The 70672-nt window shown below is 44.7% G+C and overlaps 3 protein-coding genes across 26 annotated transcripts; 1 reads left to right on the top strand and 2 right to left on the bottom strand.

The window, feature by feature from the left end:
- Nucleotides 1–7732: 7732 nt before the first annotated feature.
- Nucleotides 7733–26905, bottom strand: RNF14 (ring finger protein 14). 20 transcript variants are annotated; one of them, XM_060415871.1, is made up of 10 exons: nt 26776–26905; nt 24208–24383; nt 23045–23263; nt 21694–21863; nt 20519–20670; nt 17316–17843; nt 15775–16003; nt 11798–11970; nt 10733–10863; nt 7733–9164 (listed from the first exon to the last, which is right to left on the bottom strand). In XM_060415871.1, exons 4-10 carry the CDS (start codon nt 21845–21847, stop codon nt 9107–9109), a joined length of 1425 nt encoding a protein of 474 aa, XP_060271854.1. In that variant the 5' UTR covers nt 21848–21863; nt 23045–23263; nt 24208–24383; nt 26776–26905; the 3' UTR covers nt 7733–9106. The 20 variants fall into 20 exon arrangements, with proteins under 20 accessions (XP_060271854.1, XP_060271855.1, XP_060271853.1 ...); XM_060415872.1 differs by having other exon boundaries at nt 23150–23263; XM_060415870.1 differs by having other exon boundaries at nt 26843–26905.
- Nucleotides 26906–37699: 10794 nt separating this feature from the next.
- Nucleotides 37700–50434, top strand: PCDH12 (protocadherin 12). 2 transcript variants are annotated; one of them, XM_015096111.3, is made up of 4 exons: nt 37700–40912; nt 43915–44012; nt 46093–46244; nt 49586–50434. In XM_015096111.3, exons 1-4 carry the CDS (start codon nt 38042–38044, stop codon nt 50047–50049), a joined length of 3585 nt encoding a protein of 1194 aa, XP_014951597.2. In that variant the 5' UTR covers nt 37700–38041; the 3' UTR covers nt 50050–50434. The 2 variants fall into 2 exon arrangements, with proteins under 2 accessions (XP_014951597.2, XP_027826153.1); XM_027970352.2 differs by lacking the exons at nt 46093–46244; nt 49586–50434 and adding an exon at nt 44446–44574.
- Nucleotides 50435–50690: 256 nt separating this feature from the next.
- DELE1 (DAP3 binding cell death enhancer 1) lies at nt 50691–69707 on the bottom strand. 4 transcript variants are annotated; one of them, XR_006059972.2, is made up of 15 exons: nt 69609–69707; nt 68825–68939; nt 68611–68734; nt 66847–66994; nt 65167–65328; nt 64827–64915; nt 64632–64728; nt 61782–61924; nt 60463–60621; nt 60277–60369; nt 57726–57885; nt 56534–56776; nt 55264–55789; nt 54604–54677; nt 50691–51185 (listed from the first exon to the last, which is right to left on the bottom strand). XR_006059972.2 is itself a non-coding variant. In XM_004008905.5 (13 exons), exons 1-12 carry the CDS (start codon nt 69637–69639, stop codon nt 56535–56537), a joined length of 1563 nt encoding a protein of 520 aa, XP_004008954.2. In that variant the 5' UTR covers nt 69640–69707; the 3' UTR covers nt 55214–55789; nt 56534. The 4 variants fall into 4 exon arrangements, 2 of the variants coding, with proteins under 2 accessions (XP_004008954.2, XP_012034046.2); XM_004008905.5 differs by lacking the exons at nt 50691–51185; nt 54604–54677 and having other exon boundaries at nt 55214–55789; XR_009600694.1 differs by lacking the exons at nt 60277–60369; nt 60463–60621 and having other exon boundaries at nt 50691–54677.
- Between the last annotated feature and the right edge of the window lie 965 nt (nt 69708–70672).

The raw sequence follows: 70672 nt of genomic DNA, 5'->3' as shown, positions 1-70672 counted from the left end.
TTTGTGTCCAACTCTTTGCAACCCCATGAACTGCAGCATGGCAGGCTTCCCTGTCCTTTGCTATTTCCAAGTTTGCTCACTCGTGTCCATTGAGTCAGTGATGCCATCCAACCATCTCATCTTCTGTCACCCCCTTCTCCTCTTGCCCTCAATCTTTCCCAGCATCAGGGTCATGGTGGAGAGTTCTGACAAAATGTGGTCTACTGGAGAACAAAATAGCAAACCACTTCAGTATTCCTGCCTCAAGAGCCCCATGAATACAATGAAAAGGGTCAGGGGATAAATTAGGAGCCTGGAATTAATATACACACACTACTATATATAACACATAACCAACAAGGACATACTATATAGCACAGGGAAATCTACTGAATATTCTGTAATAACTTATATAGGAAAAGAATCTGAAAAAGAATACATGTACAACTGAATTACTTTGCTGCACATCTGAAACTAGCACATTGTAAGTAAACTGTACTCCAATAAAATTTTTTAAAAAATAAATAATACAGCTAAGTAGAAAAAGGTGAATCTGTAAAACCCTTAGTGTGATACACAAAAAGGAAAAGATAGTGTATATATATAATTTGTATTTCAGGGGTTGGATGCAATGTGCTTCAAGTTTCATTTAGTAAAAAGTAGCAGCATGCCAACAAATGGGTGTCATGCCTCTTATTAAATACATGTTTAGAAACTGCAGATGGATACAAGAGACTAGCCCACTATCTACACCCAACCCTGGTCAATATATCCATGGCTTACTCCCTTACTTCTTCAGGTCTTTTGCTCAAATGTCATTTATCAGAGATATCTTCCCTGACCCTCCAGTGTAAAGTAGCAATCCTGATTCCCTATGCCTCTCTGGGATATTTTCTGATGCCTCTTTCCTGGGAACTAACATCCTTACTGTGATGAGATGCTAGTGAAAGGTGCAGAAGTTTCCAATAAATAGACTGTGATAGAATCCTCAATTATGAAATAATGGAAAAATAAAACAACGCAGTAATTTGGACCTCAAGAGTGTCCTTAACAACTATTTTCCCCTAGTCCTTTCAGTCTCCTTAAGGAGACCTAATTCATAATGTCTAATTATGGCCTCTAATCCCTCTTCCTCCAGCTTTTCTCTGACCTTGAAAATAGAAGCAAGTGGTAAAGAACTTCACAGGTTCCCACCACAGTTTGCCCTCTTCCAGTGGTTTTTCCCTTGTCCAATCCCTCTATTTGTACACTGCTGCTGCTAAGTCGCTTCAGTCGTGTCCGACTCTGTGCGACCCTATAGATGGCAGCCCACCAGGCTCCTCTGTCCCTGGGATTCTCCAGGCAAGAACACTGGAGTGGGTTGCCATTTCCTTCTCCAGTGCATGAAAGTGAAAAGTGAAAGCGAAGCCGCTCAGTCGTTTCCGACTCTTCGTGACCCCATGGTCTGCAGCCTACCAGGCTCCTCCGTCCCTGGGATTCTCCAGGCAAGAACACTAGAGTGGGTTGCCTTTTCCTTCTCCAATGCATGACAGTGAAAAGTGAAAGTGAAGTCGCTCAGTCGTTTCCAACTCTTCGTGACCCCATGGTCTGCAGCCTACCAAGCTCCTCTGTCCTTGGGATTTTCCAGGCAAGAGTACTAGATCCCTTCTTTTCTTGCCTCCTTGAGGGCATTGCTCCTGAAAGACTCTCCTTTCACACCTACAGCATCAAACTGTCCTTTTTTTTTTCCTGAATCACCCCTACAAGAATACAAAACAAGCTTTAAAAACAAAACTCTTTACCATTTGTCCTCTCTTATAATAGCTTCATTCTGATTCCCTTTGCAGTAAGAACTTCCTGGAATTATCTATACTCTGGCTTCCATCTCTCTCCAATTCTTTCTTTATTCTCGTATTCCCATTATGCACATAACACACCTTTTGCAACTGCCTCACAGTTCTTAGATACTCTGTACCTTTTCTGTATCTTTTGTCTTTCATTCCTTTTCCTCTTTCAATTTCAGTTTTTCTATTGACATATCTTGAAGTGCAAGGTTCTTTTTTCAGCAGTGTTAAGTCTACCCATGAACCCATCAAAAGCATTCATTTCTGATAGTTTTTATATCTAGCATTTCTTCTCCATTCTCTTTTGGAGTTTTCCATTTTTTGCTTATATTCCTCATTTGTTCCTGCACATTGTCCACTTTTTCTATCAGAGACTTTAGCATAATCTTAGTTGTTTTAAATTCCCATTCTGATAATTCTAAAATTTCTGCCACATCTGAGTTTGGTTCTGGTGCTTGCTTCATCTCTTCGACACCAGCAATTTTCCTTGAGGGCAGGCTGCTGTCCTGGAAACAAAGCTCTGGGGTTATTTCAAAAGTTACTCCCTCCAGCCCACCCCCCACCCCCAGCCCCCCACCAGCCAACACCTGACAGAAGCAGATTCTTTTGCCATCCTCAGAGTGACAAGACGGTTGAGCTACTGGTGGTAAAACCCACATATGGGTGGGTCCCCTTCAAATGAGCTCCCAGGAGGTTTCTTTTTTTAAACTGTAATAATTTATATGGTATGTGTTACAAATTGCTCCCCATAGTTTTAAACTCTCACTAATCCACACTCAGCCCCCTAGCAATTCATTTAAAGCCTAATTATTGCCTCCAGCAACTTCTACTTTGGGTAAGCAGACCTGTATTTTCTGCATTTTCCTGTCTTTCTAGTTTTTGTGGAAGTTTGCCCTGTGACCTCAATTCTCTGGTGGAGCTAAGAAAAGTTGATTTTCAGTTTGTTCATTTTCTTTATTACTGTGAAGATACTCCATTCTTTCTCAAACACATTCCAGATTTTCATCCCCTCCATTAAAACAGCAGTTGTCAAGGTCACCAATGACCTCTAAATGGATTTCCAAGTCAATTCTCAGAGCTCATATTACTTGATTTATTTGCAGTGTCTGACACAGCCGACCACTCTGTCCTTCACATCTGACGTGGCTTCCAGGACATCACACTCTGCTGATTTTCTTACTTCACTGGTCACTCTCAGTCTCCTTTGCTGGTTCCTCATCATCACCCTGAATTCTTAGCATTTGGAGTGTCATAAGATGCAGTCTTTGGACCTCCTCTCTCTTAAAACTCACTCTCTTGGTAATTTCATCCAGTCTTATGGCTTTAAATACCATCTATACATTGACTCTCATATTTACATCTCCAGCCTGATATTTACACCTCCAGCCTCCCATATTTATATTTCTCCCTTGAACAGCAGAATATCCAGCTGCCTACCTAACATCTCCACTGAGATAACCATCAGACATAGCAAATTCATCTGTCCACAACTCAAGTCCTTTGGCAAACCTCTGCTACCTATAGGTTTCTCCATATCACCTATTTACAAAGACCTAGAAATCGACTCTGCTGTCTCATCTTCTCACATTGTATGTCCAATCTAGCAGCAAATCCTGTTAGTTTTACCTTCAAGGAAGTACAGAATCTGAACATCTGTCAAGATTCCAAGTGCTGGTACACTGGTCCAAGGCACCTGCACTTCGCACCTGAGTTACTGCAGTCGTTTCCTAATTAATCTGTTTCTGCCCTTGCTCACCCTGTTCCCTCAACACCAGACACTATCACACTTCAAAGTCCTCCAAGGGCTTCCATCTCAGAGTAGAAGCCAAAGTTCACCCAAGGCCCAAGCAGTCTGCAACACCATCTACTCCCATCCCACTTCTTAATACTCTCCTTTTTGCAATCTGCCTAAGTTCTGATTGGCTACCATGCCATTCTCGGAGTCCTCTAACATGCTCCTATCCCAAGGGCCTTTGCTTCTGCTATTCTCTTTGCCTGGACTCTCTTCTCACATTGTCCACAAGGTTCACTTCCACACTGCCAAGCCTTTGTTCAAGGGCTATGCTGATGAACTCCTGTCTGCTCTTTAAAATTCCAACATCACTCAGCCTCCCTTAATAGCCTCCCCTATTCCTTCTTCCAACTTTTCTCCATGGTGCTTATCTTCTGATAAATCATGTAATTTGCTTAGTGTCTGTTTCCTTCCACCAGAATTTAAGTTTTACAAGGGCAGGGAGATTTATATCTACTTTAATCAAGGCTACATTCTCAGTTCCTAGAAAAAATAGTAAGGCCTATTGTGAGGTGTTAATAAATATTCATTAAATGAGTGAACGAATACTAGGAAACACAACAAGTTTGTATTGGAATGGGATTGAAATTAAGACACACAATCATCTCTTAAATTTATATGCATTTAGGTTATATTACAGAGAACGCAATGGCACCCCACTCCAGTACTCTAGCCTGGAAAATCCCATGGACAAAGGAGCCTGGTGGGCTACAGTCCATGGGGTCACTAAGAGTTGAGCACGACTGAGCGACTTCACTTTCACTTTTCACTTTCATGCATCGGAGAAGGAAATGGCAACCCACTCCAGTGTTCTTGCCTGGAGAATCCCAGGGACAGGGGAGCCTGGTGGGCTGCCATCTATGGGGTAGCACAGTCGGAAACGACTGAAGCGACTTAGCAGCAGCAGCAGCAGCAGGTTATATTAATATTAGTTTGTTGATTCAATGAAGAAAATAAAAAAGAGTCAAGGAAAAGAAATAACTATGCTGACTTTGTACTTCGGCATCAGAATCTCACTAAGTTTTCAATGTGCACGATACTCTTCAAAGCATCCTCTGGCTCAGAGATATACAGTACTATTTGGAGTGGTAAATCTTTAGGCTACTTGAGTAATTATGCAGACACTAGACTATAGGTGCTCAAAGTTGATATTATAAACAGCTTTCTGACCACAACCTCTCAACCTGGCCTGCAGGCCAATGTTTACTTTTAATAAGCCAAAGTTCAGGGAACACACTACTTAGCTACTCTCATCAATATGAGATGGCACCACAGTTTAAAATTCCTTGGTCTTGCTTACTCAGATATAACTTAATTTCTTCACTTCAGTGGTTTCAGGCGAGCACTACTATCAGGGGTGACACTTTAATGTCACATCACAATTGGAGGTCAACTATGGTTCAAGTACAGTTTTAAGTGTCCATATAGTCTTTAGTAATACTGCTGTTCCTGCCTTGCTGGTATCACCAGATGTTATTCTACCTAACAAAGTGTATAACAAACTGTAATGAAACATAATGAGAAAAATTAAAATCTCAGAAATACATCTGGGATGTGTTTCTACAACAAAATACTACTCCTGTCATAACCAGTTATTACATTTATACCATGGGAACTATTGCCACCTGCTGGTGATGCTTATGACTTACTTTAGAGATTAATATGGAGAAGGCAATGGCAACCCACTCCAGTCCTCTTGCCTGGCAAATCCCATGGATGGAGGAGCCTGGTGGACTGCAGTCCATGGGTTCACTAAGAGTCAGACACGACTGAGCAACTTCACTTTCACTTTTCACTTTCATGCATTGGAGAAGAAAATGGCAACCCACTCCAGTGTTCTTGCCTGGAGAATCTCAGGGACAGGGGAGCCTGGTGGGCTGCCGTCTATGGGGTCGCACAGAGTTGGACACGACTGAAGCGCCTTAGCAGCAGCAGCAGCAGTAGGCTCTCTGAAATTCCAGGCAAAATTCTGAAATTCCCTTCTAAATCAGGCCACCACACGAAGGGCTTTATGATGATCAGATCTGATTAATCTTCTCTTAAAAATAAAAAGTAGGTATATTAATGAATTTCTAATGTAAATGAGAACCAAAAAGAAATTGAAAAAAAAAAAAGAGAATCCTCTTCTACTAAAAAATGACCTTGCTGACAATACTATAGGTCTGGGAATATGGCTGCCAACTGTTTTCTCTCTTACCCATCTCAACAGGAAGGGGGGCAGCCCCTAGATGCTCACTCATTGAATTCAGTATTTAGCTGAGGTGGCAGGGCTCATCTTCTCACACTAATGCAGAGCCCCTCTGTGAGTCCAGATGACCCACAAGTCTGATCAACTTGTCCAGTGTTTAATGATTTCCTCATGAAGCTGAGCAGAAAACTGACCATAACAGGCACACAGCCTAAAACTCCAGAGATAGCCAGTGTCCTCAGAAAAAAATAGAAAAAGACCTCAATCAATAAAGAATTTTACTGATTTTCTGAGCCTACCGGCAACAGGTAATCAGTCTTCTGAAAAAATTTTTGGCTTCTGACCAATACAAGTGCATCAAGATACAATGTTTATGTAATATTACTAATAAAAATGTGATAGCCAAGAGAAGCCTAAGGAGACATGATGACTAAAAGTAATATGTGGTATCCTGAATGGGATCCTGAACAGATAAAAGTCTCTAGGGGAAAAAAAAAACTAAGGAAATTAGAAGTATAGAGTCTAGTTAATAACACTGTTCAGTAACTGTGACAAATGTATCACAGTAATATAAGATGTTAAGAATAAGGAAATGTTTCACCTTCCAGTGCAGGGTTTGCAAGTTCAATCCCTGGTTGGGAAGCTAAAATTCCACATGCTCTGAGGCCAAAAAACCAAAACATAAAACAGAATATTGTAACAAATTCAATAAAGACTTTAAAAATGGTCCACATTAAAAAAAAAAAAGAGTAAGGAAATGGGTATAGAGTAGATGGGAACTCTCTACTATCTTTGCAATTTTTCTGAAAATCTAAAACTACTGTAAAACGAAACATTTACTTTAGAAAAAATGAATGAGACAAGATTTACCTCAAGTGACAAAAGCAGGCCCTTAAGTTGATTCAATCCCACGCTTTAAAAGTCACAAAAGCTTTATATTGACTTAAAAAGTTATTTAGCAGGTTGTTTTATCAGTTCTAGATCCAAACCTTTTCTACAAAATCAAGGGATGCACCCTCTTCAAACTTGCTTTAGCAATCTTCAAAGGGATCCTCCTCTGCTCTCTCATTCTCATCAAAAGGACTCATAATGTCCATGTCAATTTATGGCAAATCTCAGCGCAATTGTAAAAAAGGCCTTCATCCTAAAACTAACACAATATTGTAAATCAACTATATTCCAATAAAAAATTTAAAAATTCAAAGGAACTTAACAACAATTCATAGAATGAAAATTTCCAAAAATTATACTCATTAGTAGTCAATGTGTATGCAAAAAATTTTTAATTGTGTGCCATTTTGCCCTGTCAGATTGGCAAATTATAAGTAAATAAATAAATAAAAATAAGACTTTATAAGTCCTACTGTCTTTGTGAAAATTAAAGGGTGAAGATCTTGTACCTAAAGAAAAAACACTCAGTTGAACAAACAAGTCTTTGAGGCTAAGGACCTGTTGTGTTTTTTTTTAATTATAGAGAAAAATCCTGTCATTTCTTTCACGAAACTAAGATGTCTTTCCTACTTTCAATACATCATTAACATAATGTACAACAGACCCAAATAACCCCTAGCAACATCAATTAGCCCATGAACCTAAGAGCTTCTGAGAGGCTACCAGTGAAAGGTATGAAATGAACTCTTACCCAGTCATTGAGAAGAGCCACTATTCTCAAGTATGTACTATATATAATTAGTTGTTTTCATTTCCATTTCTTATCTTCAACTTATTTTTTAAGTTAACTTTAGTTCTTATATAAAATGTGCTGAATCCATGTAGATTAAACAAAATATGGGCCCCCAAATCTAAGTTCAGTCACAAGCTTAGGTAAAAGAGGAGACACTGTTCCATGACTTTCTTCTGCTCACTTTAAGAATATGTGTTATACACCACATAGTTTTTAAATGGATCATTGCCTTGGTGACAGAACAGATAGCAGCAACTCTGCTCTAATTATAAGACAATTTTTAAATAATTTTTATTTTTAAGATTTAGCATCCTCATTGACAATCCAGAAACAGTCCATGCTCTTTGGATACACACACATAAAACGGTTAAAAGCGATTCCCCAATCTTCAATGACAAGGTAGGAAAAAAGAACATGTTCACAGCTTTAGCTGAATTCTTCTATCCTTTTTACCAAAAATCTTATTTTGCTACCAACCCACTCACCAAACCATAAGGAAAGACAATTTTTCAAAAAGCCAACAAAACCCAAGAACGGGGATCTAGGTATCAAGCCAAAATCATCCCCTGAAACAGTGCTGATGCCAAAAAAAAAAAAAAGAGAGGATAGGAAAACAAATTTCCATAGCACATTAGAGAAGCCCTTTTAAAAAGAATTCAGAAACTTAGCGCTGGAACTATGGTGGTGCAGTGTTCAAAACGCAGATAATTACAGTTCAGCTTGGGAATATATTAGGCTTTCTCCTATCCCAGCAGGGGAAATAAAAATATGAGCTGTTGGAGCTAATATTAAAATTGTCCTTACCAATGAAAGGTAGGGCAAGGGTCAACCGGAGAGAATGTAGAACAAAAGGTAGCAAAGGCAAGTCGTTCTGAATCTAGGCTCCACTGCCTAGAAGCAGCATGAAAGTCTAAAAGGGCTGAAATTCTTCTAAGCCACTATCAATAAATTCTAGACTTGGCTCAAAACCAGTGGACTATAGACCACTGATAAATATATTAGGTGACCTACAGTGTTTACATACTAAAAAATATTTTTTAAATTATCTGTAAATTTCTATTCTGAAAAGCAGCAGATCAAAATGACACGGGGCCATCTAATCAGTTAGAGAGTAAGGGGCTTCCTCCAAATAAAATTAGCAGAAATCAGGTTGGAAAGAATGTAATACGGAGTAAATAAGATCAGGCTCTCGGCACAACTTTAGTAAGGCTTCTACCTACCCCAAGTGTTAAGGAGTACTACTGAGAGAGCTCCCACAGAACGTCTTAGAGGGATGCTTCTCAGAGACAAAAAGGTCTTTAACTCTTAACCCCTCTCTCTTTCCCTAAAGCTTGGAGAAGAAAATAAATATTTAATTTTAACTATTCAAAGCTTTGGGCACATTGTAATATTTAATATTTTCTAGTTTTCATTTTCTGAACCTTTGGCTTAATACTTCCTCAATTATGCTGCAATGAAAAAATGTATACATGTGCCTTAATCAGTAGTACCACATGAAAATAAAACCTTGTTCTTCCATATCTTCTACATAGGAAGACTAAATCAATGGCACCCTAAATATCCTGCAAAGTTACTCTGTATACTTGACAAAAGATTAGGGCAAACCATTCCACTTCCATATCTTGAGCAGTGGAAGTTAACTAGTCTTCAATCTCATCTTCCCAAATATCTCCATTAACATCCACAGCATGGAACAACCTGGAAGCATAAAACAAGGTACATTTTAATATACCTGATAGAAACTGAATATAATTTCTTTCCTTTTTTCAAATATATGTTCTGCACTATTCTGATAATATCTTTTCCTTTCCTTTAATTATTCTACTGGGAAGGGCTGAAATAACAACCCTTTTTTAAGGATCCAGACAACTCTCAAGGGCCAAGGAGAAACAATAATGGGAGACAGGTATCACAAAAACTGACACTAATGTGTATAATATGTAGAATAAGTCAAGACTGAAAAATTCAGGCAGTCAAGAAGCTGCACTCCTTCAAAACACGGTAACTTTACTACATACTAATCACTCCATCCTTTCCATCTTCACCGTGCTTGTACTCTCCACTAGCAGAATGTTTTACAGTTGCCAATTTCTTTTCCTCCTCTTATGTTACTTAAAATTTGTATTTTCAACACTTTTATTTCCAGTGGTTCATAGGCAGAGCTGGTTTCTTCAACTCATAGTTTCATAATGTCAAGAACTGACTGTAGGTACCCCCCAGATGTCTATTAACAAAGATTATCAACTGATATTGAAACTGAAGCTGGTGGAGAATAGGATATTCACATTGTGCCAAGGAGTCATCCCACAGATCACTCACTGACAACAGAAGAAAAACCTTACCTTTACAACGGAACAAATGATAGAACTGAACATGCTAAACAGTGAGAGAGCCTGACATTATGGATCTGACGTGATACAACATGAAGTACACCATCTCTTGTTAAGTATTCCTGTCAAAAATGTTACTCTAAATCTAACCAAACTGCATTCTACAGCTAACTTCCACTTTACAGAAAACAGAGAGCAAAGAGAAACAAACTAAAAGGCACCATGGAGAAACAGAACTCCAGCAGGTAAGGTTATATAGGACAACAGCCTGGACTCTTCAAAAGGTCAATGTTCCGCTCAATACAGACAAACAAAAGGTGGGTAATACTTTTCTCTATTATGAAACGGAATCAAATAAAATAATTAAACTTGATTAGATCCTGGTATAATAAAACAGCTTTAAAAGATATTTTTGGGAATAGTTGATAAGTCTTAAATATTTTATTAGATGACAGTACGCCATTGTTAAATTTTTTGAGGTATTACTGTTATGTACAAAACTTTCCTTATCTTAGGAAAGATGTGTGGAAGTATACAGAGACGATGCATCATATCTCCAACTTATGGCCAAGTAGTTAAGCAATAAATTTAGAAAACAAATATGGTAAATATTATCAATTGTTCATTTTGGTGAAAGATATCATAGTCCTATCCTTTCAACTCTTCCATATGTTTGAAATTTTTCACTAAAAAAGTTGAGGAGGATAATAAATTAAAGAAAATCTTCAGATAGTACATTTTCATCATAAAACTCATTTTCAAGAAAATGCATATATGACAAAATATATGAAAGAAAAATATGAAAAATATATAAAAGAAAATATTTTAAAATATAAGAAAATTCTCTAAATAAACAGAGCTAAAACTTCCTGGGCTTGTGGTCTGCAAATCAAGTACCAAAAAACTGCTGAAAGTAGGAGTTCTGGGAATACATACCGGTTAAAACACGGGGAAGCAGGATCAGTGAAATGTTTATAAGGGTTTGCTCTAGAAAGAGAACCCATGCAAATCCAGCAGAAATATTGCATACAGCCAGTACATGTCATCTTGTTACATCCATCTAATTTCTGGTGGGAAAGAGAAAAATATCAAGGCTGTAAAAGCAAAAGAGAAATGCACTTGACAAAATGATTTGGTGCAACATTCTCCATATCGTCTCCCTTTTCTAATGCAGGGTTGAGAAACACAGGCTAACACACACTGATATTAATGCCTAAACTCTTTGGCATTACAAGGGAAATACAGGAAATACTTCAATACTAAGCAAAATCTCTTCTGATAAACAGTAAATACAAACCAAACATGTATAGGTGAATTATGTAGTTAGATTGATTATGAAAATGTTTGGCTTTAATATGTGGGATTTAAACTTTTTACCTAAATCTTAGTAAACATTTGGTACCCAAGTCTCCCATTCTATCAGAGCTGAGGCATGTCAAAGTGGTTAAATAGAAGGCTAGTTTCCTTAATGGAGTAATTGAGGCATCATCATCCAGGTTAGCACAGATATAATGGACTGGAAAAACAGAATCAAATGCAAAGACATATATTTTGATTTTAAAATATATTAAGGTTTTGTCAAGAAACAATAGATTTATCTATCTATTTTGACTTATATCTGTATTTCATAAGCAGGAACTTGTTAAAAAGATGTGTTAAATTCCAGGATAAATAGTTTTGAGAAGTCAGCCTGTTTTTTAAAAAAAAATAACATACATGAGTTGAGTTGACTGTAGTCCTAGCATGGCCTCCTCATAACTCATTAAATTTTGAGGCAGACACAAGGTGAGGAAAACCATCACTGTATGAAAGCACTCTGAAAAGGGAAGTCTAATATATTTAATATCAATAACAATAATTAGCAAATTTGAATCTTCCAAGAAGGTTTAATAAATACCAAAATATGTTTTCTTAATTAGTTCAAAATTAAAAGGCTTCCTGAGGAAATCATAACATGCTTGGCAAGTAGGCAGGCCTCCAAGTCTGTCCCCAGACTTTTACCTCAATGGGAGTTCCACAACATGGGCAGCTCTTTGAGTTCTTTTCTAGCCACTCCTTACTTTCCATCTCTTCCAGTGCCTTCTGAATCACCCTCTTACCATACCTCTGTTCCAAAAATCTTTTATTGGCCTCATCTGCTTGTAGGTACTCATTTCGTAAGTCCATTAATTTCTCTAGAAGGTGAAATGGAAAATTAACTTTAATACAATTGGTAAAGCTCATTAAAAATGATCATAACCTTTGACTATTCAATAATATTATTATTTAATAATGTTATTCCTGGGATTTTATCATAAGGAATTAATCCAAAGTAAAATTATATGCAAAGAGATGCATATAACACATATAACAATGGCAAACAAATTAAATGTCCAAGGGAATAATTATGTGTGGAACCACTTAATGACATAATGTTTAGTTATTAAAACTTATAATTAGGATGGCTACAACTCAATTAAAATACTCATTACAGAAGCCAGCAAAAAGAATATTTAGGTTGTAACTAGGTAAAAATTACACATGCATGAAAGACAAAGAACAGACAGGAATTCTCCAAGTAGAAAAGCTGGACTTCTTAAATGTGACAGAATAATAGCTTACCTTTTCTCTTTGATTTTAACTTATTAATGTTGATATTTTTGTGCAACTAGTACAACTAGCAGTACAGTTTAAAGGCTGACTTATCAAATGACACAAAGGTTGAAACAGATGCTGATTTTCTACTAAGTCAGCATCATTCACCATTTAATAACAAGACCTGCCAAACTAAACAAAAGCACCTTTGATTTAAGGGCAAAGACCAACAGTTCAATTCTGCATATATATGAAAAAAGCCAGTGAATAAAATTTACCACCAACAGGTAAAGGAAAAGTCCTTTCTACCAACTTTTCTGCTTCATACTCATCAATCTGGTTTCTACTGCTTTATCACTTAACTCAAATGGAATGGGCAGCTATTTCCAAAGGCTTTATTTGTCAACAAAGGCTTTTGCTCACAATTCTATTACCTTACCTTTTCAACACAATTAATTAAAGACCTCTCTCAACAATGTTCTGGCTCTTTTATTATTTTACCTTCCTCATACTATTTAGAAGTAGACAACTTCTGGAGCAGAATTTTAACTGCACTTTTCCTTCACCTATGTATCCTTTCTCTGTATTGTTCATTCCCGTGACTTTAACACTTCTACTGAGATGCAGCAGACATGTATTTTAAAATCCTGTCATTTGTATTTCCTCTACTAGTTCAAAGCGTTTTTGTATTCCAAGACATCTTAAGGACAGAGGTTGCTGCTCTAATGTTCTCAAAATAATAAAATTATTAGTGTATCATATATTTTTAATGGTAATATCTAACATATAGAGAATAAGAAAGAGATTCCCAATTTTGCTGCAGCCCCCAAGTCTATCTTTGATTTCTTCCCCAAACATTGTGAAATACCTGGAAGGTACTTCAGCCTCTCAATGATAAGGATACCAAAGTCTCAAGTAAAAGCTTATATTATACTCTGGTGAGTTCTCCATCCCATCTGCCCATAACCTCTACAAGACTCTGTCATAGGTGACTGGAAATACTCCATTTACTCATTCTCCTGTCAGGGTCCTTTCTTGGAGATGACACTCTGCTAACAATCAGTAACTATAGCAATACTGGCATTAATAGTTACCATTTTGTGGTTTGAAGACTTAAATCTAACACATAACACCATAAAACTTTCAGAAGAGAACAGAGGCAAAACATTTTCTGACCAAGGTAATAGAAATAAAAGCAAAAATAAACAAATGGGACCTAATCAAACTTACAAGCTTTTGTTCAGCAGAGGAAACCATCAATAAATAGAGATGGTTTGGAAGAGTAAGTATTTGCAAATGATGCAACTGACATGTGCTTAATTTCCAAAATATACAAACAGTTCATACAACAAAACAGTTCAACAACAAAAACAAACAACTCGATGGAAAAATGGGCAAAATAACTATTAATAAATAGATATTTCTCTAAAGAAGATAAACAGATGGCCCAAGAGGTACAGAAAAGATGTGCTATACCACTAATTATTAGAGAACTACAAATCAAAACTACAATGAGGTTCCACCTAACATAGGTGAAAACGGCCATCATTAAAAAATCTACAAATAACAAATGCTGGAGAGGGTGTGGAGAAAAGGGAATCCTCCTACACTGTTGATGGGACTGTAAAAGGTGCAGCCACTATGGAAGACACTTTGGATGTTCCTTAGAAAACGAAAAATAGAATTACCAAATGATCCAGGAATCCTACTCCTGGGTAAATATCCACATAAAACTATAATTCAAAAATATAGCTGCACTCCTATATTCACAGCAGCACTATTCATAATACCTAAGACATGGAAACTACCTAAATGTCCATCAACAGATGAATGAGTAAGGAAGATGTGGTACATACATACGGAGGACTACTACACAGCCGTAACAAATAATGAAATAAAGCCATCTGCAGTAACATCAATGCAGCTAGAGATTATCCTACTAGTAAAGTCATAAAGAAAAAGACAAATACCATATGATACCACTTATATGTGGAATCCAAAATATGACAGAAATGACCCTATCTACAAAACAAGAACAGACTTGTAGACATAGAGAACAGACTGGTAGTTGCCAAGGAAACCAGGAGTGGAATGGATTGGGGAGGTTGGGGTTATGCAAACTGTTATACATGAACGGATAAACAAGGTCCTACTGTATAGCACACGGAACTATGTTCAACATCCTGTGATAAATCATCATGGAAAAAAATATAAATATAAAAAAGAATGTACATATATTCTGTACAGCAATGAATCACATTGCTATACAGAAAAAATTAGCACAAATTATACATTAATTATACTTTAATAATAAATAATACACAAATTAAAAAAAATAGTTACCATTTTGCACTTCACATGCAAAATGCCCATTCTCAAATTTCAGTGAAGAACCAGCTTTTTCCTCCCACTCTGTCAAGGACCAATACTTTTGCAAAACATAATCAAATGAATTATTATAAAAATGCATAAAAAGACAAAAAATATAAGCCTAAATTTTTGTGTTTGACTGATATAAAATTTAGTCAGTGGCCAGCAATAATGAAATTGCTATAAAAGTTTTAAACCCTGACTCTCAATTTCTGTATTTACCCTGTCACTGACCAGTATAACAACTATAACAACTCTGAGCAGCACTACAATAGGTCATTTCAAACTTACAATAACCTTATGAAGTAGCTATTATCATCAGCCCTGTTAGTTTGAGAAACACTAAGTCACCAAAGTCTAGTCCAACTGATGTCAAGGGCATGATTTCTCAATCCTTATCTAAACCAGAAATGGCTAGCAGGTTTCACTTCCTGTGCCTACCTCAATAGAGGGTGGCTTTCTAAAGCACTGGGTTGAGGAAGATTCTGAGGCCTCCTGGGCTCACTGAGAAAGCACTTGATCAAACGTGTGCATCATGGAAACAACAGCGATAGCTCAGACGCTCTGTATTTGCCAGCATCTGCATTATTCCATACTCATCGATAGAAACTACCCTGTCATTCATTCCATGGAATGCTCCCCCTTGGTATCTGCATGGTTTCCTTACTTCCTTCAAGTCTACTCAAACCACTTTGCCTCCGCTGGGTTTTTCTAAATAAAATCCCAAACGTCTTCCCCTTCAGAACACTTCATAGCTTGTCTCTGCTTTCCTTTTTTTTTTCCTCTTCAGCATTTACCACTATCTAATATTCTTATTTATTGGGTTTGCCTGTCTCCCTCATTAGAATGTAAGTTCCATGAGGGCATTTGGTCACTGCTATATTCCCAGAATGTAGGCAGTAACTGACATAAAAATATCTGTTGAACCAACAAAGAAGAACACAATTCTTCCAAATTAAGAATTGAAGTGATAAGTCTCTTTTCTAGGGGGTGAGGGAGGGCTGGGAGACTGAGTTCACACGGTTACAGCCTACCTGCTGTCACCTTACACGGAGAGACCCCGTGGTAGGTCAGTCTGCACAGGGTACAGAAGGCGAAATTGCAGCTGGAGCAGATGCCCATGGTACAGCCAGGCTCCTGCATCACAGGCAGCTGGCAGGATGGGCGGGGGCAGTACACCACATCGGCCATCAGGTCCAAGGTGGACTGGAGGAGAAGGCGGTCATAACGGGCAAACAACTCTGCTTCCACTAGCTCTTTGACCTGGAGGGAAATGTGAAACATCATTAAGTTTGATGATTTCCCAACCAGTTCTGATCCTAAGGGAGATCTTTAGGAAGCAAGCATAAAAACCAGATGAACAGAAAATAATAACGATAGCCCTGTATGTGAGACAGCAAAAGAGACACAGATGTATAGAACAGTCTTTTGGACTCTGTGGGACAGGGCGAGGGTGGGATGATTTGGGAGATGGGCATTGAAACATGTATATTATCATATGTGAAACAAATAGCCAGTCCAGGTTCGATGCATGATACAGAGTGCTAGGGGCTGGTGCACTGGGATGACCCAGAGGGATGGGATGGGGAGGGAGTGGGTGGGGAGTTCAGGTTGAGGAACACATGTACACCCGTGGAGGATTCATGTCAATGTATGGCAAAACCAATACAATATTGTAAAGTAATTAGCCTCCAATTAAAATAAATAAAGTTAGATTAAAAAAAAAGAAAATAAAACCCTCTATCTCACTTCAAAATCAAACCAAGTATGAGTGAATGAGTGAGTGAAAGTGGCTCAGTCATGTCTGAGTCTTTGTGACCCCATGGACTGTACAATCCATGGAATTCTCCAGGCCAGAACACTGGAGTGGGTAGCCTTTCCATTCTCCAGGGGTCTTCCCAACCCAGGAATCAAACCCAGGTCTCTCGTATTGCAGGTGAATTCTTTACCAGCTGAACCACAAGGGAAGCCCAAGAATACAGGAGTGGGTAGCCTATCCTTCTCCAGCAGATCTTTGTGACCCAGGAATCAAACCAGGGTCTCCTGCTTTGCAGGCAGATTCTTTACCAACTGAGCTAGTATGGGAAGTCTATATCTTGACTGAGACAGTGGTTACATGGGTCTACCCATTTGTCAAAACTAAGCAAAATGTACACTTTAAATGAGTACATTTATGCCTCAAAGGAGCTGATTTAAAAAAAAAAAAAAAAAGAAGAAACAACCAAGCAGGCTATCTTTAAAGTCTGTAAACATTTGGTTAATCATCCCAAGGGATAACCCCTCTAGATCCCAACCTCACACAGACTGGGTAGTAGTTCCCCCTTCCAGCAGATAATATAGAGTAAATCACCAGAATTATTTTTTTAATGCTCATCCTTGCCAAGGAACACCAAAGCCAGCAAAGGGAGCATTTACATTTGTTTAAATAAGATCATGGACACAATAAAACTGGTGGGCTGGCTCCAAGGCCTCAGACTGTCCTGATGAGCCCTATCAAGAAGTTCCTGAGAGAATGCCTCCCTTTGGAGAGTTGTGAGAGAATTAGGGAGCAGCTGTCAGCAGAGTGAAGAGTTACCTGACCAGGAGTGGCCACTGAAGGGCACTTGGGTTCTGGGCAGTTGAGGCATTGAACTTGGCCATCTCTGATCTGGATTTCAAAGTAGTCCTTGAGACAGGCTTTGCAGTACACATGCCTGCATTCCAAGAAGTACATGCACTCACTACCCAGTTTCTCACAGAAACAGATATTGCACAGGAACAATTTACTATTAAAGCATTTTATCTGCTGAGCTTGATCAAAGTCCAAGATTTCCTGGATCAGACTTGACAATGATTCCACATCCTGCACGGCTCTCTCGTCCACAACTTCCTCTTGGTCTATGTCAGATCCAGTGGCTCCTCCAAAATCTATCTCTGTGTTGGAAGAAGCTTGAGCCATCCTTCTCTGAACCTTTTTCTGAGAACCCATCGTGAGTTCAAAAGGAGAGACAATATTCAGGTACGCTAAGGTCTCTTCCTTAAGAAACTGCATCCAGGCAAACAGGACCACGCTGCCACGGTGTTCTTCCCACAGGTTGTCTAAGTGCTTGCAGAGAGCAGATAGCTAGGGGGAAAACACATGAGGATGTTGGTGAGTTTGGAAAGATGATGATGCTGTCAACTCCTAATTTCCCTTGAAATCTTTTTAATTTAGACCTTTCTACTTAAAGTAGAAAGTATTCTTTTCACTTCTGTGATAAACTGTGCTGCATAATAGCATCAGTGTTCTTATCAAAGTACTTCTTAAACTATTCAGCAACATGAGCCATAGACACAAGGTCAGAAGCTAAAAGAAGTTCCATAAAACAAGAGAAACAGTTAAGAGTCTACCAGATGTAGAACAAGGTTTACATATGGGCTACTGAAATGGAGGACTTTTTCTGTTCTTTATTTTTCTTTACTTTAGTATTGCTATCTATCTCATGTAGGAGAAGAGATCTAGTTTTAAAATGAACTATTTCTATTCCTTTGGAGTACTAGCCCTGTTGGTACCCTACAATAAAGATTAGCAAAACACAATTTTAAAATACCATCCAAGCTTTAAAATTAATTCTTTCAACTGTATCAAGAAGTCAACTTATGTGAAAAAAATCACCAACAGAATCTAGTCTCATAGTCCTTGTTATTCCAATTTATAAGCTGATTTTAACTAAGCAATCTGAGCTTACATCAGATCCTGGTAAATAAAGGAAAGCAGACTGATATCGAACCTGGACATGATTACAAGCCCTTAACATGATTTGACTCCCATGGGCAAAGCTCACATTTTTCCTAAGTTAAGCAATCAAACTTTAAACTATTTTGACTTTTCCTCCTTTAAACCTGGTCTGTTCAATTTGAAAGGCAAATATAAGAAGATTTTTAAGTAGAGCTCAGGTTCATAAGCAGCTTTTCTTTTTAGGTAAACATCAAAGAATAAGCCTTCCAGATGCAAATAAATTTTGTAAATTTGACATTTGAAGTGAAAAAGAACCACATTCTCTTCCTTACACTGTGTAGTGCTATTCACTAAACTCTATACGGGCACAAAATTAAACACTGACTGTTCAAGACTGGACAACAAATGCTTTTACACATTTGCATAAATGTGCTTTCATGATCAATAAGAAACCGGATGAAATCTTTAAAATGTAATAAATACTAAAAGGAAAGCTCTGAATGTTTGAGTCACCAAACCCAAGGAAGGAGTCACCCTCCTCCATCCTCTTTTCTTCTCTAGTCCCTTCTCAAAAGAGGTATCTGATATGTACGTACATGTGAGGAACGAGGGAGGCAGAAAGAGAAGAGCATGAAAGACACTATGTGTATATATATTGGAAAAGAAATAATGAAAATACTAGAAAACTAAATCCACTTCTATCTATCAATCAAATTCAGTGAGGAACAGGTCCATGAGTCAACTTCATTATTAACAGGAGCAATTCATAAAGCCAAGGAATCAGGGCCCAGTAAAAAATAAGAATTGAAGGAAGAGGGAGCATAAGAGACAGATTAAAATGTCAATTATATGGACAAAAATTTACTCGACAGAGAGTCCTACTGTAATTTTAGCTATGTAGCATAAAATAAGGAGCAACTCTCTTCTCCCTACACCTTAAAAGCCAGCATTAAGTAGATGCTATTTGTTGGAATCTGCAACTGTACATACGTATACATGCATGAACATAAAGTATCAAGAGCTCTCTGGAGAAACGGGACTATAAATGTCTCGATAATTTAGTCAACTCTCAGTGATCTAAATGTAAATAATCCACTGTCTTACATGTGTTACCTCTGACAAAGACGTTAAAATGCAAGGTGAACTCCTTTTTATTCTACATGTATTATTCTTTTTAAAAAATTTAACTTTGTTTTTAAACTCGAAGTTCAATTTTACAAATGCACTCTCATCTAAGGATCAGCCTGGTGATGAATGCACAGTGGTGGGAATGAGAATTACATGACCAATAAAGAAAAACTGACAAGCTGTTCCTTGAGGTCAAGTAACTCTGACAGCTTTTGTCTTAATACATCAGCCTATCAATCTTCTTCATGACTTCTAGAAAAGTAACTGCTATTGATCCATTATCTATTCCAGAATACATTATATTAGCTTCAAGCCATATTTATGTCTCAATCAAGAGATGACATTGTTAGTAGAAAAGGATATACGACGCAGAGGACATGAAAGCTCGTAATACCAGATCTCAAGCCTTAATGAGATATCTACAGGAATCATATGCATTTCTGTTTGTGTGCATTCACATTATGTGAGCGCAGTCAACAACTGTTGCTAATATACAGACTTCTACATACAAAAGCGCTCTTATGCGTTCTTAAGGAATGTTTATTATAAGTATATTAGCTCAATTTTAGTCCTAATTACAATTAAATCTTTCATTTAAGGAATGGATAAAAAAAGCAATAGCAACATCTGAGGAAAATGAGGAGGACCTATAGTCTCCATTACAATACAGATTAAATGGGAAAATACCAAGAAAAGGACAGAAACAATATACTTGATTAAAAATTACTCCTACTGCAATTCAAAATGATTAATCATTCTAATTATTGCCATTCCTTTCTAAAACACCAAACATTTTCAACTTATTAACATTATAATTCATGAAGGGGAAACAATTACAACATCAAACCCATTTGTTCTTCATGCACTGAATTCAAGATCATCAAGGTAGTCTTCAATTAAAGATGATTTTTTAAGTTTCTAAAAATGGATAGAAATTAAGTTTCGGGTCTAACCTGAGTTGGTGACAGCCATTTGCCACTAAGTGTGAATGAAGGTGGGGAGGAGGATGGATAATCTGGTGGCAGTTCAAAGTTCAGCACAAGTGGAGGCAGAAAGCAAATGGTGTATTCAAAGCCACTATTCTGGAGACACTCATTTGAATTGCCTGAACCAAAAACAAAGATTAGAAAGGATCAGCTGGTCAACACTTGAGTGTCCATTACTGCTGAGCAGTGCTCAAGAAAAACGTAATGCTTTAGTTGAGGGGATAAAAACCCTCCCTCAAAGCACTTTCTGTTCTTAATTTTACTTTGGAGCCACCACCTTAAAAAAATCTTATAACCCCTTAAAAAAATCTACTAAGCATCATGAAATTTAAAATGAAGATACACAACTTATTCTTGCTACACTTCTGAGTATAATTCCTAACACCAGTGAGCAAGTAATACACAATGTTTTCTTTTGTTGTTTTTTACAGCAGATGATTAAAGACACAATCTAGAGAAAAAGACATTATTTCTATCAAAAGGCCATGACCTACTTAGACAACGTGCCAACTCCAATGAATCAGAGTTGGGAGGATTTATGCCAATGCAATGATCTCAGGCTGAGGGCAAGCTACAACACATAACACCTTCACAATCAAAGTTTCATTTCCAGTTATCACACTTACTTTCTCTACTTAAGGCTGTTACACTAGAAACATATTGAGAAAGTGTTCATAATGTCTTCTGTGAATACAGTATCAAAAGTACTAGTTTTTAATTTTTTTCTGAAGCGAAAGGTCACAGAGCAGTAGTGTCATGTGTTTATGGTGGTTAAAAAGATTCTAGAAACCAAATAGTATTAACAACAACCAAATCTTTCCAAGTGTTTTCACATATATTATTTCATTTTCTATTTTATTACCCCTATTTAACAGCCAATGACTCACGGCTGATGAACTGCTAGTTAGATGATTAGGAAGCATGAAATATGCAGGATAACATTTGTGATCAAAAAGGCAGAATTAAATTGAAAATTGTTCACCCTTTATTTTCAATTAAAACAGAAACAGGCATTAAATCTGTAATACTACCATCTATCACTAATGCCTATAAACACAAGATGATAAATAACTTAGGGTACACTAAGAAATTGAGAATAACCTTTATCTAGAAAAAATCTGTTTAAGAGAATATTAACTGACCGCTCACAAATATCTTGAAATTCTGTGGTAAGTCCAAATGGATCCTGGTTTCTCCACCTTGGACAGACTCTGCTTTTCTAAATTCATCTCCATCATAAATACTTGCCAGGGCCAGCAATTCATCCTCCTGAGCTTCTCGGTCTTCTGACGACATTTAATTTCCTGAGGAGCTGAAGATAATCATTCAAGTCAGTTAAGAACAGAAAAGGCACAGAGTCTGGAAAAGTCTAATGGCCCTCCCCCCAACAAACCCACTCCCCTCAAAAGAAAGTTCCTCAAAAACAACTGCAAAGAATTAATCAATATTCTCACTTTTCTATCTAACTAAAAGTGACAGGCATATCTAATATCCCAGTAGATCATCACAGTAACAGCCTTTTTCAAAAAGGACAGCTGTGGTTCTTATAATTGCTGACTTTTTCAGTTAGGTATGATATGTGTGGATCACAATAAACTGTGGAAAATTCTGAAAGAGATGGGAATACAGACCACCTGACCTGCCTCTTGAGAAATCTGTATGCAGGTCAGGAAGCAACAGTTAGAACTGGACATGGAACAACAGACTGGTTCCAAATAGGAAAAGGAGTACGTCAAGGCTGTATATTGTCACCCTGCTTATTTAACTTCTATGTAGAGTACATCATGAGAAACGCTGGGCTGGAACAAGCACAAGCTGGAATCAAGATTTCCTGGAGAAATATCAATCACCTCAGATATACAGATGACACCACCCTTATGGCAGAAAGTGAAGAGGAACTAAAAAGCCTCTTGATGAAAGTGAAAGAGGAGAGTGAAAAAGTTGACTTAAAGCTCAACATTCAGAAAACGAAATCATGGCATCTGGTCCCATCACTTCATGGGAAATAGATGGGAAACAGTGGAAAGAGTGGCTGACTTTATATTTTGGGCTTCAAAATCACTGCAGATGGTGATTGCAGCCATGAAATTAAAAGATGCTTGCTCCTTGGAAGGAACGTTATGACCAACCTAGACAGCATATTCAAAAGCAGAGACATTACTTTGCCAACAAAGGTCCGTCTAGTCAAGGCTATGGTTTTCCCAGTGATCAGGTATGGATGTGAGAGTTGGACTGTGAAGAAGCCTGAGCGCCAAAGAATTGATGCTTTTGAACTGTGGTGTTGGAGAAGACTCTTGAGAGTCCCTTGGACTGCAAGGAGATCCAATCAGTCCATTCTTTTTTTTTTTTTTTAAATTTTAAAATCTTTAATTCTTACATGCATTCCCAAACATGAAGCCCCCTCCCACCTCCCTCCCCATAAAAAAGGAGATTAGTCCTGGGTGTTCATTGGAAGGACTGCTGCTAAAGCTGAAACTCCAATACTTTGGCTACCTCATGCGAAGAGTTGACTCATTGGAAAAGACCCTGATGCTGGGAGGGACTGGGGGCAGGAGAAGGGGACGACAGAGGATGAGATGGCTGGATGGCATCACCGACTTGATAGACATGAGTTTGAATGAACTCCGGGAGTTGGTGATGGACAGGGAGGCCTGGCGTGCTGCGATTCATGGGGTCACAAAGAGTCGGACATGACTGAGCGACTGAACTGAACTGAAAACAGAAAGCACAATAAAAAAATTTTTCAAGGACAACTCACAAAGTACTTTGACTTGCTCTCTAAACTTAGGAAAGTGCCTTGTTCACAAAAGCAGTCAAAGTATATTTGATATACTTCTTAAAAATAAATGAATTTTTTAAATCCACAGGAATCTCTACAGCAGGTTTTCTCAGCCTCAGTGCTACTGATGTTTTGGAACAGACAACTGTCGTGGGAGGCTGTCCTGTGCATTAGAGGACGTGAATTTGCATGTCTGGCTTCAACCTGCTAGATGCCAACAGCATCCCTTTTCCTCAAGAGTTGTGACGATCACAAACATCTCCAGACATAACCAAATATCCACCACCACCCCTGCCACTGGGGAGGGGGAAGAAAATTGCTCCTACTTGAGAACACCCCACTCTAGAGACTGTTAAAAGGATGATAACATGTCAGACAGATAACTGTGGAAGCAGCAAAAAAACATTAAATTTTTGAAATAATATCAAATCAATTTTAAGATTTATCATTATTTTAGGTAACACCAACCGTGAAAATATGCTATAATTAAACTGTACAAATGTTTTTTAATTACAGCAACTGAAAGATACACCACACTGTCAGATAATTCAAACATGCAAAAAAATATGTGTGAGAATCTGTGAAAATTAATAAAACAACCACCAAAAATTACCATTCTATCGATTAAAATACTAGACTGTAACTGTATTTGCAAATATGCTCCCTCTTGGCTGAAATATTTTCTAAATTGGAATGCACAAGGAAAAGTTAGGACGTGGTTTTTCATGTTATAAAAAAGTGACACTACAAAACTCAAATTCATTTAAAATGATTCCATTTTCAAAAAGTACGTTTTCTAGCAGATGATAATGGTTCTGCTTAAGCTGTGTCCCTACCTAAGACACAGTGATATATTCTATTTAAGGTCAGTTAGTACCTGTTAATAACAACTAGAAGAAAAGGATATCAGCACTGGAGTTCGTACTTCAGCCCCAAGTTTGGAACTCATGCAAATCTCATTTATTCTTAAGATGATGGAGATGAGACTGCTGAAGGTGGATAAAAGGCCAAGATGTAGAACTCATACTAGATATACTAGAGAAACCCTGCCATCTGCAGAAAAAAAATACAAAAGATGGTGTTAGCATCCTCTCCAAATTTAAATTCTGAATTTCCACAACCACCACTTAAATCAAGCACATTCTAACACACAGTCAATCCTAATCTACAGCTGCATATTGATCACCTATGTCAGCCTAACTGAGCCATGTGGTTCAAAGGATATTTGCATGTTCCCAATAATCAGAGTGCCGGTCTTATCTGCCTGCCTTCAGCCCTGGGAGGAGCTGAGAACACCAAAGTCACAGAAGACAACAGCACAACATGCCCCCATAACAAACCACTTCCTGCGGTTTTCTTGTTTTTCTTTTTTCTTTCCTTTTCCACTTCTTCTATTCCTTCATTTCCTACCCCTCCAGTTTGTCCTTTTGTCCACTAACGAATTAATCCTGAGAGGGACACTCAACGTTAGGTTAATTTAAGGAAGACAGCAGGGTATTTAAAAACAAAATAATAAAAGTGCTCACACACAAACATTTAAGTCCTATTCTAAATGCTCTACCAGGCTTCTTGAACAGGGAATAAAGGAGAAAGGGAGACTGGTCCATAGATGGGTTCTGGGGAATGCTATGAATATCTTAAAATATGCAAAATATATAAAACAATAATTTTAAAACCATATTTTCAGATGTGTGACTCTCAAATAAGTTAACAATGAAATTTAAGATCAATTTACATTTATCGAGTAGTACTATTATGTATTATGTATGATATATTGTCTTTTCACATCACCCTACATAACTGTAAATGCTTTTTACCACCTGTAGAACATGGTGACAATGTAATTAAGCTTTTTGTTTCTTCCTGTTCAAACATTATAAATGAGGTAAGGTAAAATCACTCAGTCGTATCCAACTCTTTGCGATCCCATGGGCTGTAGCCTACCAGGCTCCTCTGTCCATGGGATTTTCCAGGCAATAGTACTGGAGTGGATTGCCATTTCCTTCTCCAGAGGATCTTCCCGACCCAGGGATCGAACCCGGGTCTCCCACATTGTAGACAGACGCTTAACTGTCTGAACCACCAGGGAAGTCCTATATAAATGAGGTGAAATGAATTTATACGCAGGCTACACCCCAGAGCAATTCAATCAGACATGGGTCATCCAAGTGCACCATGTTATTCTAACGTGCAGCCAGGATTAAGAAACTCTACTCCAAGCTGTTTCCCATTGGCAGCTCCTTATGACCCAACTCACCAGACCCCAGCTTCTGAAGCTGCCATGGGTCCCAGTCCCTTAATTAAAATTGCTGACATGAATTTCTTTGATTCTATTCAGTCTTCAAGACTCACCTCCAAAACCCCTATTCCATATAAAACTTCCAATTAGCATGTCTTCCTTTAAAAACTCAGAAAACTTTTTATTGTAACTTTCCTATGACATTGTCACACCCCACCTTGCATTAGTTTTTCCTCTGAACTTGCGCTTCCTCTCCTCCCAGACTAAATTAGTTCCTTAAGGGCAAGGATCAAGTGTTTTGCCTCTATGTATATTGCTCTCAGAATCTAGCAGTGCTTTAGGTTAGACACTGGAAAAAGTGAGAACTGAACTGGGGTGAGATGTGGTTGCTGCAATGGGGGACTAGAATCAAGATTCAGGGACTGCACTGCCACATCCCACCAGGAGCACGTTGGGTTGGTCGTCACAATAACAGCAAAAAGAGTGAACTCTTACCACGTGTCAGGCATTGTGGTAAGCCCTTTAAATGCACTAACCCGTTAGATTCCCACAACCCCATGAAGAAAGTCCTACACCTATTTCCACTATACACAGAAAAATGACATTTTAAGTCCACGCTGGCTCAAGGTCACAGAGCTAATATAAAAATAAAACGGGATTCAGACCACCTTGTTTCTTCAGCTGTTAACACAGGAACAAGAATAAACCCCGGTGTCACAAGACGAGAGAATTCAAGTTTAATATTACTTTTAGGCAAACCGGAAACCGCTATAAGAGTGAGGGAAGCCCCTCCTCCGCCGGGTTTCCCTCGAGCCTGGGAAAATCCTACTCATTCTCCCAGGCCACACCATGAACGTTTTACCCGTGGGCGGGGGGCCGGGGGGTCAGCATGCCGCTGCCGTGTCTCCACGGCTCACTGCGGGGCGTCTGGAGTCGTTGTTTGCGCGACTCACCTACAGCTGGGGGGCAGGCCCGAGCCCCGCTACCTGCCCCAGCGCTTGGAAACGGAGGACGCTGCGCGCGTGTGAGCCCGCCCAGGGGTCCCGAAGGGGCAGGACCTGGAACTTCCCCTTCCTCCTCTGGGCACCCCGGGGACCTTAGCCGGGCCGGGTCCCGGGTCCGGGGAGTTGAAGACTGCTAAGCAAGCAGTCCGGGCCCGGCCGCCCTTCTCTGCCTCGCGCGCCTGTAGCGCAGTTCCCACCGTACCTTCCGGCTGCCCCACCGCGCCGGGCTCGAAAGTTCCGCCCTCCAACCTAGCTCCGGATCCCCTCACCTCCACTCGCTGGCCCCTCCTGGAGACGCCCCGCTCAACCGGCGGACCGCCTCTTCCGTCTTCGGAGCTGTCAGCTGAGCCGGGCGGATCTGGCTGAGAGGCCTCGGCGAGCGAAGGGCTGTGCGCAGACGCCGTGACCGCCGCGGCCCCTCGGCCGCCCCCCGCAGGTCAAACCGGCGCTGCAGCCGCGACCACTGTCACCGTACCGCTGCCCACCAGACTTAAGACTTCAGTATGCCTGTGGAGACGTTGACACAAATGCAGATTCTGGGGCCCCTGCTGGGAATGTGCCTCGGAATTAGAATTTTTACCAATCACTAGAGGTAAATCACGAGGCAGGGAACTACCTGGGGTAGACCTGCTCCCCCAAGTAGAGAAGGCAAGCCTCTTCTACCTCCCGGGATCCCGGTCTCAGAAATGCTACCTATCTTTCTGGCACCTCCACTATGAAGGCATTCTCTCATTGGTCATATTGTAACTGTAATAACTACAGTGTTTATTAAGCATAGGAATGCTTCAAGTCCTGTACTCATGATTTTATGTAAATGTTCACTTCATTATAACCTTATACTTTAGATACTATTTGTTATTCCTGCTTTACAAGTGAGGAAATTGAGAAAGGTTCAAGAATTTACCAAAGCGTATAGGCTGAGTGGGAATTAAAATTACATGTCCCCTACTACCTCATGCCATATGCAAAAATTAACTCAAAATATAGCAAAGACCTAAAGGTAAGCAATAAAACTAAAAAATCTCTTACAAGAAAATGTTGGATTAAATCATGAACTTGGATTATGCAATAGGTTCTTAGGAACAAAAGCACAAGAAATAAAAGAAAAATAAATTAGATTCATCAAAATTAAAAACTTCTGTGCTTCAAAGGGCATTATCAAGAAAAGACAACCCACAGAATAGGGGAACAAATTTGAAAATCATATGTCTGACAAAGGTTTAAAAGCCAGAACATATAAAGAACTACAACTCAACAACAGAAAGACCAATAACTCAATTTAAAAATGGGCAAAGGATGTGAATAGACATTTCTCCAAAGAAGATATACAAATGTTTAGTAAGCATGTGAAAAAAGGCTCGTCATTAGTCATCAGTTTAGTTTCAGTTCAGTCGCTCAGTCGTGTCCGACTCTTTGCAACCCCACGAATTGCAGCATGCCAGGCCTCCCTGTCCATCACCAACTCTCGGAGTTCACTCAGACTCACTTCCATCAAGTCAGTGATGCCATCCAGTGATTTCATCCTCTGTCGTCCCCTTCTCCTCCTGCCCCCAGTCCCTCCCAGCATCAGAGTCTTTTCCAATGAGTCAGCTCTTTGCATGGGTGGCCAAAGTACTGGAGCTTCAGCTTTACATCATTCCTTCCAAAGAAATCTCAGGGCTGATCTCCTTCAGAATGGACTGGTTGGATCTCCTTGCAGTCCAAGGGACTCTCAAGAGTCTTCTCCAACACCACAGTTCAAAAGCATCAATTCTTCGGCGCTCAGCTTTCTTCACAGTCCAACTTGCACATCCATACATGACCACAAGAAAAACCATAGCCTTGACTAGACAGACCTTAGTCGGCAAAGTAATGTCTCTGCTTTTGAATATGCTATCTAGGTTGGTCATAACTTTTCTTCCAAGGAGTAAGCATCTTTTAATTTCATGGCTGCAATTACCATCTGCAGTAATTTTGGAGCCCCCCAAAATAAATTCAGCCACTGTTTCCACTGTTTCCCCATCTATTTCCCATGAAGTGATGGGAAATAGTCATCAGGGAAATACAAATCAAAACCACAATTAGAAGCCACTTCACACTCACTAGAACCACTGTAATAAAAAGAAAAAAATTTTTTTTTAATCTCATGATACAGAGAACTGTTTGGTGGTTGTCAGAAGCAAGAGGTGGGCAAGTGGGTGAAGACACACACTTTTAATTATAAAATAAATAGGTCATTGGGATGTTATGGAAACCATGGTGAATATAGTACATAATACTCTATATATGAAAGTTGCTAAGAGAATAAATCTTGAATGTTTTCATCATAAGAAAAAAATCTGTATGTATGGTATTTGATATTTACTCACTGTAGAAATCATTTCTCAATACATACATATATTGGATCATTATGTTATACACCTGAAACTAATATAATGTTGTATGCCAGTTACATCTCAATAAAGAATTTTAAAAAAGAAGACAGATTATAACAAGTGTTGGTGAAGTGGCAAAGAAATTGGAATCCTCATATATTGATTCTGAGGATGTAAAATGGAGTAGCCACTCTGGAAAACAGAGGTCTGCATTTTCATTTTGCACTGAGCTTCACAAATTACACTGCTGGTCCTGCATGCAGGAGAAAGGAAAACTCAACTGGGAAAAAATCAGGTACTGGAGGGGCTTCCTGACTGCCACAGAAGGGAAATTTTTGAAATGCAAATAATCAGTCCTAATCCTCTGTGCTATAAACCTTGACTGTTACAGAACAGAAACCTAACTATCCCTATAATGGATATCAAAACCAGAAATGTACTCCTTAAAAAGACAAAGGAAGGAAGAATAATCTCTGAAGTCATCCACTAATACGGTTCATATTCAGCCAAAGGAAATAAAGCCAAGAGTGAAAGCCTACTGCAGCGTGCTCAGAGACAAGACCGTGAATGCAGCCAGAGATCTCCCAGCTGCTAAAAGCGAGGGGACAAAGAACCAGGCCAGGAAAGTCTCACAAAGTCGAAGTGAAAGGTGATTGTGACATCCTGTCAGGGCTTCATGTCAGAGGTCACAGGACGGAGGGAATAGAAGAATTTCGAAGCAGTGTTAAAAGTTTGGATGAATGTTTAAAGTGGACTAAGCAGAGTCCACTTTAGAGGTCAGGTTTGGATAAACAGAGTTTTTTACTTAATTTTCTTTTTAGACTCTGTAAGATTTTTGTAGCTTTGGTTTTATGCGCCTGGTTTTGCATCATTTAGTTTAAATTGAGCTTTCCCTACATGCCTAATCATCTGCTGTGCTAAGCATTTTACATGCATTGTTTCATTTTAACACCCAGGACCCCATGACCAAAGCAACTGTATCTCCCCATTTTACAAATGAGGAAATTGAGGTGCTATAGGGTGAAATGATTTTACCAGTGTCATTCAGTGGTGATCTATATAGTATTAGGACCAATTCCTCATCAGTCTGACCCTCTCATATAGCTTGTAAAAGAATTAGGGTTTGTTGAAACAGAAATACAGACAGAATAAAGTCATTCTGGCTTTAAGAATTAAAAGAGAAGGCCCTAGGGAAGTCAGGATTACAGCTTATGATGTCATGATAGGTAGAATGAAAATACAGAGAGAGAGAAAGCGATCTAACTCCATATCCTGTCCTCAGGAACACTAGAAGATGATGGAGTCCAGGGCTAGGAGAGAATGGGTTGTGTGACCTAGACCAGAGGTCAAGACCCTGCCAGTGGGTAGAGAAGCAAAAGTGAGTCACAAAATATGTCTGGTCTTGTAGGGACAGGCAGGCCTTCCATCAGGACCTGCACTGGTTCATCCATCACTGGCATCCAATGGTATCCAGAGCCTTTGCTGAGCTCTCATCCCCCCTGCCCGGGGGGCCAGCCTCCTTTTCAACGGCCATCCCTCTCAAGCATTCCTGAAACAAGCCTTGACATATACAGGGGCAGCAGTGTGGAAGGGAAAGTCTTGCCGCGTCTCTGGGACAGGACTGGATAGTGGCAGGCCTCATCCCAGTACAGAAGTTTCACAACTGATCTCATGTCGTTTATACTTCCTCACTTTGTGGATCTCAAAAAATTTGCTACTATCACCTGGAAATCTGAAATATTGGTGTTTCTTTAAAACAGGGGCTTCGTACTCAAAAATAAAAATTGAGAGCTAAAAGCATAATTATAAATAATTAACAAGTAGAGCGCTATTCATGTCCCATGCGCCACTCTAAATGTTCTGCATGGAGTAAGCTAAACATGACAGTAGCCCTGTAACATATTACCATCATCATTATTCCTATTTTAAAGCTAAGGAGACTGATCACAGAGAAGTTAAGTGGCTTGCCATGGTCACACAGATAGGAAATTACAACGCCATGCTTTGAACCCAGGCAATTGGAGTCCTGAGCCCACATTATTAACCTTAATGTTATGCTTAAGTCAGGTTAACACTTTGCCTAAGGAAAGTGCTCAGGTCTGTAAGGAAAAATAGCCAGACTAACCAATGTGGCCAGCTTCCCTGGTCAGTACAGCTCAAACAATACCTCAGGTCATCCCAGGGTTATATAAAAACAGACTCCTAAAAAGGCTTGCAGTGGCTGACAGTATAAAAATGCTTTCTGTGCTTCTGTTCCAAGGTAAAATTTGATTTACAATAATAGGCACAGAATGATCATGTTTATACTTGCAACCTGGCACTTTATTATTATTCCCCTGAATAACAGTGAAAAGAGTTTTGTAACCCCAAGGTAACATGGCACTGTAAGAAGGAAAGAGGGGTGAGATCTAGCAGCAGCTGCCATCATAAATCAGCGTACGGCTGTTTCTCTCCGAGCTCCGGGCTCAACACTTGGCTGTCATGAACTTACAAAGGGGAGTCCCATGAGAATTTATGTAACGATGGGAAGACTCGTTTTCCTTCCTGCAAGAATCTTTCTGAAGCAAGGTGAGAATTAGGCTGATTAGATTCTATCTGAAGAAAGAAAACCAAACCAGTGGTTTAGAGGAAAGGAAAATATGGGTCAACTTTAGCTATTTAGCTACTTCCCTTGCCAAAAAAACCTGACCTTGAAAATGGAGAAGAACATGCTGAATTCCACCCAATGAATGAGTGACCGGATGACCAAATAAATTAATGAATGTGATCCAAGCCTCCTCAGGGGTGGTTCTTTTAGTGTGAGAACAGTTACATCCTACAATCACCCAGAAATGCTGAATACATAACAAGGCCAATCAACAGAGTCAGCCTCTGAATATTCATGCACAGATGATGCTCCCAGTCAATATGTTTGATTTTTGTGTTTACTGATAGATTTTCAAATTCACTGTGTAAACCAAAATTCTAAAAATAAAAAGAAGAGGAAAAAGGAAAACAGAGAAGAACTTGTGGTGAGGTCATACTTAACGTCTGGATAGGATTGCCAGATAAAAATAGTTAAAGTTTTTTCACTATCTGAAATTCAAATTTAACAGTCACTCTATATATTTTTTAAAATTTATTTATTGGTTGTTCTGGGTCCACATTGCTACGCGGCATTTCTCCAGTTGCGTCAAGTAGGGGCTGCTCTCTAGTTGTAACGCATGGGATTCTCACTGCGGTGGCCACTCTTGTTGCTGAGCACGGGCTCTAGGATGCTAGGGCTTCAGTAGCTGTGGCTCCCAGGCTCTAAAGCACAGGCCCAGGAGTTGTGGCATAGGGACTTAGTTGCTCCACGGCATGTGGAATCTTTCCAGATCAGGGATCGAACCCATGTCTCCTGCATTGGCAGGCAGATTCTTTACCACTGGGCCCCCAGGGATGCCCCACCCTGTATTTTTATTTGTTAAACCTGGCAACCTACTTCTGGGCTAAGAATCCTAATTAGAAGAGAGGGCTGAAGAGAATATTTGGTGGACATGCCCACACCTGGGAGTCAGAAGGAAGGCAAACCAAAAGGAGAATCCGAGAAGCAGGCAGAAGGGCCTGCAGAAATATGGAAGAACCAGTGTGCACAGAGCTTCTGCTGAGCACTGATACAGACATAGGAGAGAGGTGGGGGCCAGGAGGATGCTTGGTGAGAAAGGCCTGATGGCTACAGAGTTCTTGCCAGGCTGTTAGTGCTTCTAAGAAGCTCTGTGAGCCCACAAGCTACAGCTACTGAAGCCTGCGCATTTGAGAGCCTATGCTCTGCAGCAGGAGAGGCCACCAGAATGAGTAGCCTGCACACAGCGACAGAGACCCAACATGGCCAAAAGTTTAAAAAATAAATAAAAAGTTTAAGATGCTCTATGTCAGTGGCTCTCAATGAGGTTGGGGTGGAGAAGGGGTGTGTGGTAGAATGACCGATACTGGGTCATAATATCAGAATCAGATAATATCAATATCAGAACTGAGGCCTACATGCTGGAGGTAGCCCTCTTCTCCTCTGAAGATTAGGGAGAGAGACGTAAGTGTAACCCTGATTAACTCAGAATTTATGTGGTCCAGTTTTGGAGGCGGTGTTGTGGTAACTAAAGCACAATATAAGTTATAAATCCTTTCTTGCACTTTTCTTGAAAACCATGAAGGACAATCACAGTTTACAACTATCCATCAGAAAGTTCTTATCATCAACCTACTTCCTTCACAGCCTCGGCTGTTCTCTAAGGTAGCCCCTCCACAATACCCTCAACCTTCAGCAATTCCCCTCCCCCTCATCTATTTTCCCTTTTATTATATAGACCAATTAGGCCTCTCTTCCCAGCGAAAAGGTCCAATCAACTTACCCAACCTGGTCCCAAGTGATCTGAAAGATGAAGCATTTTCAAAGAGAGGAAAATAGAGCTGGCAATTATAAAATTCTCTTTGGCAGTCCAGAAAAAATAAAACTATGAATTGCCCTGTTCATGGTATTTTGAAAAGCTTTTCAAGTGACTATGATATGTGGACCCTTTTGAGAGATACCACTCTTGATCAAGACACAAAACCTTTCCACTTCCTGAAAAGTCCTCTCTTAGCAAATTTCTCCCTGCCAAGTATTCTCCTCTCTACAGTGGGCCCAGAAATCCACCCAGATGGATGGGATTGGACATCTGTGATCTGTCCCCAGCAGAGACCACAAGCAGTGGGGCAGGACCCAGAACAAGTCCTTGAGTCTCCCAGTCAATGGCCCAGGCTAGAATGCCTCTAACTTCAATAAGGTTTTGCTGGGGAAAAAAAAGAGGCAACTCTTAGGTGGTCCAGTCACCTCCCCAGCCAGAAAGGTCTTGAGAATGAAGGCCCCCAGCTTCATCAGTGCTCCTTTGGTGGTGCATTGATTTGGTGGTGGTGACTACAGCAGTGGCTGGGCAGATTCACAGGGAGTCCTGGGGGTGGGCAGCCAGCCCAGCAGGACATTCCTAATGTGGGGAAATGATCTTAGCCTTCATCCAACTGGTCTTCAAGTCCCTTAAGTGTCAGAGTCTCACCTTGCTGGTCTTGCCCTCAAGGTTCTTCAGGACACCAGGTATTTAAAGAGATCCTCTGATCCCTGACCCTTCCCACTTCAGTCTCCGACCTCTCCCATAGTGATGGACCCAAGTGTGAGCAACCAAAAGGGTGGTGGTGAACAAGGCCTCCAAGCAACAAGCCCGAGCCTGTCCTCTTTTTAAAAATATTTCAGACTTAGGGATTTGAAACAATTTCTGCTTCTTTGAATCTATTTTTAAGACTCAGGGTGATGTAGGCTTTTCAAACAAATTCCAGTTTTACCCCTTGACATGTGGCTGCTAAAGATCAACTGACCCTGCAGCCAAAAAAGAGGAGGAAGTATTACTAAATGGGGACCTCATTCCTAGAGACAATAGCCTTTAAAAGGTCTGGTGCTTCCTTTGCTGCCCTTGGATTCTTAAAGGGTTGTCTTAGCTTCCTGCACCCAACATGAGTAAAACAGAGAACAATAATAAACCACCTATGAGATCCAAAAGTTTTCATGACCTGTGAGTCCATTTTTTGCATCCACGGGTGCCAGTCAAGGCCACACACACACACATATTCAAATGCCCTTTGAAGAATACTCAAATAAGGGACTTCCCTGGTGGTTTAGTGGTTAAGACTCTGCACTTTCAATGCAGAGGGCAGAGGTTTGCTCCCTGGTTGAGGAATTAAGCAGCATTCCCCCGCCAAAAACCTCAGGTAAAATCTTGAATTCTATCATCCCCCCTCTGTGGGTGTTCGGTCACAGTTGGCTTCCCACTAGGAAAAATGATTATCACCTGGGTATAGGTCCTTCCGCTGTGCTGCACACAGCACAGAACAGGGGTCTGGAGCTGTGCTGCTGCTGCTGCTGCTAAGTCGCTTCAGTCGTGTCCGACTCTACGACCCCATAGACGGCAGCCCACCAGGTTCCTCTGTCCCTGGGATTCTCCAGGCAGGAATACTGGAGTGGGTTGCCATTTCCTTCTCCAATGCATGAAAGTGAAAAGTGAAAGTGAAGTCACTCAGTCGTGTCCAACTCTTAGCGACCCCATGGACTGTAGCCTACCAGGCTCCTCTGTCCATGGGATTTTCCAGGCAAGAGTACCGGAGTGGGTTGCCATTGCCTTCTCCCTGGAGCTGTGGACATTTGTGAACTCCAGCCACCCACCTCCCTGCCTCTCTGCCTTTGGCCACCAGATGGCATTCTGGAAACGTTCTACGCACCAGAGCTTCTTGCACCAAAGCTCCCCTGCATTACTCCTAGCTGGCTGCCTTTCCTCCCTCTTCTCTGTTCCTTTGATCCGTTTCCCAGAGTGCAGCCTGTGGGGCTTTCTGGAAGGCAAATGTGCGTGATCCTGAGCAAGTTACCCAACCTCAATGCTCAGCTTCTTCACCCATGGCCTGTTGTGAGGGTGGTGTGGGATGATGTATGTGAAGCACTCAGCACAAGGCTTGGCAGGTAGCTGCTATTTTCATCATGCAGCTCAGAGCCCTTCCAAAGCTCTCCATAGCCTACAGGACAAGGTCCAAGTCCTTAGCATTGGGCCCCAGGCCCGCCATCATCCGGTGGCCCTGCTGACACCCCCAGCCCAACTTACTTTTCCTCTGTCCACAGACCCGTGTCCACAGACCCTCCTGTAGGACCACAAGGAGCCAGCTTACCCACCTCAGGCTTCTTCCATCCTGCTCCCTCCCCCTGCCTTGCCTCCCTGCTGCCCACCCACCTCCTTTGGCTCACTCCTCCACATCCTTCTGGGCACATCTAAGGGTCCTCCAGAAGGACCTGAATCCAGGGCCACCCCACTGGACCCACTTCTTTCATTTCCCCACCCTGACCTGAAACTATGAGTCCCTTGGGGGTCACTCTGTCCTGCTCACTGCCTTGCACACAGCAGGATGAGTGAGGGTCAGGCAGTGGGGCCACCATACAGGCTACCACCAGAGGACCTGGGGCCCACATTGGCTCTCTTTGCAGGACAGGTAGCCCTAGCCTGCGCTCAAGCTGAGGACACCCTGGGAAGTGAGACTTCCTGGCGGAGAAGACAGAGAAAAAAGTGAAGGGACAAATGCAAGACCATCTTTACCATTTGCACTCAGGGTATCAAGCCTGGCAAATAATACCAGGTAAACTAGACCCATGCAATGAGTGCTCTCTCTGTGCCAGGCGCTGCACTGAGCCTTCACTTGTATCATCTCATTGAATCCTTACCAGAAACTCAGGAGATGCAGGGTAGTCATGCTCTACTAGAGAAGGAAACTGAGGCCCAAAGAGGTCATGTGACTTGTGCTATGTCTCTAAGCTAGTGAGTACTCTGTCTGTCTCCAGAGCCAGGGAATATCCTCATTGGATTCAGACCCTGTGCTGTTGGGAATCTCCAGGGAGTAGAATATGAGGGGGTAGGGTGTGGAAAAGAAAGTACAGAGGGGAGCACAGGTGATGCTAAGGCCAAGGAGGTCCTCATCATACCATCCAAATGGCCACAAGCCTCCAGGCCAGTGGCCCGACTGGAGTCACTTTTGTCCCAACAGGCACCTCCAGCCCTAAGGACCTACCTAGGCAAAGTTGACCCTTAACTCCCATCATATCAAATGCTTTACAAACCTCTGGACTCAACCTCAAAGTAAAGTGCAAGACTGGACAATGGTGGGGCAGCAGCAGCAGGAGGAAATGAGAAGGAGCAAGCCACCTCAAGGCCACCCAAGCCAGTTGCCCTCTTGGCCACCTCCTGGGTCTCATCTCTGTGACAGGACTCTTGGACAAGAACTGCAGTGGGGAGTGAAGAACTGGAGAAAGGGAAGGAAAGGGAGAGGAAAGTGTGGGAGAGGGAAAGGTATAAAAACCTCCAAGACCAAGGAGTGGGAGGCTGGGGGATTCCCCAGGATAGGAGCTCAAGCTAGACCAGATGTGGAGAACAATGGGCAGGAGGCTGGGGAGCCAAAAGGGAAGGGGGAGGGAGGCCACACCGTTGGGTCAGAGAGGTCATTGTGCTTCAGGAGCCAAGGCCATGGGGTCCTTTATGATCTGGTCTGTGTGGGCAAGGGACTGCCCTACGGCCAGTGCAGGAGCCAGAGCCAGTCCCAAGGCAGGCCAGACTGCAGATCACAACACCCACCTCCAATAACAATGTCATTGCTCATGACTCTGGGCCAGGCTTTCCATGCACATTCCATTTCATCTCCAAGATTTCTGCCTGAGAGGTCTACTGTTCTTATTCCCATCTCACTCTCAAGATGAGGCCCAGAGAGGTTGAATGACTTGTCCCATATGACCCAGCTGGGAACTTGCAGGGTCAGAATTTGAACCCAGGCAGTTCAGCTCTGATGGCCACTCTCTTAATCAGCTCTGCTTCCCTTGAGACAAAAACGGGTATTGGGGCAGAGTCAAGACTGAGATGTAGACAAGGGTGGGAAAGAGGAGTGGGAGAGGAGTAACGGGAGATAAAGGAAACAAGGAGAGACAAGGAAGGAAGAGAGGCTGAGGCGTGACTCGTCCAGGAGGGGCTCGGGCTCTCTGCTTACTTGAACACAGCAGGGGCTCCCCTCCCCTCAGCGGCCGCCTTCCACATGGACAGCACCTTCCCATCCGGCCTGTCCCCAGCCGCATCCTCCTCAGCGGCAGTCCACTCAGCTTCACGGAAACTCTCTTTCTCTAATTGGCATAGAAACTCACAGCCCTCCCTTTTCCTGTAGGTGGGGTTTCCATAGGAAAAAGCTGCTTCTCTGTTTCCCTGGCCCAGCAACTGTTTGGAAGTCAGATCCCCACATCCTGCTTCACTGGGTCCAGTTCCTCTTGGACCGACTCTTGTCCATCACTGGCTGACGGGGACCCACAGTGCCCTGTACCAGGGCTCTCCTGGCGATTTTACCTCATCGGTCCTTGCACCTCTCAAATCTCTTCTGATGAAAATGGCCTTTCTTTCTGTTAGTTCCATTATCTAATGATGGGACGAGGCTGTGCCAACAGGTCTGGGGGCAGGAGAACGGGGCTAATCGGGTCCCTCAGGAAACACTGGAGGCCTTGCCCAGCCCCTGAAGAACTCTAGCAGTTTCTGGATCTAGCGCACTCTGGTGGTAAGCATGATGCGACTTCTGTCACTTCTGGGACTTCTGGGGCCAGCTGGCTACTTGTTCCTTTCAGGGGATTGTCAGGAGGTGGCCACTCTCACTGTGAGATATCAGGTGGCAGAGGAGGTGCCGGCTGGCACCGTGATAGGGAAGCTGCCTCAGGAACGGGGCCGGGAGGAGGGGCCTGGCCAAACGGGGGCTGCCTTCCAGGTCCTACAGCTGCCCCAGGGACTCCCCATCCAGGTGGACTCTGAGGACGGCGTGCTCAGCACAGGGAGGCGGTTGGACCGGGAGCAGCTTTGCCGGCAGCAGGATCCCTGCCTGGTGTCCTTTGATGTGCTGGCCACAGGGGAGCGGGCGCTTATTCACGTGGAGATCCAGGTGCTGGACATCAATGACCACCAGCCGCAGTTTCCCAAAGGTGAGCAGGAGCTGGAAATCTCCGAGAGCGCCTCTCTGCGCACCCGGATCCCCCTGGACAGAGCTCTGGACCCAGACACTGGCCCCAACACCCTGCACTCCTACACCCTGTCTCCCAGTGAGCACTTCGCCCTGGATGTCATTGTGGGGCCCGATCAGACAAAACACGCAGAACTGGTGGTGGTGAAGGAGCTGGACCGGGAAATCCACTCATTTTTTGATCTGGTGTTAACTGCCTATGATAGTGGGAATCCCCCCAAGTCAGGCACCAGCTTGGTCAAGGTCAGCGTCCTGGACTCCAATGACAATAGCCCTGTGTTTACTGAGAGCTCACCGGCCCTAGAAATCCAAGAAGATGCTGCCCCTGGTACTCTCCTCATAAACCTGACCGCCACAGACCCTGACCAAGGCCCCAATGGGGAGGTGGAATACTTTTTCAGTAAGCACGTGCCTCTGGAGGTGCTGAACACCTTCAGTATTGATGCCAAGACGGGCCAGGTGACTCTGCTCCAGCACCTAGACTACGAGAAGAATCCGGCCTATGAAGTGGATGTCCAGGCAAGGGATCTGGGTCCCAATCCCATCCCAGCCCACTGCAAGATTCTCATCAAGGTTCTGGATGTCAATGACAATGCCCCAAGCATCCATATCACGTGGGCCTCCCAACCACTGCTGGTGTCCGAAGCTCTTCCCAAGGACAGTTTCATTGCTCTCATCATGGCCAATGACCTGGACTCAGGAAACAATGGCCTGGTCCACTGTTGGCTGAGCCAAGAGCTGGGCCACTTCAGGCTGAAAAGGACCAATGGTAACACATACATGCTGCTAACCAACGCCACACTGGACAGAGAGCAGTGGCCCCAATATACCCTCACTCTGTTGGCCCAAGACCAAGGACTCGAGCCCTTATCAGACAAGAAACAGCTCAGCATTCAGATCAGTGATGCCAATGACAATGCACCTGTGTTTGAGAAAAGCAGGTACCAGGTCTCCACTCGGGAAAACAACCTACCCTCTCTCCACCTCATCACCATCAAGGCCCATGATGCAGACCTGGGTGTTAATGGGAAAATCTCATACCGCATCCAGGACTCTCCAGTTTCTCACTTGGTAGCTATTAACTCAGACACAGGTGAGGTCACCGCACAAAGGTCACTGGACTATGAACAGATGCCCAGCTTTGAGTTCCTGGTGATTGCAGAGGACAGCGGGCAGCCCCAGCTCTCATCCAGTGTCTCTGTTTGGGTCAGCCTCCTGGATGCCAATGATAATGCCCCAGAGGTGATTCACCCCATACTGAGCAATGGGAGAGCCAGCCTCTCGGTGCTTGTAAACGCCTCCACAGGTCATTTGCTGGTGCCCATTGAGAATCCCAATGGCCTGGGCCCAGCAGGCACCAACATACCGCTACAGGCCACCTCCAGCTCTCGGCCATTCCTTTTGGTGACTATCATAGCAACAGATGCAGACTCGGGTGCAAATGGAGAGCTTCTCTATACCATTCGGAGTGGGAACGAAGCCGGTGTCTTCGTCCTCAGCCCCAACCTGGGGCAGCTGTTCATCAACATCACCAATGCCAGCAGGCTCACTGGGAGTGAGTGGGAGCTGGAGATTGTGGTGGAAGACCGAGGCAGCCCCTCCTTGCAGACCCGAGCCCTGCTGCAGGTCTTGTTCGTCACCAGTGTGGACCACTTGAGGGATTCAGCCCGTGAGCCAGGGGCCCTGAGCACATCAGTACTCACGGTGATTTGCCTGGTCGTACTGCTTGCTGTCTTTGGGTCGATCTTGACTCTGATCACGTCTATCTGCCGGACGGAGAAAAAGGACAACAGGGCCTACAACTGTCGGGAGGCAGAGTCCACCTACCGTCACCAGCCCAAGAGGCCCCAGAAACACATTCAGAAGGCAGACATCCAACTTGTGCCTGTGCTAAGGGGCCAGGTGGATGAGCCTGGTGAAGTCGGGCAGTCCCCCAAGCATGTGGGTGAGGAAGCAATGATGGAAGCAGGCTGGGACTCCTGCCTGCAGGCCCCCTTTCATCTCACACCGACCCTGTACAGGACTCTGCGTAACCAAGGCAACCAGGGAACGCTGGCTGAGAGCCGAGAGGTGCTGCAGGACACTGTCAACCTCCTTTTCAACCACCCCAGGCAGAGGAACGCCTCCCGAGAGAACCTGAACCTTGCCGAGCCCCCGCCTGGCCAGCCCCGCTCCAGGCTCCTGAAGGCTGCGGGCAGCCCCACAGGAAGAGTGCCTGGGGACCAGGGCAGCGAGGAGGCCCCACAGAGCCCGCCAGCCTCCTCTGCAACCCTGAGGCGGCAGCGGAATCTCAATGGTAAAGTAGCCCCTGAGAAAGAATCAGGCCCCCGTCAGATCCTGAGGAGCCTGGTCCGGCTGTCTGTGGCCGCCTTTGCGGAGCGGAACCCTGTAGAGGAGCTCACCATGGATTCGCCTCCTGTTCAGGTACCTCTCTCTCTGGTCACCTCTGGGCCACCACGAATAGCATCAGACCCCGTCACCCTCCCATTCATTCCTTAGGCTCACCAAGCACCTTAGGATGCACTGGGGGCAGTGGTTCAGCTCTGGAGTCAAAAGAATTTAGCTGTGTGATCCTGGACAAATGACTTACTGTCTCTGAGCTTTAGTTTCCTTATCTATAAAGCAGGGATGGCAGTAAGAGCATCTGCCTCACACAATTGTCACTTAATTCCTATTGAGGACTTACTCAGAGCACCTGGCACAACCAGACACACAGCAAAGGCAGCGAGCAACAGTACCTGCCTTCATCTCATTTGGGCAATTTTCCCTGTGAAGCAAGCTGGCATGGGCATTACTGCCCCCGGGGTCTCAGGGGCTGCCTGAGACCCCAGAGGTTGCCGGCTAGGCCAGCTGGGTAGGGCAGTGGAAACAACCATGGGACTTGGGAGTCAGGCAGATCTAGGTTCCAGTTTCGGCACAGTCACTTTAGGAGCTGGGCAACATTATCTTATTTTCTTCATCTATAAGACGGGAGTTGTGATACCAAACTTACCTGTGTCTACCTCCCAGGGGGTTGAAGATTAAATGGGATGATGAATGGGTGTGTCCTAGGGTTTACTGGACACAAATGGAAAGCTTTTTCTGGGATGGGGCCTGATCTCACATCTATATCGACTCCTCTGATCCCCAGATCATTTCCCTGTGATCAAGGCACACTTCTGTCGTGAGCCAGGCCATCAGCTCATGTTTCCTGCAGAGCAAGGACATAGCTTCCTTCCCCCACTTCTTCCCCAGGAAGCCACCTGGAGGCGGCCCAGCTGCTCTTTCAGGAGTCCTGCCCTGGCTCTGTGCAGCCCCAGAAGTGTTGCCCAGAGCCATTCATTCATTCACCTATTCATTCATCAAATGCTTAATGAATAAGCTCTTTGTGTCAAATATGGTGCTGGTGGTTGCCAGAGACAGCAGAGAGCAGGCCCTGCGGGTGACCCTATTGAAAGAGAGAAGGGCACCCAGGTGAGATCGACATAAAGGTAAGAGGCACCTTGCCTAATTCTTGTGTCTTTCCAATAGCGTAGTGCTGCAGTGGAGTCAGATCTGGGTTAAAATTCCATCCAGCCCTGCCTCTAATTGCTAGGTAGCCCCTGTGAGCCTCAGGTGCCACATCTGCAAAATGGGTATAATAGCATACTTTTCCTTGGGTTACTGAAGAAGGACATGAGATTAGATACCACTGGACAGTTAGTGAGTGCTTATCCTGAGATCTATTACTAAGTGATTTATAGATGTTCACTCATTAAATACTCATATCCACAACCAACACATGGCCTGGGTCTTGTTATTATCCCCTGTTTTACTGCTGAGGAAACTGAGCCTCAGGATTCCTTAAGGTCACACAGATGGGAAATGGAGCAGGGGAAGATTTAGGATTTGAACCTGAGTCTGACTCGAGTCTAACTCTAGCTGTGAAATGACCCAGAATGACAGCACATCACCTAGGGGCTGGCACTCAGGGTGTGTCCCTGAAGTATCAGCTGTCACTCGAGAAAAGGGTGGCAGGTGCCTTAGGAGGGTTTCTGGGCCTGGGCCAGGAGGTGGGAATGGCCCTGAGGCAGCAGTGGGGCCCTGACACTCCCAAGTCACAGTGAAACCCCAGTCCCAGCCACCTCCCCTTCCAGACCTCCTCTGAGGTCGGCCCTTTCTGTCACAGCTGCGCAAAGGGCAGAGGGATCTCCTCAGCAGGGAGGTGAGTTGGGTCCGGGAGGCAGACACAACATTTCTAGGAGTAACAGCCCAAACCCCTCGACTCTGCGGAGCATTTTAAACTTTAAAACCACCTAATTAATCTTGACAAGCCTGAGAAGGCTGGGTAGGATTTTTAGAGTCACCTTAGAGATGAGGAAACTGAGATCTGAGTACATCTAAAAACCTGCCTGTCATCACACACCAAGCTAGAAATGACTTTGACTTGGCCTGTTGCTTCCCTCAAAAGAGCCTGTGGGGCCTAGCCCTGAACATCTCACCCACCCCTGTCCCCATTCACCAGCCTTTCTGAAACTCCACTGTCTCCTCTGGCCTTTCAGCTTGAGTACCTTCTAACTGAAACTCCTTTCACCCCTCGCCCAGACTCTCACCCTCTCTCCACTTGCTAACCCTCTATGGAAACTCCAGGTCTCAGTAGAGGGGCCTGTGATGCACTATGAACTCAGAAAACATTTGCTGAAATAAGTGAATGATTTCCCCCTGTAGCCACGCCCCCCATACACACACACAACTGCCTCCTTGCTCTAAGTTGGATGAGGGGCTTTCATCTGCTCCACTTCACCTCTATCTTTTCCCAACTCCGATGTAAGCCCCCATAGTTGCCCACATGCCCTGTCTCCCCCGACTGTTCTCCCAGGCAGACTGGGAGTTCCCTGAGGGCAGCGACTGGGCCGTGATCTCATTCTTACTCCCATAGTAAGCACAGGCCCTGGCACAAGCAGGCTCTCATTAAATACTTGTCAAGTGAATGAACGGATGAATAAATGGTTCAAAGACACCCTCTGCCTTCTTATAACATGGTTACATCTGACCCACCAACATTGGCTGAGCGTTTGAATACTGCTGAAGAGGGGGATATAACACTTTAAGATGATTCTTATTGAAGTAATAATACATTTATAGTCAGGAAATGCCTTTTCCACCCCCATCCCACAGTGTCCACCGGGAGCAGGTCTCATGGGGCCCCCCCAGAGGGCCCTTATTCTTTCTCTCAGACACCCAGTTCCCGGGAATCTGTAGTTGACACAAAGCTAAGCAGGGAACCTGCCTGCACACATTCCTGCCTCCGTCACCATCACTGTTCACCATCCCCCATCCGATCCACAAACATCTGAAGCTGGAGGAAAGACTATAAAAAGAAAGCGCCGGCATTGAGGGAAACATCCGGTAAGGAAGTGTGCTGGGTCGGAATTGTGTGGAGTCAACAGATTTTTCCTGTCTTGTAGCAAATCTCCCAGCTGCTGTCCTTGCTGCATCAGGGCCAATTCCAGCCCAAACCAAACCACCGGGGAAATAAGTACTTGGCCAAGCCTGGCAGCAGCAGGTAAGCAGCACGTAGCCCCAGTTCTGGCTTCTCAAGCCCCCTCCCCACCAGCCTGCCCTCACCCCTGCAGCCTCTGTGCTTCAAGGAAGGGTGAGCACATTCCAGATGCTACTTCCCTAGGAGACTGCAGAGAACAGCACCCATCCCCCCACCCAGACAGCTTGGTCCTGGAGCTACTGTATTAATAGTATTTACAGGACCCAGAGTCAATAAGGAAATGACTTCATCCCTGAGGCTCTATCTGTCCTCTGACTTCAGAGGGACTAGACTATGGACTTTAAATCTGCAACGTTCAGCCTTCTTGCTCTTGACCCTTAAATATAATATGAAGGTTCCTGGCTAAGGATATGGGTATGTGGGTGTGTTTCTTTGGGCTGTCTTAGAATTAAAGAGACCTCAAGAGGACAACTAATTTAACTCCCTCTTGTTACAGATGGAGAAACTGAGGCTCTAAGTAGTTTGATCCTACCCAGCTACGTAAACTTGAGTAAGTCAGATCAAGCCTCAGGCCTGCAGTTTCTCATCTGTGAGATGGAGGTCGCCACTTCCTTGTAGTGATGGGGTAAGAATTTAGTGACCACAAGTGTTCTAAGCCTGTGGCCCAGTGCCTGGAACAAAGGAGGTATACAAACAATGCTAAGTCCTTTCCCCTTAAAGTGACTTTGCTCAAGGTCAAGTAACCAGTGTGTGGCAAAGCTGGGATTGGCTCTCAGGACACTCACTTCCAGTTCAGTGCTCTTGTTGTGACATTTTGTTTGGTTGGTTTTTGGCGAAAATATCTAGAAACTCTGTAGAGTAGGGGTGAGCACATATACTCCAGAGTCATCTCAGCCTGCCTTTGAAATCTGACTTCATCACTTAACCTGTGGGAACCTTGGGCAAGATGCATAATCTTTATAAGTCTTGGTTTTCTCATTTGTAAAATGAGGATGATAACAAGAGAAGCCCTTACAGAAGTGAAAGGTTTGATGAGAAGGCGAATATACCCTGCAAAGCATATGTCTGACTCAGAGTAATTGCTCAATAAACATTAGTTGTTGTCATTACTTGCAAACTTGCCACCTTCCTGCTGAAATGGCCATAGAGAAAAAGCAGCAAGAACTCCAGGCCTTAAAGGCTGTTGGGGAGCCTTCCCAGATGCTGGGATGAGAAGCCAGGCCTACCCACTGTGCTGAGGTAGTCCCAGGAACTGGCCTCCTCAGTGACAGAGGGCAGCCATGGGAGGGAGAGGCCAGGGAGATAGCAAGAAACCCCATAGTAGACTCTTAGTAGTTTTGGGATGCCTTACCTCAGCTGCATCCTCTATTGACCTGCTCTTCTGGTCTGGGATTTAGCCTCAAACAAGAAGAAGGGAACATTCAGTCATTCAGTCCACCAGGTATTTATTAAGCACCTACTATGTGCCAACCTCTGTTCAGAGCACTGGTGAGAGAAGACACAGACAAAAATCCTTGCCCTTGGAGACCTCCCTGATGGTCCAGTGGCTCAGACTCCGCATTTCCAATGCAGGGGGCTCAGGTTTGATCCCTAGTCAGGAAACTAGATGCCACATGCTACAACTAAGACCTGGAATAGCCAAATAAGTAAATAAAAATAAATACTAAGAAAAAGAACCCTGCATCACTGGAACTCATACTCGGCTGGAGGGATGGAGAGATGGAAGGGTGATTGCGCTGGATCAACCAAGGTTTACTAAACTCCTACTCTGTACCAGGTAACGAGAAGGAATGGAGGGACAATGGTAAATAATATCTGTGCATTCAGTCACTTTTGTTTGCTGAGTGCTTACAACACTGTGCTAAGGCCTTTACCTGCGACACCTCATTTATCCCCACAATGCCCCGTAAGGTGGTTGTTATTTATTGCTCTCATTTTACAGATGAAGAAACAGACTCAGAGTAGGCAAGGGGGCTGGGATCAAGAAACCCAGGTTGGTCTGACTCTGAAGCCTGGGCTGGGAACCTAGTTCACTTTGCAGATGAATGAATGCTGGCATGAATAGCAGAATATTCATAAGCAGGAATGAATGAATGTGTGTGTGAATTTCCTCACTGGTGGAATGGATTGGCTTCCTCTGCAGGAGTGCAATCCCAGACACAGATGGCCCAGGCACCAGGGCTGGTGGCCAGGCAGAAGCAGACCAGGAGGAAGGACCCCTGGACCCTGAAGAGGACCTCTCTGTGAAGCAGCTGCTAGAAGAAGAGCTGTCGAACCTCCTGGACCCCCACACAGGTAGGGACTTCCCAGGGTCACTCTGACTCCACTTCTGCCCCTACAGTCCCTTCCTGTGCCCAGGCTTCAGAGGGCTGCTCCAATCCACTGCAGGGAAACACAGCTAGTCTATTTCTGAAGAAGACTATCAGCAACATTTTTCACTTCCCCTGGAGCTTCAGGTCTTCATTTGTTTAAAGACCAGATTCATCTTTGATTATGCATGTAAAAAATCATCAAAGAATAGTGAACAATTACTGAGCTCTTGGTGTGTGCCAGGTACTAAGGAAGAGTCTTGTAGGCATAATCTCAAGTTAAGCTTCCACACAGTCTTCTGAGGTAGACATTAGGAGTTCCAACTTAGAAATCAGCAAACTGAGGCTCAGAAAGGTATCACAGCCGCCCAGAATCACCTAGCTCATCAGTGATGGAAGGGAAGTCAACCTGGGCCCACCTACCATTAGGGGACCTCTCTTTACCTCCTAAACCACTCATCTACATTTCTTTAATGTGTTTGAAGACCCCTTTACCATGAGAACTCAAGAATCTGCTGGCCCATCCACACCTCCCCAACAACACACATCAGTCAGCCTCCTCCAAGTAACACACACTAAGTCTGACCTATGCTGTGGTTTTCTGTTGCATAGTTAATAATCTATTTCTCATCTGGTCATATTCATGTGCTGAAGGCATGGCAGGGATTTCCCTTTCCTTGGTTAAAAAAATATAGCTAACATTTATTGAGTGCTTTCTGTGTGCTAGTCCCTCTTCTAAGTGCCTCATGAGAAAATCTTCTGAGATTGGGACTATTCATTATCCCCATTTCATAAAGGAAAAAAAAACAAAACTGAGGGGCCAGGGTTTTAATAATTTTCCCAAGGTTGTGTAGCCTATGGTTATTAACCCAGGCAATGTGGCTCTAAATTAAAATTAAGTAAAATGAAATCTACTTAAAAGTAAGTAAAATGAAAAATTCAGTTCCTCAGTCATACCAGCCATGTTTCCAGTGCTACATGTGGCTAATGGATATTGCTTTGGACGGCACAAATACAGAGAACTTTATAGGACTGCATTGTCTAGAATGTAGAGCTATGAGGTCCATTCCAATAACCAATAGCCATATGTGAAAATGGCTGGACCAGCTGAGATGTGATAGAAGTATAAAACACACTCGAGTTTGAAGACTTAATATGAAAAAAGAATGTAAAACATCTCATTAATAATTTTAAAAATATTGATTATATGATAAATGATATTAAATATAAAATTTACATAAATTAATCTCACCTTTTCTTTTTACTTTTTAAATCTGGCTATTAGAAAATTTCAGATGACCTCAGTGCTGGTGTTATATCTGTATGCCCCAGCTTTGTGCTGGAACCTGTGGGCTTAATTCCCATGTGGTCCTGATTCCTCATAGCACAGAGGGCAAGGAACACAGGAGGATGGTAACAAGTTGAAGAGCGAATAGCACAGCAACGGTAGCAGAGCCTGCGCTGCCCATAGGGCTGGACCGTGATGGGGCTACTGGTGAATGTGCCTGACACTGGGGTCTCGGTTGCATCAGGTAAAAGCCCCCCTGGAGGATGTGATGATGCTCATATTTTAGTGGCTGCATGAGCTCACTGCATCCTCATAGCCACCTACAAGATAAATGCTACTATCTCACCACTTTATAAGAGAAAAAAAGAGGCTCAGAGAGATTAAGCAAGTTTTCCAAGTTCACACTGCTCATAAGCTGCAAAGCTAGGAAATCAAACCCCAGTCTACCCAGTGTCCACCTGCCTCACAGTGAATTCACCATCATGTTTCAGCCCTTCTCCTACACTCCACTGATTTTCTCATTCCAAGCTTCATTCCTTCTGAAGCCCTCTGACCCTTATACAAGGAAAAGCCTGATTCTGTAACACCAAGAGTTCCAACCTTATTACCCCAGAGTCTCAGGGAACTAAGGTTTACATTTCCCAAATGTCCAGGGTTAATATTTATGTTCATTCAATCATTCAATAAACGTTCACTGAGCCCTGGGCATGGGCTGGACTAGTCAGAAAGGGACTGCCTCACAGCCTGCATACCCCTGCACTGACAAGGCAAGACCAAGACTCATTTATCAATAGAAACAGCATTTAGCTGTATTTTGGAATAACTTTTCAAAATCACAAAAGTAATATTTGGTTAAAAGAGACAAATGTAGATAAACAAAAAGGGAATAAATCATTTCTGCCCGGGGCAATTTCAGCTAACACTTTGACTTCTCCCTTTCCAGTCTTTCACTCTGTGTACAGGCTTTAAACCGGCTCACCTTAAGCAAGTATTAAATACACGCTAAAGTAGTTGTTGTGCTTTTTCTTTAAAGATACAGATTCTTAACCACAAGGCCTATGCTTTGTCTCCTCTGCCCTGGCCTCTGTAACTGGGCCTGGGACTGGTTTCCTAAGACAGGATTTTCTGTTGAAGAGATGGCAAACGGAGAAGTGTGATGGTGGGATTCGGGGTCAGGGGGACTCTTTTTCACTGCCCCATGCCTTTCCCGGGACAGCTCTTAGGCAGCCAGCCCCTTCACAGGTTTCCTGCAGCTTGAGAGGTGAAGGTTGAGGTGTCGAGAGCATGTGGTGTCGAGAGCAAGTGACAGTACAGACCTTAGCAGGCCAGGGAAACCAGAACCACAGGTGAGCACCTAGCATCCAGGGAGAGAGGAAGGGCACATTCTCCAGACAGTGGGTCTCAGTGGTTCAGTCACAGGGGGCTTCCAATCATCAGACCTGGGGGTCAAATCTGGGCTTGCGTGCCTAGTAGATGAATGACTGAACTTCCCGGAAATCGTTTCCCCATCCATAAAATACTCTTGACTTCAAAGGTGCGTGTGGAGGTTAAATGAGATAATTATGTAAATTGTTTGGCACAGAAATACTTAATAAGTGGTCACTATTATTATGAATAGGAAAGGAAGGCAGCAACAAGCCAGGAACTACAGCATTGGCTAAAAAGGGGAATCCCTCCAGCGCTCCCATCCTCAACTAGTGGTGTCTGTCCTAAGGGAATGAAAATCCTGGCTGTACAGGGATGGATGGAGGCCACCTAAACCTGAAACACCCCTGGGGACTGGGAGATGCTTTAGAAAGAGGCCAATTTCTAATTCTAGGCCTTCCTCCTCCCGCGGCCGCGTCCTCACTCCAGCTCACCAGCGAACCTCAGTCGCTGCCTTCCTGCCCAGCGCGCTTCCTCGTCAGGGCCTCTTCCTTCCCGCCCTCCTCCGGCCGCCCCAATTGTTCCCCCCATTTCCCTTCCCTCCTTTGTCTGGCGCCCCGCCCGCCCGCCCGGGGCTCCGCCCTCACCGACCGCGTCCCCTTCGCCCCCTGCAGGCCTGGCCCTGGACCGGCTGAGCGTCCCCGACCCGGCCTGGATGGCAAGACTTTCTTTGCCCCTCTCCAACTACCGTGACAACGTGTTCTCCCCGGACTCTGCGACCTCGGAGGAGCCCAGGACCTTCCAGACGTTCGGCAAGGCGCCCGAGCTGAGCCCGACAGGCACGCGCCTGGCCAGCACCTTCCTGTCGGAGATGAGCTCGCTGCTGGAGATGCTGCTGGAGCAGCGCCCCGCCGTGCCGGTGGAGGCCGCCTCCGAGGTGCTGCGGCGGCTCTCTGTCTGCGGGAGGACCCTCAGTCTAGACCTGGCCACCAGCGGGGCCGCGGGCTCCGAAGGCCTCACGGGCCTAGCTGGAAACAAGGGGGCCGAGAGCAGGACCAGCAGTGGCAGCAGCAGCAGCAGGGGCCAGTGGATCCAGGAACCGGGGACCCTGGGGGATGTTAGGAAGCCCAGGCCCTGAGGATTCTGGGACAGGAACTGGTGTCTCTAATCTTTGAACTCACTGACCAGAGGTGGCCTGAGAACTTTAGGGTGATGGATGCTGCCCCACAGAGGAGGCGGGAGCCCCAGGACAAAGAGCTGGCTGACCAAAGCAACCCCATGTTAAGTGCTGGCTCTACCTGTGGAATTTTTGGAGGAGGGAAGCAGTTTGTGGCTAAGTGTTTGCTGGCAAAACACATGGAAGGAGAGCACAGAGGGTTCATCCTCTTTGCAAAAGAGATGCCAAGGAGCATCCCAAGTAGGAAGGAGGGCCTGGTTGCACCCTGGAGGGTTGGGGACTGGATCCTGGGGCACCAGGCAAAGCTCTCTGACCTACTAATAAAAGGAAATACAGTGGGTAGTTACCCTGTTTGCACCTGTCAGGAGGGACAGGGAAAAGGGAAGAGTAGGGTGAGGGTTGTCATCCAGTCGCTGGCCGGAGTGTCATTGTGGGCCTGGATGGGAGGGTGCATAGTGTTAGGTCAGCGGTGATGGACATAGGTACACTTGACCCTCGCTCCCCTATTGCTACAGTATCAAATAATCCGCTTCCCAGGTGAAAATTAAAGCTAAGAAAAGCATGAGTATTTACAGAGTATTAACAGGGGCCAGGCACAAGTCTTTACAATAGGATTTCATTTCATTTCCTCACAACCAGAGGAAGGGAGATGTTATTATCCCCATTTCACATACAAGGCCATGAGACTTGGGAGAGGCTGAGTGTCTTGCCCAAGATCAAGCAGAGAAAGGAGGCAGAGCCAGAAATTGGAACTAGGCTTGTCCAACACAAATACCCATGCTCTCGACTTTGGCACTAGACTGCCAGACAAGGAAAAGATAGGAAGAGCTACCACAGGTGGGCTTTTGCCAGAAGTGGACTTGCCTGAAATCCCCTCAGGAAAAATATCGAAAAGAATATTTCCAAAGCTTCTCAGGCTGCATATCTCTGCTCTTCCGAGGGCAAAGTGATGGGGACTTGTCACGGACCTGATGCAGGCTGGGCCTCTGCAGACTCCTGTCCTTCCTTAGCAAGCAGCCCTTCAGGTGCAGAAGTCATCTTTCCAGACCCACTGATCGTGGGTAAATCTTCCTCTGTCACAGCAGTGAATGCAGGCCCTACAGGACAGTGTGTGAACTGGGTCTATGAAATCGACACTGACAGCAACAAACCTTCCAGGGGAGGAGGGGATGAAAAAAACAGCAAGTATTTTCCCAAGGTTCAGCCTTATAATTTTCCTGGAAGTTTCCAAACAGTCTGTTCAGCTTCTCGACAATGTGGAGGCTCTCCCTGATACTAAAGAAAAAATTTCTGTGCCTCTCCTTTTGTCCTTTTCCAGAGCTCAGAACACATGTTCACTGTTCACTGAAAGGCGCCAATCATACTCTCATCTAGGGATAATGAAAACCATCCAAACTTGGAATGTAGTGAGGCCTCATTATTCCATTATCCCATTTTACAGATGAACAAAATGGGGCCCCCAAAGTGCTTCAGGAGCTCTGGGAGGAGGGTCTCTTGGTCTCTGATATCTCACTCCAGGGCAGAATAACCTCTTTACAAGATCTGTGATTTGCAAGTTGGTTCCCCAAGTTAATGAAAGAGGCTGGGGGACACCAAGCAGGTAGGGTTTCCAATCTGACCAGCAAGGCACCTGGCCCAAGGCAACACTTGATGAATACTTGTTGAATGGAAGAAAAAAATGAAACAGTGGGTACAGAAATGCTACAGGATTCCCTTTTCTCTATGCTGGAGCTCCAGGTATAAGACTTCATTAGAAAAGAGAAGAAAAAAAAAAGGTTCCATTACATGAAAACAGACTGAAAATCATAGCACTGGAGTAGACAGTGCTGACCCCCAATCACTAGTGGATTTTTAGTGCAGAGCTGATGTTGGGCGATGGAGAGAAGAGATGAGAAGAGGAGATGACCTAGGAAACTGGAACCATTGCTCACAATTGGATCACTGCCTCCCTCTAGTTCAAAAGACCTAAATCTGTAATCCTTGGAACCTCTGCATACTTGGCAAAATTTTGTGTACAGGCTTTTTTTCTAGGCAGAAGATACAGAGTTATCAGATTTTCAAAGGAACATGTGACCTATAAAAAAGGTAAGCAGCACTGCTCAAGTCACTAAACCTCCACCGACAGGCAGTTTTAATCACAAGGAGTCTGAACGCTTTATTGCCAAAGAAATGGCAAGACAGGAAGGACTGACTGGCCCAGAGCCACACAGCAGGCTTGTGGCAGAGCTAGCATCTACATCTGAAATTCAGATGATGTTCTTTCTGATATATCAAGGGTCCTTAACCTGGGGTTCCTGGTCGAGCTTTGGGATCTAAAGACCTGCTGAATAGCATGCAAAATTGGGAGGATGAGTACTTTTCCATGAGAAGGAGACAGTGCTTTCATCTGATTCTCAAAGGGGTCTGTGACCTAAATAAGATAAGGACCACTGTGATCCTTGATTCCCCACAGAATCTGGAGAACTCGTAGGTAGAGTTGTTTCTGAGGCAAACGACCTTTGATCAGGGCTGGGGTGTATGTTGGTGAGCCTTGGTGCTCTTGCCCAAACCTGGCAACCCCTCCAAGGGCTGATGTCAGTCCTTCCCCCCAAGAAACAGTTGAGAGTGAGACAGTGCGTATGCTGACAGAACTGAGTGTGCTGAACGGAAAGGTTACAGAAACTTCTTGACATCAGCTGAGATGTCAGAGCTGAAGCTTTGGACATACTCAAACATCTTCCACCAAGATGGGCTCTGTCCCCTGGGAGACTGAAGGAGCAGGCGAGCCAGCAAGCACTCGGTTAAATGTCGTCTTAATTTGGAAAGCGCAGGGGGACATTTTTTTTTATCAATAGTCAGCCATTCTCCAGCACTAGCAGCGCCACAACGCAGTGCTCACTTGGAGCCCGGGGGCAGTTTCGAGACTGACAGGCAGCCTCCCTGCCTGTCACCCAACTTCAGCTTGGCAGCTCACTGACCCTACCTCTCCTCTGACTGAAATGAGAGGGATATGGCAACTACCACCCTTGGGACTCTGGAGAGAACACAGCAAGACAGGAACAGGACGGGAAGGGTTTCAGCACAGGCTCAGCCTGGCACACAGTGTGCACCTAGAAAATAGGTCAGTATTTTCCAGTCCCTACTAAGTGGGTACAATATAGTGGGTCAGGGGTAGGAGGCATGATCAGAAACATTCATTCAACAAACATTTTGTATTTATGAGTAATTACTAAGGGTCAGAAGTAGCACTAGGAATGGCAGTGGGGGGAGGGGTACACAGAATCATTTAAATATTTTAAAGCAATTGCTATGTGTTGGGTAGTCTTGGCACTGGCTGATGTCAGGTGGAGAGAAGATAATCCATAGAATCACTCATTCACTGAATGAAATTTACTGAACATTTGCTTAATGCCCTGCACTGAAAATATAATGAACCAAACAGCGTCCACAGTGTCAGTGAAAAGTTAAAGTGTTCGTCATGTCTGACTCTCTGTGACCCCATGGACTATAGCCCACCAGGCTCCTCTGTCCATGGAATTCTCTAGGCAAGAATACTGGAGTGGGTACCCATTCCCTTATCCAGAGGATCTTCCCAACCCAGAGATGGAACCCTGGTCTCCTGCACTGCAGGCAAATTCTTTACCAGCTGAGCCACAGGGCAGGGCCCTCTGAAACCAGCATCTCCAGATAAGGAGACTGAGGCAGCAGAGCCTTGGCAAAGGGCTCACTGCTGAGGGCACCAGGGCTCCAACACTGGGTCATCTGGACCCAGGCTGGCCCTGCTAATGGGGCCACCCCCCAGCCTCCCCTCACATTTCCTTTCAGGGCACTGACAATGAGTCATTAATAGCGGAATTTTAATGGCAAAAGCACAGCAGTTCCAGGGGCTTCGAGGAAGCCCATCCCCTGGGGCTGTACAGAGACCGCAGGGACTGAACAGCCGAGGATTTTTGGTCCCTTGACAACATTCCTCTCACGACTCTCCATCCTTCCTTCTCCACAATGGGAGCTTAAAAATATCCCCCTTCTGTATCTGGCATGCCAGATTGGATTAGCACTTAATTTGTAACAACCGATGGGGAGGGAGAGCCCTACCTGGCCATCACCACAGGAGGCCCAGGGTCCCCAGACTGTCTGAACTGCCCCTTGGCCCCAGGCATGACCAGAGAAGCTGATAATCAGAGAACCCCCAGTGACAAAAGGAGGGGAAGAGGCTGGGGAGTGGGGCTCCATGGGAAGGCAGGAAGTGACACTTTACATAGCGGGTGCCCCAGGAAGGTTTACCAGCTATCTGAGGGGACCTGGGCTCTGTGCCCAGCTCTATGAGGGGAGCACTCGGTTAACCAAGTTCTTTACTGCAGGATTTCTTGGAACCTTGAATATGCTGATGTATATTGTGAATCTATAAAAAGGGGATGTCTAGTGCAGCGTTTCCCAAACTTATCTGACCACAGACTTTTTTTTTTTGCAGAGATATGAGTGCGCTGCACAGCTTAAAACCCTGAGCTTTAACCAGTGTGTGTCTTGAGCCCTTACCTGCACAACGGGGCCTCATTTAGTGCTGAGGATACTGGAATCCAAAGAAAAAGTCCCTGCTTCCAAGGAGCCATCTGTAGGAGGAAGCCACAGGAGGGGACCAGTGGGGTGAGGCCCGTGTTCAGGGCAGCCCTGGAAAGGGAGTAAAGGGCAGGGGAGGTGCGGGAGCTAGAGGAAGCTTAGGGCTCCAGTGGCGAGACCACTAGAAGTGGGAGGAGGTGCGGCCGGCAGAGAGAGAAATGTAGAGAACTCCCCTCCTCAAATCCTCCCCACGTGGAGCTAGCCAGGCTGGGTGGTCTTTCCCATTTGAACAGTTCCTAGGGGCTTGGTCCTCAGTCCTTGCCACCCCGCACCCGCAACCACATCTCTGCTATTGAACTTGGGCTAACATCCAGAAGCCAGGGAACAGCTATGCACAAATTCAGTAATTGGAGTCATTAATGTTGACTCAGAAATCATTTTTTTCTATGTCTCTCTCTTGGAGAAGCTTTTAAGACCCTTTAAATTGGTTAATGGAGAGTTTAGATATGAGGATGGAGCCTCAGCTTTCAGCTTCCCCTGCCCGTCTCCCTGGCTTTCCCCAATATACTCAAGGGCAAGAGTGATGAGATAATCTCCAGTATCTCTTTTATTAAACTCCCATCCATTTCTGGCACAAACCTTTCACAAACGAGGATCTTGAAATCTACACTCTCTGGTACCAAAACTCCTGGGGCTCAATCTTCTCTTGTCGGCAGGACGATAATAAGGCTTTCACATAAAATTGCAGTGAGAACTGTGCAAAAGAGCCCTGGGCCAGGGGTCAAGAGGCAGGATTCTAGCCCTGGCCTGATGACTCACAAACCCATGGAAACAGGGCATCACTCTGCCTCCTGGGGCCTGAGTGCGCACCAAGGTCCTTTCGCAGTGAAATGTCCCACCTCAGCCCTGGAGGGTCGGAGGGCAGACACCGCTGCCCTCGGTCTACAGTTGAGGAAACAACACAGCAAGTCAGGCCACTGCTTCGAGGGGATGTGGCCAGAACCGGGGTCTTTATATACTTCCCTCTTCTTCACTGTGCTGGCCAGGTACTTAAGGTTCTTTGGGAAGGCAGGTGGATAATTGGCCTCTTCTTTGGGATTCAAGTTGTGGTATCTCTCTGAGAACTTGCAGGCTCCATCTTTAGGGCTGAGTGAAGCGTGAAGGCCTGAAAAAGTCAAACAGTTACATCAGGCCTTTGGACACTAAGCTCCTTCCTTCCAAATCAAAGGTGAAATGGAGACAATCATGGATCTAGTGGAGATGAACAAAAGCAACATGATTCAGCGTTTCCTGAGCTGTAGGCGTTTGTGGAACCACCCCTTTGGATCTGTGCTCCCTTTATGCAATGTTGCAAGGTTTTTCTCGAACTTGATTCACTATTTTTTAATATCTGTGAAACTATAATATGCTAATCACATTTTATAATATATATTAACAATACAAATACTAAAATAAAAAAAATATTAGCTTGAATGCTGCCTAAAATCCTCTTGTGAACCACCGGAGGCACACACATCAGATGCTGGCAAAAAATGATGTAGTCTGAGCCTGAGGAAACTGAGGCCAGGCAAGGGGGAAGGGAAGTGATTTCTCAAAGACAAAGGCCAAGGCAAGGACCAGGGTCTCTGGCCCCTTCAGTATAAAGTTTTCCCCAGGTCAATGAAGGAATCTTTTATATATAGACGAAATGACTGTGAACACATCCACAGCTCATTTGTGGGCCTATGAGAAATGATCGGAGTCATCTATTAGCCATGTACTTGAAATGGCTCAAAAACCTAAGCTCCCATGGAATTTCCACCCCAGAAAGGGATACTGACACCCTATTTTTGTTGCTATCTCACCTCCTTCCTGCCCGCCCCTCCCTCCAGCACCCGTGAGAGGTCCTGGTGACTGCATCTTATCTCACCTTAGCCAAAACCCAGTCTGACGAGACTCCTTTCCAAGGGATAAGGGTGTGGGGGGATGGCCCTGCTGGAGGCTCCAGGGCTGGCTCGGAGATGCCCGCTTCTACAGAGGAGGCCAAGGTTCCCTGTGCTTGAGGCGTGTGGCAGGCAAGAGGCTCCTGCCAGCAGGCTCCTGTTCAGGCTGCAAAGAGAGGGGCTGGAAAACGACTTCAGTCCTCTTACTGCTAGGTCGCTGGGCCCTGGGGCTGCAAGGAGAGGGGAGAGCAGTGCTTACCCTGTGTTCTTGGACGTCTACTTTGGAGCAAGGGTTTCTTAAAGGACTTGGCTCCCCTGGCATTGTTCACCAGGTCAGCCAGAGTGAGTTAGGGGTGAGCAGGGCTCCCAGAGCCCTAGACTGTAAATTGGGGCCCGGAGGCAGCCTCAGGATAGAGTCCCTCCTGACGAGTCATCTGAAAGGCCACCACGTATTCAACACCTACTATGCGCCAGGGCTATGCTAAGCCCTTGGCTGTCGTCTCATTTAATCCTCAATGAGTTTCCAGAGATTGATTCCAAGATGGCAGAGTAGAAGGACGTGCCCTCACCTCCTCATGTGAGAGTACCAATAACTAGCTGCTGAACAATCATCAACAGGGGGACGCGGGAACCCACCAAGAAAGGATATCCCACATCCAAAGACAAAGGAGAAGCCGCAATGAGATGGTAGAAGGGGACGCAATCACAATAAAATTAAATCCCATACCCTCCAGGTGAGTGGCCCACAAACTGGAAAATAACTGTATCACAGAAGTTCTCCCACTGTTGTGAAGGTTCTGAGCACTACGTCAGGCTTCCCAGCCCAGGGAACTGGCAAAAGGACTGGGAATCCCCAAGAAATCTGACTTTGAAGGCTGGTGGGATTTGATTACAGGACTTCCACAGGACTGGGGGAAACAGACTCCACTCTTAAAGGGCACAAACAACCTAATGAGTTTTCAGAGGTGAAGAAACAGAGGTGCAAGAACATGCAATCCAAGTTCAGTGACAGAGCAGGGGTTAAAACTCAGGTTTGATCTGTCAAACTCAAAAAGCTGGGCTCATACCCACCAATGGAGCAGGAAGTAACAGAGAGACAGAAGGCTACCGTCACCTGCTTCTCTGTCGCAGGGTACTAAGCTCAGGGAGGGACCTGATGGTTGTGATTCTCGTCTGTACCTGCTGCCTCCATGGAGAAGAGGGCCTGCAGCCTCTCCTTGGCGGGCGTGTTCCCCAGAGCTGCTGACTGCTGGTAACATCTCATGGCCTCTCCCAGACTCCTCTGTACCCCAAGGCCCTTCTCATAGCAAATTCCCAAGTGGTATCTGCTCTGTGAGTCCTAAAGGAAGAAACGGACAGACACACAGATGGACACACACAAAAGACTGAGAACTGAAATGCTGGGGCAGGAGGAAGGCGCAGCAGTCAGCAGGCTGGCGCTTCACCCCCGCAGGGTCAGGCCCAGCCCCGACTCCCTCACTGGACCAAGGGGTCTCAACTCTGAAGAGCCAGAGGCCCAGAACAGAGGAAACAGGGATCCTTCCACCCAGAGCAATTCCGGCCAGAGCAGTGTGGAAACTTGCTGAGGATGGTGTGCAGAAGCGAAGTCTGCGAGAGGCACTCAGTCCTGCTAGGGGAGTCAGGCCTCTAGGTTTGCCTGAAAGAGCCAGGAGCTGTTTCTCCTGGTAGAGGGTAGAGGCTGGGCTTCTGCAAGCCCAATATGCCTTCCTGATCTCTGCCCAGACGGTTACAAAGCCTACGTTACCGAGAACGTGTTCCTCCTCCTCTGAAAGGTTAAAATGGTTTTATCCCTTTGCCTTTGGCTCTGGGTCCTCTCTCTCTCTTGCTGAGAACTAGCAGTATCAGGTAGGGATTAGGAACCCAGTCTGTACAGCCAGATGTCTGAGTTCCAGTCTTGGCCTCACCACTTCCCAGCTGTGTAACCTCAGACATGACAGTCTATGTCTCTGTGCCTGTCTCCTCATCTGTAAAGTGGGACTAATAACAGCACCAACCTTATTAACCCTGTGGTTAAATGTGTCAGTACATGGAAAGTGTCTAGATTAGCGTTATTGTTATCACACTTGTCATTGCCCACATCGTAATCTCTCCCTCTCAGTAATAAATATTTTCATTATATTCAGTCTCCCAATCATGGTTCCATTTCTCTTCTGCCTTCTTTTTGTCTTGTTTTGTTTTGTTTTGCCAGCCGTATCTCTTCTGCCTTCTAAAGTCAAATTTCTGGAAAGTTTTTGTAACATGTAGACCAGAGTCTATGTAATAAATATGGTTGACTCATGGCTACAGGCCAGGTTGGAACACAGTCAAGGTCAAAATACCCATGCTGTTATGCACATACATGTTATACCACATCCCTTTGTGTACTTTTCCACTGGGCCTGCTGGGTGACTAACACAGGCCAGGGTGTCCCCAGGATTGTCCCTCATATGGTCCCGAGGCCCATCCAGCTCTAGGAAGGCTCTGCAGCTATTTCATGAAAAGGCAGGCACAGAGGCTGGTACTGCTTGGTAATACTGGTCCCCTTTTGATGGCTACTGCAAATACTTTGGGCTTCCCATGTAGCTCAGTGGTAAAGAATTCGTCTACCAATGCAGGAGAGGTGAGTTCAGTCCCTGTGTTGGAAAGATCCCCTGGAGTAGGAAATGGCAACCCACTCCAGTATTCTTGCCTGGAAAATCCCATGGACAGAGGAGCCTGGCAGGCAAGTCCATGAGGTCACAAAGAGTCAGATATGACTGAACATGCATGCCACCATGGCAGATACTTTGGACAACACAGAGTGAAAAAGGAGAAGTATTCTGATGCCCAAGAGTTCACTGAAGCCATCACCATGTCGGCCAGAAAGCAAAGAGGAGCAGCAGCCCTTATGGAGGGAAATTCTAGTACATGGCCACTGCTGGCTTTAATTCAGGGCTTCTGGTCCTTCAAGATACAACTCAAAAAATATATACACTGGTCAGAGACACTTGAGGATACAGCAGACCCACAGATGTCTTTTCAGTGATTCACGGTGACATAAAGCTATGAAATTTCCTGCATTAAAAATATCTGTTTAACCCAATATTTCCTGAACCTATCTGAACATTTTTTCCTTTTATTATTTATGCTAATGCTCTCTGGAACAGACTCTGGGTCATGCTACCTGGATGCCAATCCCTAGTTCACAGACAACCAGACATCCTCTACCCCTCAAACTGCTCAATGTCTTCACCTCACATGTCTTCTGACTTCCCTGGACTAAATTCCTTGTGATGGTACACCTTTTATGTGTGCACTTTACAAAGTGCTTTCACACTTATTATCTCAGTTAGATTCTGATCCTCACGACAACCCCGTGAAGCAGTAGGCAGGTCAGGCAGGCATTATTACTCCAATCTTAGAGATGAGGAAAACAAGTGACCAGCTCAGTAGTATGCTAGTAAAAATAACAACTAGCTCTCTAAGGGGGAAAGCCCTGCTGTGTAGCATTTGGCAATTCTGTGGTGCTTATGCTCCCCCAACAGCTGATTTCAAGCTAATGTCAACTCTTCTACGCTGGTGTGAGCTGACATCAGCACACCACTGCTCAAGGGGCACACAGCAAGTTAGCGAGAGTTAAGGCTTAAAGCCAATGCTCCTATCAGCCTTCTTCTAAGCATGGTACCCATTCCCAAATCACTTCCTCTATCCGATTTGATCCCCATCATGCCTGGATAAGGAAACCTCATACCCCATTGTTGGCTGCAAGCCAAAGATATTTCACAGCTCTCCGCTCGTCCACATAGGGCTCCTTGGTGAAAAACACCCCGAGAAAAGCTTGGGCCTGTGGTCAAGGAGGAAGGAAAAAGGTATCCTGGTTACTGCCTAGTTCAACATGACCCAAGTACCCAGGAAAGACCCTACCAATGGCATTCACCTCTCGTAAGCCTGAGTCTGCAGCCCGCTTCAGCATGGACACTGCCCTCTGCCGCTCATGGTCCCACGAGGAGCCTGGGTCTTGTAGCAGGCACCTTGCATAGCGGTATTGAGCCAGGTTGTGGCCCTGGCTGGCAGCCAATTGGTAATAAAAAGCTGCCTGGGTTGAAGGGGAAAATATCCAGTTAACTGAGAACTCTGTAGGCTGCCTTTTTTTGGAATGAAGTTTTAAAAAATTATTTTAATTAAATAATATATAATCACTGTATCAATAGATTAGTCAGAAAATACAAATAAGTCAAAAATAGAAACAAAATTCCAAGAAATCCTACCTTCTGAAGATAGTTCTCTGTTAATATTTTAGTGTACAGCCTTCCCCATATGCTGTAATATTAACATATATATACACATTATATATGTATTCACACACACATATCTAAGTGTGTGTGTGTATGTGTGTGCGTGTGCGTGTTTGTAGGGATAGAGAGAACTATTTTGCAACCTATTTTTTTTTCACTTAACACTACACCCTGGTGGCTCAGTGGTAAAGAATCCACCTGGCAATGCAAGAGATATAGGTTCGATCCCTGGTCGGAGAAGATCCTACACACTGCAGATCAACTAAGCCTATGCGCCACAACTATTGAGCCTGTACTCTAGAGTCCTGGAGCTGCAATTACTGAAGCCCATGCACCCTAGAGCCCATGTTCTGCAACAAGAGAAGCCACCACGATGGCTTTGTTGCACTGCAACAAAGAGCAGCCCCCGGTCTCTGCAACTAGAGACAAGCCCATGCAACAGTGAAGACCCAACACAGCCAAAAATAAAGAAGTAAAATAAATAAAACTGTTAAAAAAAGCTGCTAGTTTAAAAAAAGTAATACACCACGAATACCTTCCCTTATAAATAAATATAGATACAGTACATCATTTTTAAGGCCAACATAGATGTTACTAACCAATTCTCTATTGAAGGAACTTCAAATTGCTTCCCTTTTTTGGGCCATCATATACAATTCTAGGAAATAACATTCTTATGTACAACATCTTTGCCTACCCTACATTTTAGAATTAATTAATCCATTCATCAAGGTAACATTCTAGGTCATGAGGATATAGCTGCAAAGAAGAAAGACAAGGTCCCTGGCCTTCCTGTGTTTGGAGTTTAAATTCTGAGAAGCTGGAGACTTATTTATTTTTCCCTCCAGGCTTGGAGAGAGAAGCTGGACTTTCCCAAGCCCTGGCCCCTGCTCATCTCTGGAGGTCACTATGGGCAATGCAGCACAGGCCATGAGCCTGGGGGCAGAAGGAGGTGCGGTACCTTCCTGGGGTCCCTGGGGGTGCCCCTGCCATGCTCGTGACACAAGCCCACGTTGTACTGTGCTTTGCTGTAGCCGCGGTCTGCTGCTTTCTGGAAGTAAGAAAAGGCTGCCATGTAGTCCCCATTCTTCATGTTCTCTGTCCCTGTAAGAAAGCACAGGCTGTAAACACAGCTTCCTCTGTGAACTTCCCCACATCCTTAGTCAGATACCCAGAGGCTCCTTCCTTTCTTTTTTGTGCTAGACACTTTGCATGGATGTATTTCCATCCTCTGAGTATTTCCATCCTATACTCCATCCTTCTCTTGGGAGCAGCATCCTAATTTTCCCTTTGGGAACAGCCCTCCCCCCAGTGCTGTCAATCAGTGTGCCTCTGCTCTTCCCAACCAATGAGACCTTCTCTCAGGAATCTGAATCTTGATCTGGTTGCAACAGGAGAGAGAACAGCCCCTGCAGGTTATTCTGATGGCAGCACTCTGCAGACACTGATGCTCAGTTACTGCCCTCTAGATTTCTGGAGCCTCTCTGATTCCTGTCCTTTCTGATTCCTTGGCAGGAAGCTATAGATCCCAATAGATTCCTTTTGTGCTTAGGTTAGCCAAAGTGGGTTTAGGCTGCTTGTCACCAACATAAGGTAACTGATACAGCTGATACTGTCAATCCTGCTTTATGAGAAAACTGTGAGAGATAATATAAGAGATCCCAGCTCCAAAGCCCATGTTCTTTTTATCATCTGAACAAAGAGGAAAACAGGGAAGAGGCTGGGCATGGCCTACTCTCAACTCTAAGCCTGTTTTTCCTGCCTGGGATGCCTTTTTCTGCCTCCATCATCAGGCCGTCCCAACCTGTTTCTGCCCTAGAATCTTCAGACCACACTCAGGCTTTAAACACTCTTCTGGCACTTACTTCATATATAAGCCTTTTTCTAGGAACTAAACTGTTTTGAGAGTACAAGCCCTGTCTCCTCAATTAGACTGTAAAATCCCGGAGGCAGAAGCAGAAAAAGAATGTAGAAGAAATAACTCTGCATAGGGTGAAAGCTCTATACAAATGCAAAATATGATTATGGCTTACGCTCCCTTTGTGCTCTGCCACAGTGCTGAGCACTTGCTGAATAAATGAATATGTATATGAAGGAAGGAATGGGCAAGAAAATTCTCAGAAGACGGTCTGCCCATCAAAAATCACAAAAAGCTAATGAGGTGGAAGCTGGGTTCCATTCAGCTAGCAGTGAATGAGTCACCTCCCGGCTGCCTGAAAACTCACTGTCAAGGGTTCACAGAGCCCTCTGTCCTTGAGGAGAAGACTCCAGAGGGCGAAGGATCCCACCCTGTCTCCATTCCCCACACTGGCTCCTCTGCCTCTAACCTAGACCAAGTCACTATCACATTTTGTTTAACCATCAGCTCCAAGCTAGTTTCCTGTTTCCCTTCTGGCATTCCTATGATCCACATCTGTCTACACAGCAGGCAGAAATTTTTTCTTGTTTTTTTTTCAATTTGACTGTACTTACATCATGCAGGATCTAGTTCCCCGACCAGGGATCAAACGAAGGCCCCCTGCATTGGGAGCGCAGTCTTTACCTCACTAGACCACTAGGGAAGTCCCACAGGCAGAGAGATCTTTGAAAAAGTAGATCAGATCACATCACTGCCCCGCTTTCTGCTGCAGTACAAAAGCCCTCCAGTGGCTTCCTGTCTCAACCACTGTCGCTCAGAGGTCTGATCTGATCTGGCCCCTGCCTGTTTCTCTAATTTCATCTCTTTCTACTCTCCTGGTGATCCCTGAGCTCCAGCCACATTCACCCTTTTTTCCCTTTAAACAAACAAAATTCAATCCTGCCTCAGGACCTTTGCACTTGCTATTCCCTCAGCTTGAAAGCTTTCTCCAAACAGAAACAAGACTGGCTTATTTTTGTCAGCCAGGTCAAGGATCTTTCCATCTGTGATTCAGTCAGGTCAAGGCCTTCCAAATCAGAGCTGCTCCTTGTCCAAGTCACTAAAGCATCCCCCTGTGTAATTTTCTCCATAAGATTTATCATCTACTGAAATTCTCTTTTTTGTTTGTTAATTTGTTTTTCTCTCCTTCAGCTCACACAACAGCTCTATGAGAGTAAGGACTTTGTCTTGTGAAACACCGTGTCTCCAACAACTAAAACAGGGCTTAGCAAAGGTGACTGTTTAATACATCTGTACTGAATAATCCCAGCCTTTCCCCCACAGGCCCATTAGACTCCAAGAGATGCTGCTGGGGGGTCTGAGAAGGCCTGAAACAAGCCAGGTCACTGTGGTGAATAGGACAAATGTTGAAAGGTATCTGGGTCTCCAGATGTGGGTAAGTAAGGGCACTTGAGGGCCTGCACCAAACCTCAGGAGACTATCTTTGCCTAAGTGTGGCAGAAAATTCAAGGTATCATTCCAAGATTTTTCTCCTTCTTACACAGTAACAGAATTTCCAGGTACATTTCTATGACTACATTTCCCAGGCTCCTCTGAGACTAAATATAACTTCAAGTCTTCATTCTGGACAATAATCTGTGCAACTGCTAGGTTGGGAAGGAGTGGTTCTTCAGCTTTCTCACCTTTCCCCTTCCAGCTGGTTAGTATTTGCATATGAGGCAGATGGGACCTTTAGCCTGTTTTAAGAATGGCAGAACTATTGGACTGAGAATAGGTCCCTAACACCACTAAGCCATTCTGCCAGCTTTGGTCGACATACCTTGGAGAAAATAAACTCTCTCATGTTTATTTATGTTATTATTAGGCCATTTGCTGCCCTGATCTTATCTGACCTACCCCAAATCTTTCCCATTTTCCCATCTGCCTTCCTAGAGGCAGGGTCCATCCAGTTACCTAGGAAGTTGAAAGCGATGGAAACACTGAGCTGGAAGAGCTGCTGAATGGAAGTCATGGCCTCCTCGAGGGAAAGACTTTTTGATTTCTCTTGTTCCTGGGGAAGAAACATAGACTCATCATAGGACAGTTCCCTGGGAGTGCTGCCTATTTCGGGAAATGTTATAGGGATCCAGGTGGCCACATGGACAATACCTGCTTTTCGTCAGTGGGCTGAGGTTGGGCCGGCTTTGCCTTGGACTTGAAGCTACTGCTGGCATGCAGGAAGCTGATGTCACTGGGATCTGCGAGGGAAAGGGCAAAGGAGGAAGGTGTTATTTCTTTTTTCTCCCACTCTCCCAATGCCCCCAGCCTTCCAGCCAGCACCACTGCCAAGAACCAAAATAATTCCAAATTGCCCCAGAAAGCATGAGGACTCACAAGAATGACAATTCCCTTAGCTGGCATATGCAGCAATAAAAAAGTCCATCTGCCCAATTCCCCACCCCCACCCCACCCCGCCACAGCCTTCTGCTTTTAGTAGCTGGGGCCATACCTTCCTCAGAGGGATCCTGATGCCTAGCTGCTCTCAAGGAGCTGGGAGAAGAGATGCTTTCAGGCTGAGTGGAGGGTTCTTCCTGGCCCAGCCTGTGTTTCCCAAGGCCAGTGTGCCTGGGAGCTGGGCTATCAGGGCTGGGCAGAATGTGTCTCCGCAGTGCTAGAAAGAGCCAGTGAGAACAGTCACATCAGAAGGGGATCAGTTCAGGGCTTCCCTGGCCATCCAGTGGTTAAGACTCTGTGTTTCCAATGCACAGAGGGCGTGGGGGCGTGGGTTGGGTTCGATCCCCAGTTGGGGAACTAAGATCCCACATGTGATACGCCCAAATAAAATTTAAATAAAAGAGAGAGAAGGGGATTGGTTCATCCTACTGGGACTGACTGAGCTCTCCCTGAGATTTTACGGACCAAAGGAAGAATCTGGAAACTCCTGAGATATTCCATCACATGCCTCCTCCTCCATTTCTTTGGCTGGCTTCCCTCCACTTGGGTGGAAAGAGGCCCACATTTCTGCTGATACCCACATCCCTCAAGCATAAATCTCTCCTTGGCTTGAATTCTTTCAGCCGCAGGAAGGCATCTACTTTATTCACTCTTCTAGCCTGGCACTTAGCACTTGGTTTGATGGTAATATTGATAATGATTGTAGTCATAATAATAAAGGCAAGAACTTAAAGTGATACTTACTGAGTGCTTTCTACATGCCAGGCACTAAGTCCTCCACATGTATTGACTCATTTAGTCCTTCCAAGAAACCTATGGGGTGTGTTTTATTATTTCCTCATTTTACAGGTGAAGAAACTGAGGCACAAGAAAGTTAAGTGACTCATCCAGGGATTTCCCTAGTGGTCCAGTGATTAAGAATCCACCTTCCAATGCAGGGAACACACGTTTGATCCCTGGTCTGGGAACTAAGAACCCATGTGCTCTAGGGTACTGAGTAGTGCAACTAATACCAAACACAGCTAAAAATAAGTAAGTTTTTTTTTTTTTAAGTAATTTGGCCAGGGACACAAAACTAGTTTCAGCAGTTCTGGGCTGGAATCCTGGCAGTGTGACTCCAGACCTGTAACCGTGACACTGCACTGCACTGCCTCTGTACCATGGCACATGATAGCCATTCAATAAGGTGGCTCAGTTGGTAAAGAATTCACCAGCAACACAGGAGTACTGCTTGCAATGCAGGAGATCAGAGTTCGATCCCTGAATCAGGAAAATCCCTTGTAAAAGGTAATGGCAACCCATTCCGGTATTCTTGCCTGGAAAATCCCATGGACAGACAAGCCTGGCGGGCTACAGTCCATGGGGTCGCAAAAGTTGGACACAACTTAGCGACTAAGCCACCGCCACAAAGATTCACTTTTTAATGAATGACTAACCAGAGAATAACCTAACTGGTTGAGAACGGGGCAGGGAGCCACACCTAGAATCTAAAATCTCCTGGACCCCTGCACGGCTCCCTCCATGAAAGGTGAGGGGAGGACATGGGAGGACCCTGGGGGCAGGTGTGGCCTACACCCTGGGTGGATAGAACTTCCTCCCATTCCCCTTCCTCTGACTGCAGATAGGAAAGGCAAGGAGCCTCTGATGGCTCTTTTCCTGAGGTGTGTCCAGAGATGCTTCCTGGCGCAGAGAAACTCCCAGCCCAGCCCTTCTGTCCCTGGGACTGAGAACTCACAGGAACAAGGGTGCCTCAAGGGAGATGAGAGGAAGCGGTCCAGCGGACTGCACCAAGAGCAGTGCTCCACTCGCCAAGGTCCTGCTGGCAGGGATGTCTGGAAGTGGATCTGCCTCGCCAGCTGCAGGGCCAACACGGCCAGAGTGCCCTGGGGAAGACAGCATATAATGGACACAGCTCTCCATTGATCAACTCCTGCAGCCCAATGTCACTACCTCGAGAAGCCCTTTCCTGATTTCTGGCTGTGGCCGCTTGCCCACTACACACTCTTACAAGCACCCAAACCTTCCCTGTGGAGCCCAGATCACACTGGTACTTAAACAGTCATCTCTGCAATTATCCATCAAGGTCTGTCTCTCCTGTTAGTCTCTAAGCACTACAAGGGCAGGAACCATGTCTATTTTGCTCACCTATGTATTCCTAGTAGACCATAGATATAGTCTAATAGATATAGACTTATCTATCTATATAATCTGGTAAATACAGGCACCTCACCTAATAGATATAGCACTAATAAATAAATGTTGAATAGATGCATGAGTGAGTGACTGAATAAACATGGGCAATAGTGACAAAGCTCAGGGGTGACATCAGGACCCCTGAGATCCAGACCCAGTTTATAGAAGGACTCACTGCAGGATCACCCAAGGGTTCATATCATTGACAAAATGGGAAAACACACCCTCTCCAGGATGTGTTATGCCCCTAGGCCACAGATCCCCAGAGAGAAGTGCCCTTGGTGTGGAGACATTCCAGGCTCAGCTCTGCTGATGACACCAAATTAAAGATTAGAAACCTGAGGCTCAGAGAGGTCAAACCTCCTGCCCAAAGTACACAGCATGAAAGTGAGAGGGATGAGAAATGATGGACATGAGAATGATGTGAGTGCCAACTTCATTTAGAGTATCTTAAAAACAGAACCTGAGAGGCAAAGATTCTACCCTGATAGACCTCCTGTCAGCTCATATTACTAAACCTCTGTCTTTATAGATCAGAGTCAATAAATATTTACTAAGTAACTGTTACAGGCCAGGATGTGTACTGAGTGCTTTCATAAGCTATACTAGATACAGCAACAAAGGTACAGACCATAGTAGCTAACAGCATGAGCTCCAGAGTAAAATCTGGTTCTTCTACTTAATAGCTGTGTGCTCTTAAGAGTGTTACCTAAACTTTCAGAGCCTGAGTTTCCTCATCTATAAAATGAATATTATATTTCCTCTGTAAAGCTTTGTAAGGATTAAATAAGATAATATACAGAGAATTTATTAATAAATGAAAAGTTAGCTATTTAGTAATATTTAGTTATAAGCGTCATGAAGAATCATATCTACCTTGTTCTCTGCTATGTCCCTAAGGCATAGCAAAAGATGCCTGGCTCAATGAAGGTGTTCAATAAATGTTTACTGAATGAATAGAAGCTTCCCTGGTAGTTCAGACAGTAAAGTGTCTGCCTACAATGCAGGAGACCCAGGTTCAATCCCTGGGTCAGAAAGATCCACTGGAGAAGGAAATGGCAACCCACTCCAGTATTCATGCCTGGAAAATCCCATGGACTGAGGAGCCTGGTAGGTTACAGTCCATGGGGTCGCAAAGGGGGAACAGGATCAGCAATATCTCCCCAAATATGCTCCAACACCATGGGTTACTCAAATTTTGAGTGTGGGCACATTGATGCCCTAGCTCTTGTTTCTAGGCTACACTTCCATACAGGATCATTCTCATCCACAATGAAGGTCAAGAAAAGGAGTGGGGAAGCCTTACCCATGATATGGCATCCCACAATGTGTTCCGGGAGCCACAAGCAGACATCCACTGGAAGGCATCCTTCCATCCATGGGACTTTGGGCCCCTGCTTGTGCCTGGGCCAGGGCAGTGGGGCCTGGACCTAGATGTAACAGAGGCTATCAAGTTCTGGCCTAAGTGAGGGTAGAGGGAGGCCAGGGAGCACATAGGTGACAGAATGGCAGTATCTCACCTGTCAAAACTGGGCACAGGAACCAGCAGGTTGGAGGAGGTAGCCTGAGGCCCATCTGGGCTGGAGGACTTGGGGGTCACCCCACGAAGGCCAGGTCCCAGCAGACGGGGAAGAGCTGTACAGAGCAAGGATCAGTCACTTTCACATGAACAGGATTGAGGCAAGGACGTCTCCACCAGTCTTCCCTCTGACCCTTGACAGAGCCCCACACCAGGAACCCAGGAAACACTGACACTTGCTTCTGCAGAGGTTCTTTAACAAGGATACACGTAAGAATCTTTTGCCTACAACAGATTCCAGCGTGCCACCCCAGAACCAAACAAACCAGGAGCATTCAGGGTTGAGCTATTTTGAAAAAGCTCCCTGGGTGATTTCTAGTGCCCTTCTGATAACCACTGTTCTAAAACGACCATTCATTCAAATACAAACTCTCGCTCACGGTTTGGAGCTTTCGGTCTCTAGAAATCTCGCGTCTTTCCATTGGCTCCGCCCACTCTGCTCATCTTTCCTGGACTGTTCACTGTCTCCGGCTACTTGGCTCCTCCCCTTCCAATAACTCCACCAACTCCTAGGCTCTACGCTCCACCTTCTTCCTACTAACCACTCCCACACCTCAAATTCCAAAGACCCCTTGACACAGATTGTAGCCCCGCCCCTTACGACGCAGCCTCTCCTCCGCTCTAGCACCGCCCATTATTGCTTTTGGCTTGATCCTCCTGGCCGCACCCTCCTCTGTTTCAAGTCTCAGGTGCCCTTTAAGATCCGGGGCTCCGAAGTCCCTTACCTCGGCCCAGGAGTCCCGGCAGCCGCCACATGTCGTCGCCAGCACCATAGAGCTCGCGGCCGAAAGAGGGAGGCCAAACCACGGGACAGCGGCTAGAGTGGCCGCTGTGGCGCCCTCCGAGTGGCCAAGTCCCCTAGGAAGCTCGCTACCAGCCAATTAGAGGGGAGCCCAGCCGGAAGCACGGCAATCAGCGAAAGGAAGTGGGGGTGTAGGCGTATTTAGGGGTAGCGGAGAGGTGAACTGCGACAAGGGCACGGGGATGTTGCCCCAGCATCCTGTGGAAGAGGTGTCATTTGCTGGCTGCACAAGAATGGGGGGATCGCACAGAGACACGGGGTGGCAGGTGGCGAAGCTGAACCGCCTCAGAAACAGGACCGTTGAGAAGCGGGGCAAGAGCGGCCTCCGTGGTGCTTGACGAACTTGCAGACCCCGTGGAGGCTCGAGGGGGAACAATCTTCCCCAGGCCCCGAGGCTAGAGATGGGTGACACCAGGCCCAGTGGGTGGAGGAGAGGAGCCTTAGGGTGCGACGGAGTAAAACAGTAGTCCGAGCTTTCCGCCCAAGGCCATCAGCTTCGAGTTGCAGACACGGCACGACTTGACAGGAGATGAAAAACTGCACCTGGGGAACTCGGCTCTGGCTCGGCTTTGTTTCACTGTGTACCCTCCGGCCGAGCCCTTCCTTTGTCAGTGCCTCAGTCTGCCCCATGATAGGGTCAGATGGAGTGATCTCCCCTGGTCCTTCCTGGTTTAACAGGAACAAATTTCTGGTTTGAATGCTGCTTTCAAAGAGGAGACTGGCCCCCTCCTGGCCGCCTGTTAATCAGAGCTCTTATCTTCAATCTAAGCCAGTGTTATCTGTATATTCTTTTGTTGGGCAAAGAATCAATCCTCTTTCCCCACAGTTGAATCCATGAAACAAAGGATCTCAAATTCAAATGTAAGTTGCTCACACTTTCTCCCTCCTCCTTTCTCCCTGGCAGGTGACTTCTGGGTTGGTGGAAGTCTCTGAGGTAAAAGAGTACTTGGGGGAGTGGGGGGTACCTACCTTTAGACCCAGGCATGT

Source organism: Ovis aries, chromosome 5 (genome assembly GCF_016772045.2).
Source record: "Ovis aries strain OAR_USU_Benz2616 breed Rambouillet chromosome 5, ARS-UI_Ramb_v3.0, whole genome shotgun sequence".
NCBI classification, from domain to species: domain Eukaryota; kingdom Metazoa; phylum Chordata; class Mammalia; order Artiodactyla; family Bovidae; genus Ovis; species Ovis aries.
The sequence above is the reverse complement of the archived record's forward strand: the minus strand, read 5'-3'. Positions and strand labels throughout refer to the sequence as shown.

Coding starts and splice junctions, on each gene's coding strand:
- RNF14 (XM_060415866.1), bottom strand. CDS start 21,847: ATGTCGTCAGAAGACCGAGAAGCTCAGGAGGATGAATTGCTGGCCCTG. Junction 17,844..20,518: donor AATGGCTGTCACCAACTCAG/GTTAGACCCGAA, acceptor TTTTCCCCCTAG/CTATCTGCTCTCTGCAAGCA. Junction 11,971..15,774: donor TCCGTGTAAGGTGACAGCAG/GTAGGCTGTAAC, acceptor TTCACCTTCTAG/AGAAATTAATGGACTTACGA.
- PCDH12 (XM_015096111.3), top strand. CDS start 38,042: ATGATGCGACTTCTGTCACTTCTGGGACTTCTGGGGCCAGCTGGCTAC. Junction 44,013..46,092: donor GCCAAGCCTGGCAGCAGCAG/GTAAGCAGCACG, acceptor CTTCCTCTGCAG/GAGTGCAATCCCAGACACAG. Junction 46,245..49,585: donor CCTCCTGGACCCCCACACAG/GTAGGGACTTCC, acceptor CGCCCCCTGCAG/GCCTGGCCCTGGACCGGCTG.
- DELE1 (XM_004008905.5), bottom strand. CDS start 69,639: ATGTGGCGGCTGCCGGGACTCCTGGGCCGAG. Junction 66,995..68,610: donor TGTGGGATGCCATATCATGG/GTAAGGCTTCCC, acceptor TGTCTTCCCCAG/GGCACTCTGGCCGTGTTGGC. Junction 64,729..64,826: donor AGCCCACTGACGAAAAGCAG/GTATTGTCCATG, acceptor TTTCTTCCCCAG/GAACAAGAGAAATCAAAAAG.